This window comes from Pristiophorus japonicus, chromosome 20 (assembly GCF_044704955.1).
Source record: "Pristiophorus japonicus isolate sPriJap1 chromosome 20, sPriJap1.hap1, whole genome shotgun sequence".
Classification (NCBI taxonomy): domain Eukaryota; kingdom Metazoa; phylum Chordata; class Chondrichthyes; family Pristiophoridae; genus Pristiophorus; species Pristiophorus japonicus.
Window position 1 is genome coordinate 83,339,682 of NC_091996.1, and position 72,089 is coordinate 83,411,770.

Genomic DNA, 72,089 nt, shown 5'->3' on the forward strand with positions numbered 1-72,089 from the left:
ACTCACAGCGAAAGGAGGAACCTGCAACCCGGATGGCGGCCAACCGAGCGGCGAACCAGGGAGTCCGAAACACCATCCGAGTGACGGTAAAGAAAGTGGAAGGACAGACAATGATCAACCGGGAACTTTTCGTGAAGAAACTCCTGCTGGGAACATGTGGCATGAAACTCGCCGACATCTTCGCCTTGCAGGACCACCCGAAGAGAGGTTACTTCGATGTGACCTTCAGAACCGTCACCCTCTGCCTGAAGTTCCTGAAGGGTTTGAAGGAGGCGAGTGAACCGGTGCGCTCAGTGATAACTTGGGAGCCGCTGTTCACCCTCCCGTCGCAGCGAAGACGCACTATCACAGTGCAAATGTTCGACCCCCACATCCCCGTCATCGATGTGCTGACTTTCCTCAACAGGTTTGTCGATGTGGCAGGAAGCAGCAGTGACGTGAAAGACGTGAAAGACGGGTACGGAATATGGACCAGCAAGCGCCAGATCCAGGCCACCTTGAGGGTGGACGCCAGCGGAACCATCCTGCACCCACCCTCCTGCTTTTCCATCGGAGGAAGCCGGGGCTACATGGTGTACGCTGGCCAACCCAACGTGTGCCGCACCTGCGGGAAGGCAGGCCATGTGGCGGCAAGCTGCAAGACGGTCATCTGCCGAAACTGCAAGAACGAGGGCCACCAGGCAAAAGACTGCAAGGAGACCAAGTGCTGCAACCTCTGTGGTCTGGCGGGGCACCTTTACAAAAACTGCCCCAAACGCAATCGCAGCTATGCGCAGGCAGCAAAGAACTTTGCACCAGAGGAGGAGGAAGCTGACGAACACAACGCTCCAGAGGAGAGCCACACCCTCCCCCCGACCATGAACTCGGGACAAGACGGCGAGGAAGAGAAGACTGCTACCGCGAGCTGCGAGCCACCAGCAGCCAGCAGCGAACCTCGCCCCCAGAGCACCGAACCCAGAGACAAGATGACATCAGACGAGGAAGCGGAATGGCAGATAGTCGGGAAAAGGCGCAAGGCCAAGAGGCGACCACCAAGCTCGGCAGAAACCAGCGACGGCAGCTTGTCTGATGAGGAAAAGTGCCACCGCCTGAAGAAGAGGCAATGCGCCATCCCACGGCCAGGGAAAAACAGGAGCAGGAAAGCGACCAACACAGCCCTGCCCCAGGAACCAGAGAGCAACAAAGGTCCCAGCGCACACGAGCTCCGGGAAACCGGGAGCGAAGGAGCAACCAACGCAGACCAGCCCCGGGATAACGGGAGCAGCGAAGTGCCCAGCACACCCCACCTCCGGAACACCGGGAGCGACGCAGCGGTCGACGCACACCAGCTCGACACCGCCGCGACTGACGAAAAGGGGGAACCACCAACACCAGGCGAGGACACTGCAGAGAACATTGAGGACTTAATCGCAGAACTGCAGCAGACCCCTGGTCAAAACATCCCCACAGCAGAGGACGATGATGACCACGCCACCCCAGGTGCAGTAAATGTGGAATTTGATGTAAACAGTAATAACTTAGACATGCTGGAAATCGCCATTGTGGAATATGGGGGAACTGAAAACGGTTCACCTGAAATTGAAGACGATGTATCTGAACTGCAATGTATGTAAATGTAAAACATAGCGTAAAAATGGATTTAAAAATTGCTAGTATTAACGTGCGTAGCGTGAAATCGACTACGCGATGTGTTTCCACCTTGGGGTACCTCGCCAAGGTCAAAGCGGACCTGCTGTTCTTGCAGGAGTGCGGCCTGCCGCACTTCAGCAGTTACCGGCAGTGGTCACGATGGTGGACCCATGGACCATCCATTTGGTCAGGGGGCAACGACAGCCGAGCTTCCGGCTTAGGCATTCTGCTGCGGGGAGGCCACTTCACCATCACCGAAGTTAAGGAGTTGGTGGGCGGCCGCCTCCTCGTAGCAGATGTAATGTACAAAAACTCCCCTCTCAGGTTAATTAATGTTTATGCTCCAGCGGTGAAGAACGAGAGGCTGGCCCTCTTCCAGCAGCTCCCACTGTTACTGGCAACGTCCAGACCGGTCATTCTGGGTGGTGACTTCAACTGCATCATCGATGCGGCTGGACGATCCAGCAGAGCCGACAGCAAACTGGACGCCACGTCCAAACTCCTGATGGATGCGGTAAAAGATGCCAAGCTGTGCGACGTCTTCAGCAACCCTGCAGACGGAGCACCGCGCAGATACACCTGGTCGAGACCAGACGGGTCCGTCCGTTCCAGAATTGACTTCCTGTTTGTGTCCCACACGCTCAAGGTCAGATCCACCGACGTCACGCCGGTGTTCTTCTCTGACCACTGCCTCCTACTGGCTGACTGCCACATGCAGGACAATCAGAAAGTTGGCAGAGGGATATGGAAGCTGAACGTGAAACTGTTGACTCGGGAAAACATTGAGGAACTCAAGAGGGATTACAAAGGTTGGAGGACCGTAAAACCCCTCTGCGATTCCCCGATGCACTGGTGGGAAACAATCAAGACGAACATCAAGAGGTTCTTCATCCTCAAAGGTGTTCAGGAGGCGAGAGGGAGACAGAGGGAATTATCCCGACTCCAGACAAATATGCAAAACCTGCTCCTGCTGCAGTCGATGGGGGTCGATGTCGCGGAGGAACTCGAAGAGGTGAAGGGCCAGCAAGGCTCGCTCTTTGCCTCGGAGTCCTCCAAGATCATCTTCCGATCCAGAGTCCGCTCCGTCGAGCAGGATGAGACGTGTTCGCGTTTCTTCTTCCAAAAGGTACACAGGGGGAGCTCTGTGATCACCAGCCTAAAGGAAGAAGACGGTTCTGTGACGTCTTCGCAGCCTGACATGCAGAGGATCAGCGAATCTTTCTATGCCAGGCTGTACGAAGTCAAGCCCACAGACCGCGCGGCCTCCCAGTCTTTCCTGTCGTCTATTTCGGATGTCTTAGACGACGGCAAGCGAGAGAGTCTGGACCACCCGCTAACTCTGGACGAGCTGACAAAGGCCGTCCGGTCCTTCGAGACGAATAAAACTCCCGGAAGCGATGGCTTACCGGTCGAGTTGTACTCGGCTCTGTGGGACTGGATAGGCCCGGACCTGCTGGAAGTGTACGGAGGTATGCTTCTGGCCGGCAGCATGTCAGAATCGATGAGGAAAGGCATCATCACCCTCATCTACAAGCAGAAGGGGGAGAGGGAGGAAATCAAAAACTGGCGGCCCATTTCGCTGCTCAATGTGGACTACAAGATCCTGTCAAAGGTCATCGCCAACAGGGTCAAGTCTGCTCTTGAGCTGGTGATTCACCCGGACCAGACCTGCGCTGTCCCCGGCAGGAAGATCTCTGATAGCCTCGCGCTACTCAGAGATACGATCGCCTACGTGCGGGACAGGAGGGTGAACACCTGTCTAATCAGCTTAGACCAGGAGAAAGCCTTTGACAGGATATCGCACACGTACCTGATGGACGTGCTCTCCAAAATGGGGTTCGGGGAGGGCATCCGAAATTGGGTCAAACTGCTCTACACAGACATCAGTAGTGCAGTTCTAATCAACGGGTGGGAAACTCAAAGCTTTCCAATCAGATCTGGAGTCAGGCAAGGCTGTCCTCTGTCGTCTGTCTTGTTTGTGTGTTGTATCGAGCCCTTTGCCGAGTCCATCAGGAAGGACGCGGGCATCAGAGGGGTGACGATCCCAGGCAGCGGAGGCGCCCAGGTCAAAACCTCGCTGTACATGGACGACGTCGCCGTCTTTTGCTCGGACACGCAGTCGGTCCGCAGATTGCTCGCAATCTGCGACCAGTTTGAACTGGCCTCGGGAGCAAAGGTCAACCGCACCAAAAGCGAGGCCATGCTCTTTGGTCACTGGACCGACCGAGCCTCTATTCCCTTCACCGTCAAGCCAGATTTCCTGAAGGTGCTGGGAATATGGTTCGGAGCGGACGGGGCGTGCGCCAAAAACTGGGACGAGCGCATTGCCAAGGTCAGACAGAAACTGTCATTTTGGGAGCAGCGCTCCCTTTCCATCACAGGCAAGAACCTGGTCATCAGGAGCGAGGTGCTCTCGGTTTTGTTGTACGTGGCGCAGGTCTGGCCCATCTCACGATGCAGCGCCGCGGCAGTCACCCGAGCCGTCTTCCACTTTGTCTGGAGATCCAAAATGGACCGTGTCCGCAGAGACACGATGTACAAATCTCTGGACAGTGGAGGAAAGGACGTTCCGAACGTGGCCCTCATCCTGATGGCCACCTTTGTGTGCGGCTGCATCAAGCTATGCACAGCCCCCCAGTACGCAAACACCAAGTGTCACTACGTGCTGAGGTTCTACCTGTCCCCATTGTTGAGAAGGATGGGTCTGGCCACGCTGCCGCGAAACGCCCCCACCAGTTGGACCATGCCTGTCCACCTGTCCTTCGTGGAAAAGTTCTTCAAAAGAAACCCGTTTGACCACAAGGCCATCAAACAGTGGTCAGCACGTAAGGTCCTGGACACCCTACGAAAGAAGGAGACGGTGGACCCTGTCGGGTGGTTCCCTGAGCGGACTGTCGAACTCGTTTGGCAGAACGTCTCATCGCCAAAGCTTACACACAAGCACCAAGACGTAGCTTGGTTGGCGGTGAGGGGGGCCCTACCCGTCAGAGTGTTCATGCACAGCCGACGCCTCAGCAGCACGGCACGGTGCCCCCGGGCCGGCTGCGGGGCGGACGAGACTGTCACCCATCTCCTTCAGGATTGCGCCTTTGCGACGCAGGTCTGGAAAGAGAGGCAGTGGTTGCTGTCGAGGTTCATCCCAAGCAGCTCCGTAACACAGGACTCTGTGCTCTACGGGCTGTTCCCAGGGACACACACCGAGACAGACATCACCTGCTGCTGGAGGGCCATCAACTCGGTCAAAGACGCCCTTTGGTCTTGCCGAAACTTGCTGGTCTTCCAGAACAAGGAGATGACCACGTCCGCATGTTGCAGACTGGCGCAATCCAAGATCCAGGAATACGTGCTGAGGGACGCACTGAAAATTGGTGCAGTCGCCGCAGAGGCACGGTGGGGTAGGGCCACAGTCTAAAACCCTTCCGCCACGGAAAACCCGGGGGCAGAAATCAGCAGCAAACTCCCTCGGGCTGTATTTGTATTTGAAATTTACACTTTGTGTACATAGAGCACCAAACCTGTAAACATCAATGTAGTGCCATGTACAATGTAAGGTGTGTTATGAAATGCAAGTTTGAAAAGAAAAAAATGTAAATGTACCATCACCCATTCCGGGCTCTGTAATGTAACACATGAAATGTAATTTGTGTAAATGTACCACAATGTACCCTGTTTATTGTACTGAATCGCAGTTGAACAGAAAAACGAGAAATGTAACGAACGAAACTGCCGTCGGCACCCAGATGTATTGTATGGGATTGCTGACCGCAGCGAAATGTAATGAAATGCCATCGAATGTACTGTACAGATTCTTTTTATGAATAAAGTATATTTTGAAATAAAAAAAAAAAAAAAAAAAACAGGCGTGATGCTCCGGATTTATTTCACTGCCCGCTCAGCTAGCTCGTCAATGGTTTGCAATGACATAGGGCAAGGCACATGTTCTATGGCTCATACATGTTTCTTCTCAGGTAGATGGGTGATGCATCAAAATTGATGAAGGTCCTTATGAATGGGCAGTGAGAAATCCATATTAGTCCCTCTCGAATGTTGGATGTGTGAGCACAATCTCTCCTTTAATGAGAAGCATCAGAGGCATTGTCACTCACAAAGGAATCTGTCACTTTTTAACACGAATTTACTGATTAGCCATCAGCAATTGTTTCCCTGGCTAGAGCTCATCAAAAACACGATATTTTAAAAGTTTAAACATGCTATAATTGTCACCTTATTATTTTGTGCACATATTGTATTTCGCCCCTGTTCTCTCTCTCTTTACAGATTTGACAAAACAATACATGTTATTTCCAGGTTTGCATCTGCAAAGTTCAAACTTTTAACAGAGCTCGAGAAGAGTGATCAGTTGGAAATTTGCCTGCCCAGCGCTAGATTGAAGGACATTCTGTAACTACAGTGTATGGTCAAGGGCTTTGCAATTTCGTTCAATGGGCCAAAATATTTCTCCAAGTAACTTAGAATCTGGCTCAAATTTGAATTCTTCAGAATTGGTTCTATAGCTGTTTGTTTCCTCTTGAAAAACTCAATTGCACAAAAATAAAATACAAATGATGATTTGGGGTATTCATTTTTATTTTTGATCGCTGAGGGAGGAAAATTGAATCTAACGAGAGGGTAGTGGCGATGTGGCACTCTCAACCCTAAAAGGTTAACACAGCGCAATTAGAAATATCAAAACTGAGATTGATATCCTTTCTTCTGTAAGAGTATGTAAGGGATGTGGAACCACGGCAGCTAGGTGGGGTTAGGATACAGATCAGCCATAATTTAAGTTAAAGTTTCAAAATGATCGCGATGCTGAAGGTCTTACTCCTGTTCCTATCATCCTAAAAGGACATAAAAGTGGTACTTCAGCGGCCTGGCAGAAATACAGAGAGCAACAAAGGAACACAAATAAAATATTAAGAGCTGCAAAAAGGAATCACAAAAAGTAATCTTCCAATGAATATAAAGGCAAACAGTACAAAAATTTAAATCTGTATTAAGAGTAACAGAGTGGCAAAGGGAGATATGGACCCATTGAGGACAGACACATACACTCCTCGAATAAATAACAGAGTAATGGCAGAATCAATAAACACATAGTTTGCATCTGGTTTCACAGAAGAGGGAATATTATTACTAAAATGGAAACTATTAATAAATCAACTGGAGGAACTCATTAAATTCAATTTAAGCAACACAATGGGAATGGGGAATACATTTATGCCCATCCGCAGTTGCCATTGACAGAAAGAGAGAGATTGAAAGACTGAGAGACAGGAATAGAGAGAGAGAAAAACATGGATATTAAGAGCGAGGTACAGAGCAAGAGAGGTTGCGGCAGAGGACAGAGAGAGAGAAAGGAACAGAGAGAGTGAGAGTGCCAGAGCGAGAAAGATAAATGTGACCATTGAGATAATAAGAAGGAGTGAGAGACACGCATAGAGAGAAAGTGACCGAAAGAAAGGGAGAACAAGAAAGGAAGAGCGAGAGAGATGGGGACATAGAGAGATTGAGAGAGAGGGAGTGAGAGAGACACATTGAGAGATGGAGAGAGATCGCAAAATAAACTGGGGAAGCGATAGACAGAAAAAAGACTGGGACAAAGAGAGAGAACACAAAAGAGACGGAGAGTTAGATAGATCTGAATATGAGAGATGAAGAGACAAGTGAAGAGGGAGTCACATGTCAGAGGCATGGAAATAGAGAAAGGGACATTGAAAGAGTGATAAGGATAGAGAGAGAGATTGGGGCAGAGAAAGAGAGAGAAGAGGCAGACAGAAAGACACAGATAGGGAAAGGGAGTGTGTGTGTGACAGAGATACAGGGACATAGAGAGAAGCAGACACTCGGATAGAGAGTGAGAGAGAGAGAGAGAGAGAAGTATAAATGTAAAAGAAAAGGTGGGAGGAATGGTTAGGGAGAAAAGGACTAAGAGAGGCACGGGGACGAGCGAGAGGAAAATAGACACAACGTTCCCCATATGGACCCGCCCAACTCTCTTCCCTCACATAAGCTCCATCCTCCCCTTTTTGTACCATCTCCCACCTCCACCCCTCCCATTCCTCGTCTTATTTCCTCCACTCGTACTTGCCCCTCTCCCACACCAGGACCCAGCTCTCCTGCCACAAGACCCCGTCCGTTTCTCCATGACCTGGACCACCAATTGTACATGCCGCTAACCCATACACAGATCCGCAACACCCCCTCTCCCCACACAGCTCCCCCTCTCCCCCACACAACGCCCCCTCTCCCCGGCACAACGCCCCCTCTCCCCCACCCAGAGCCATAGGCAGATCCGCCTCTTCCCCTCTCCCCCACACAGAGAGCAACCCTCAAGGAGTAATAAAGGGCCAGAGAGATAGAGGCAGAGGGAAACAGAGGTATAGTTCGAGATAAGCAAAGAGACTGATAGATGGAGAGCTAGAATGTGAGCAACAGAGAAATAAATAAGAATAGAGATAGGAATTGAGAAATAAATAATAGTGAGAAGAAAGAGATGGAAAATAACAATGAAAGTGAATTGAAATGGAGAGTAATAGAGAGAAGGACGAAAATCTATGTTGAGATAGTAAGAAACCTATGAGGAAGAAATAGAAAGTCAGAGAGCGATATAGAAGGATGATTCACAGAAAGATGCAAATATAGAAATGGAGAGAGAGTCGCAGAGAGCGGGTTAGAGATGGAGATATAATAGGTAAAGAGAGTGACTGAGAGAGAAAGAGAGAGATGGTGTGATAGTAACAAAGAGTGAAGGGTGAAATGGGGAAGGGCCTGAATTACACGTATGGCAATATAGAGATGGAGAGCAAGTAACGGAGACAGGCAGGGATAGCGATGGAGGGAGTAACATAAAGAGAGATGTAGAGATTAGCAGGGAGTGACAGAGAGAGGATGGGAGGGATAGAGATGGAGCGAGAATAACAAGAAGCTTAAAGAAACATCAGAAAGTATGTGAAAAAGATAACAGATACACCAGCTAAAACAAAACACAGATTCAGTGTCTAAAACAAGTCTGGCATTGTCGCATACTTCCTACATTTCCGAATTGGAAATGTTCCCTTCTTATTCTAGCACTCGCTGGGTCTGCCTTTCCTCCTCCCGGATGTGCTGCTTTCTTCCCCTGTCCCTGTCACACACACACAGGTCCGGAGTGTTACTGTGACAGAACCCAAGGGAAATAAAGAATTGAAGGAAATACACAACAGAGATGGTGATCAAGATAGGAAAATATGGAGAGAGGTAGAGATACAAAGAGATAAACAGAAAGATCGCCGAGCTACCATCCAATTACCGCTCATTTAACTGCTATTGAGTTTCATGCCCATATTTGATTAAAAATGCAAATTAACGCCCAATTATCACCAATTTATCGCCATCATAACTTTCAGCATACAGTTAACGCCAAGAATTAGCTGAAACGCCAGCCCAGATTGTTTTTAAATTTTGACATCATAAGTCGTGCACCACCCAGAATGTTCATAATGGAAACTAACGCCCAAATTCCACCCAGAATGTCGCCCAGCGTTCCTTTCTGCATTTCGCCCATATACCCCACAAATGATTGCACGCCCAAAAAGACACTCAAAAAAAGCTGCACTCACCTGACATTAACCAAGCGGTGTGGACACCATTTTGTAATTCGGAGGACTTTTAATAAAAGGCTGCTTCAAGTCCACGGGAGCTTTGAAGCAATGTGAGAGAGAAAGCTACAAGAAGGGAGACAGAGAGTGACTGAGACTTTGCACGCGTTGGGCTGGGGTTTGCGTCTCACAGACTCTCATCACAAGGCTGAACAGTGCCGCACGCAAAGGAGGGAGATATTCCTCTCAGTAACAAGTCTCAGACGGTGACTGGATCAGGAACATTTCATTACAACAGATCCCTTTCACGAGGAGCAGGAGAAAAATAATTGCCTTAAAAGCTGCGAGCATTCGTGGTTGGGAGGGGGAATCAAGGAAGAACGGAGACAGGGAGGTGGAGTGCGAGACATTTGCCTTTGCCCTTAGACCAGGGTCAAGAGCTAAAAAGAACCAATAACAGAATGAATAAAGTGAAATAAATGCCACTTATGCTGCTTATATTCCAGAACCAATGCTGATTGCATAAAGATAGCTCCATTCACCGGAACCACACAAAAAATCCACACAGCACCTGTTCCATTGATTTTACAAAGGGAGGCCCAATTTCCTAATGAGTCAGCCTTTTTATCTCCCAGATGAGCTAGTGATTTGTCCCTGTTCCCCACCCCCCCCCCCCCACTCCCCCCACGCACACACACTCACACACACATACACACACACGCCTGGAGGTTATTATGACAGTGGAATGGGAACACGATGTTATCTGAGTCCTGTTAATGTTGAGACCAATAGCTTTAACCGCTGCTCAAAAATCAGATTCTCCATAACAGGAGAGGGCAGCTGGCCTGTGGCTACTGGAGGGTCGGCTGTGCAATGTTTGTGTCGCTGTGCTAATGTGCAGGGAATGTTTGGGGTGTAAATTGCCCTTCAGGGGCAGTAACCAGCTAAGGCCGGGACTTCCTTCCCCTGGCACAGAAGTCCAGCCCCGCCACTGAACTGGGCTTGCCGGCTTTCAAAGAAAGTGCAGCACAATCTCATGTGCTCCACTTCCTTTGGAGGCGGTTCCTGGGGCGATACTGGGACAGTGAGGCAAGTGCTATGGTGATGCTCCACATAGGGCTGATGCACTTCATGACCCCTCCCCTTCGCTTAAAGGGTGTAAGAATAAAAGTGTTTAGTAATGATAAACGTTATGTATATAAACGTTAAAAGTGTCGACTATATGTAAAGACAAGTTTGAAGAAACAAAATGGATAACTCCCCAAGGTCATGTCTCGTGGCTGGGCAGAGCCCAAGTTCATGTCAGCTTTGAAACTCACCAAACTAGACAAGATATTCATTCGAAAGCCTTTAACCAAATCACGGAATGGCACCGGACCTCCAGACAGACACATGTCTGAGGAGATGCCAATCATGAACGGCCCTGGAACCAAGATCCAATCCTGAGGCTTTTTGAGAAACTATGGCCTGAAGAGTTATAAAAACTCAAGCCAAAGGTGGCTCTCTCTCATCTCTTTAGCACATGGCAAAGCAGAAACCTTCCTCTACAGAAAAAGGAGCAGGCCATGTGCTTTGCCAGAGGGACATAAAGTACTCCTTTTTATACCTTTTTTATTGTAACATCATTGTATCTGTTGTTACTAAGTGGGTCCGTAGGATAGCTGAGGACTGTTGTTTCTCTGTTGATATGCATGTGTGTATGTTTAATAAACTATTCCACATTGTTTTTAAATAATCAGTTTTGCTGTCAATTTAATGGCAGAAATTTAGAAATCTTACAAAATTGGGGGCTCGTCCGGGATCTGGCGAGACAGCTTTTGATCATTCTTTTCAACAATTGGAAGTCTCGGGTGTTGCGATTCTAACCTGTATTGCGAAGTGTAACCTATAAACTTTTAAATGGATCAGGAGAAGTTGTATCTTACGGAGCAGTCTTCTCAATAGTTGAAACTATTTAAGTGGGAACGCAACAGTAGTTACATTCAAAAGACACAGGATGAAGGGATCAGTCATGTACAGAAAGCCATCAAAAGATATACATACAGGCAGTCAATGAGGAAAAAGTATACAATACGGTATCTATGAGGGACATACAAAGGTTAAAGGCATAGGGAGCGCACATCTCGAAGGGCCAACATGCGTCCTTTGGGGAGCTCATGGCATTTATCCAGGAAAAAATAAATCAAGGAGAACTAAGGCTAAAATGCGTAAATCGTCTCTTGGCATTTGCGCACATTACTGCACTCGGAGAGATGAGAAATGAATGAGGCAAGATGCAAAAGAGCATCAAAATTTAAGGAAAGAGATACAAGATTTAAAATACCAAAGCACAAAAAAGTTACAACATTTAAAAGAATCGCAGGTAAAAGAGGTTCCACTAAACGAAAAAGAGATTCAAAATATAAAAGAGCAAAAAGAAGAAATCCTTCAACTTGGGCAATTAAAGGAGGGAGAAATACAACATTTGAGGCAAGGAATTGATTGATTAAACCACAGTATTATGCAATTAGAAAGAAGTGCTGAACAGGCAGCTTCATTACTACAGCATAAAGACTTTCAAATTTAAATGCCACAGCAGCCGTCGCTGAAGCGAATGAAAACGAATTAGAGATACAAAAAATATAAATTGGAAAAATTGGGGCTCCGGCAAGAGGTAGAACATGCTAGGGGGTCAATACGGGAAGTAATTAAGAAGCCACATGGGGAGGCAGACCACTCCTGCTGCCAATTAGAAACAGCAGGGCTAAAATGTAAGGTTGGGTAGCAGCAGGCCCTGGTATCTGCAGTAACACGGGGAGAAATAACAGAGACAACAGAAGGGGACAAGGGGAGACATATTGGGAAGAGAAAGGCAGTCAGTATAATCCCCAGGATGGTGGTGAAGGATGGGATACCTTCGAGACACATGCACCAACCATAGGATTAGTAACCTCTTATTCACCACGTATTGTCCATGGTAACCATACGACACAGCCCATATCTGCTGCTGACGCTATGGCGGGTAGGCACGAGTTGGGACACACTAATGATGGGGACGACCCATTAGGGGTGAACAAGAGCTGGGCAAATTCCAGCAGAATTCAGCCCGAGTTAGAAGAGAGAGACTTAACACAAGTCCTTCTCTTGGCCTAATCCATTTCCCTAAAAGATAATCTGCCAGACGCAGTCCTGCAGCCTGGCACAGCAGCCGATGAAGTCATGACTGAGATCCTAAACCATTTAACGATTCAAAATGTAAACTTAGTTGCTCTGCTTTATCAGACTAAAACAGCACCCAGAAGAGACCCCTAGAGCCTTCAGTAATCACATGTACGAAATCTATAAATGTACCCAGAACCAGTCACCCGCAAATGCTACAGTAGGAAAGAATCAGGAACAATTTAAATCGATGTTCCTGACCCAACTCCACTCGAACCTGGACAGAAGCATGAGGTCCACCAATCAGTGGACAGATATAGAGACCAGCACTCAAATAGCCTAGGAAGTGGTAAACGACCAGTTAAAGGTGAAATCACCACTCACCGCCAATTAACCAGTGTCAATGATGCAGGGATCTTGAAGGGGCAGTGTTTTAATTGTAAAAAGGTAGACCACCTAGCAAAAGACTGCAGCAGACCCAGACAGGAACCGGACCATGGTGCAAGGCATAGATACCGAATCCAAGCGCTCTGGGATGGATCAACCACTGTATCAGTTGATAACCCTCATACAAACACAAACTGCCACGGGGGCGGGGGAGGGAGGATGCCGATGCACACTCATTAAAGAGAACTCTTCAAGGATCCACCCGATGATGGGGTCCGGCTGCAAAAAATTGGTCGGAAGTGGGGTTCCGATGTGATAGTAGTGGGAGACCAGTAGTCCTTGTTGTCTTACAAGGGGGCCAGCAGCAGATTATACTTTTCAATATTGGCTCAGCCATTACCATCATCCACACCCCATACTCTGAATGCTATGCAGTGGCGGGCAAGTGTTGTATGATCCTTTAAGGCTTTAATGGTGGTAAAACACCAAGTATAAATGGAAGGCCACTGAACTTCAGTTGGGAGGCCTCACCTGTAAGGTCCCAGCACCGATGCTGATTACCACCCCCGACGGAAAGGGAATTGTAGGGACTGATGTGTTGGATCAATATGGCGTGGTGATAGATTACAATCGGGACCGTGTTTGGATGGGATTAAGAGATAATGCGAGAGGGATAGAAACTTCAGATGCTCACTCGGTTTTTGCTATTAAAAAGCCATCTGAGTATGACCCTCTGGGAGCAAAAATGAAGCTGTGGCAAAACTAATTTAGGAACACCTAGCGGTGTTTGCCACATGCAAGCATGACTGTGGAAAAATGGGAGGCAAGGAATCTATTGAGGGACCCCCGCCACTCATTCACTAAACAGTACCCCATCCCAAGGGACAGTCACCCTTACATCCGAGACACCATAAAATCCCGAGTCGCGCTGGGTGTTCTTAGGACAGGTACTTTCACGACCAATTCACCTGCATGGCCAGTTAAAAAGCCTGATAGCAGCTGGTGACTGAATGTTGATTACAGAAAGTTAAACTCTGTAACACCAGCCTGTTCACCGGTAGTAAGAGAAACTCCTACCATATTAGCTCAAATTCTTCTTGGTTCCAAATACTTCTGACCCTTGACATCGCCAATGTATTCTTGAGCATCCCTGCTAAAGGGGAAGACCAGTACAAGTTCGCGTTCACATATATGACCAGAGCTACACCTGGACAGGGATTGCACAAAGCCCCACGATATTCCACAAAAAGACTGCTGCAATTTTAAAATACTTTTCCCGCCCTACCTGCTTGCTGCAGTACATAGATGACCAACTGCTGGCAACTGACAGCATGGAGGAACATCTATCTCTTTTGCACAAAATTTTGACATTGTTGGCTCAGGCGGAACTAAAGGTGAATCCCCATGAGGCTCAATTAGTAAAAGAACGGGTCAGCTTCCTTGGAGTGGCCATTTCTCCAGAGGAATCATCCCCCGACTCTCACAAGGTGGAGATGATACAGCAACTTCCATTACCCACTTCCAAAACAGTCTGTGATGGCATAAAGCAGGACGGCATGGATATTACACACTCTAAGGTACCGCACAAAATAAAATTCTTCCCGGTAAGCAACAGGAATCTGCCTCAGAATCAGATCGAAGATAATGACCAGGAGATCTGCAGCTGCCATGGCCACCAGGTAATGAGTGATATATGTGGAGAGATCGCACTTTCCCTAAGACAGGATCGCAATTGTCACTGCGTTAACTGTATCAGGAGAAAAATAGGGAAATTGTACAACAGATATGAGGCACAGACATTCGTTTGTTGCGTTTTCAGTGAAATAACGGAGTAGGTTATATCACAGGGTCATTTCCAATCTAATTACAATATCTAGTTTAAAGTATTAACTTGGTAAAGTATTAGGAAGTTCAACTTTCCTAATTCTCATTTACAACACTAACCTAGCTTAGAATCGCTCGGTAGCAGAGTACTGACAGAGCTGACCGCGTCCTGGAGGATATGGCTCCGAGAATGGTCCTGCGGCAACTGGAGAGGGAACCAACACGAGGGGGGAAAACGACTTGACCCCCACCTCACCAATGTACCTCTTGCATCTGACCATCACAGTATTGGTAGGAGCGACTGTGCATTCCTCACGGAGATAGAATCCCATTATCCCACGAATATACAGCTCAGCACAGTTACTGTTCCTAGAACCACAGCTGCCGTTTCCTCAGTGCAATATTCCGATTTCAGCTTCAGGAAACAAATGGCCACAAATTGCTCAAAGGTGAACGTGATGTTGAACCAGACAGAACAGTCTGGGGCAACACAAAGCAGGATGGCGTGGATATTATAGTTGCTAAGGTTCCTCAAAAACAAAAATTGTTCCAGACAAACTATAGAATTCTGCCTCAGTATCAAATCGACGATAACGACCAGTGGATCCGCCGCTGCCATGACCACCAGGTAGCGAGTGACGCATTTGGAGAGACTGCACTTTTCCCAAGACAGGATCACAATCGTCAGCACGTTAACTGCGAGCAAGAAAATATTACAGATATTATTCACCAGACATGGGAACACAGCAGTAGTTTTGTGCGATTTCAGTGTAATACCAGATTTGTTAATATAACAAGGACATTAACGTTCTTCACAAAACCTGAAACGTTCCAAAAATTTGCATCCAGCGATGGAATCTTATTATTTTACCTGTGATAGAGCATCTGGCAGAGGGGGGTTGTACTCAGGTTGACCAGCAATGAATCGTCAAAGAAGCGAATCAACGAGATCTATTTGCACTGACTAGGATTGTATTCCCTGGAGTATATCATATTAATGGAAATCTATAGAGGTTTTTAAGATGATTAAATTATTTGATCGCATATGTATCAATAATCTGTTATGTTTTCTGGTGGAATCCAGAAGAAATGAGAATAACCTTGAAGTTAGAACTATGCAAGTGTGATGTCAGGAATCACTTCTCTACAAGAAGATTGGTGGAAATCTGGAATTCACGCCACCAAAATGCTGTTGAGGCTGGGGCTCAAATTGATATTTCAAATTTATACTGCTAGATTTATGATGGACTAGGGTATTAAGAGGCATTGAAACAAGACAGATAGATGGAGTTACGATATAGATCAGCCATTATCTATTTGAATGTTGGAACAGGCTGGAGGGGATCAACAGTCTGCACCGTATGTTTCTAAACAAAGAAAGGTTAAAAACAGAAACTGGAGTTTAGAATAGTTACAAAACTAACCAATCAAGAAGTGGGATCCCCGCTTGCAACTGAGTCATAGAAACATAGAAACATAAAAACATAGAAAAATAGGTGCAGGTGTAGGCCATTCGGACTTTCAAGCCTGCACCACCATTCAATAAGATGATGGCTGATCATTCCCTCAGTACCCCTTTCCTGCTTTCTCTCCATGCCCCTTGAACCCTTTAGCCATAAGGGCCATATCTAACACCCTCTTGAATATATCCAATGAATTGGCATCAACAACTCTCTGCGGCAGGGAATTGCAAAGGTTAACAACTCTCTGAGTGAAGAAGTTTCTCATCATCTCAGTCCTAAATGGCCTACCCCTTATCCTAAGACTGTGGCCCCTGGTTCTGGACTTTCCCAACATCGGGAACATTCTTCCCACATCTAACCTGTCCAGTCCTGTTCGAATGTTATACATTTCTAGGAGATCCCCTCTCATCCTTCTAAACACCAGTGTATAAAGGACCAGTTGATCCAGTCTCTCCTCATATGTCAGTCCAGCCATCCCTGGAATCAGTCTGCTGAACCTTCGCTGCACTCCCTCAATAGCAAGAATGTCCTTCCTCAGATTAGGAGACCAAAACTGAACATAATATTCCAGGTGAGGTCTCACCAAGGCCCTGTACAACTGCAGTAAGACCTCCCTGCTCCTATATTCAAATCCCCTAGCTATGAAGGCCAACATACCACTTGCCTTCTTCAATACCTGCTGTATCTGCATGCCAACTTTCAATGATTGATAAAGCATGACACCAGGTCTCGGTGCACCTCCCCTTTTCCTAATCTGCTGCCATTCAGATACTATTCTGCCTTCGTGTTTTTGCCCCCAAAGTGGATAACCTCACATTTATCCACAGTATACTGCATGTGCCATGCATTTGCCCACTCACCTAACCTGTCCAAGTCATCCTGCAGCCTCTTAGCGACCTCCTCACGGCTCACACCGCCAGCCAGTTTAGTGTCATCTGCAAACTTGGAGATATTACACTCAATTCCTTCATCTAAATCATTAATGTATATTGTAAAGAGCTGCGGTCCCATCACTGAGCCCTGCAGCACTCCACAAGTCACTGCCTGCCATTCTGAAAAGGATCCGTTTATCCCTACTCTCTGCTTCCTGTCTGCCAACCAGTTCTCTATCCACGTCAGTACATTAGCCCCAATACCATGTGCTTTGATTTTGCGCAACAATCTCCTGTGTGGAAACTTGTCAAAAGTCTTTTGAAAGTCCAAAAACACCACATTCAGTGGTTCTCCCTTGTCCACTCTGCTAGTTACATCCTCAAAAAATCCCAGAAGATTCGTCAAGCATGATTTCCCCTTCATAAATCCATGCTGACTTGGACCGATTCTGTCACTGCTTTCCAAATGCGCTGTTATTTCATCCTTAATAATTGATTCCAACATTTTCCCCACTCCTGATGTCAGGCTAACCAGTCTATAATTATGCGTTTTCCCTTTCCCTCCTTTTTTAAAAAGTGGTGTTACATTCGCTACCCTCCAGTCCATGGGAACTGATCCAGAGTCGATAGACTGTTGGAAAATGATCACCAATGCATCCACTATTTCTAGGGCGGAGAAGGAACAGTTGGGAAGTTTGCAAATTTGAATTGCAGTGTGCATGCAGTTAGATGTTGGAGTGTTATATTTGATTTTAATGTCCAGTGCTCTGGATCTGCGAAAAGAACGACATAGGATAAAGAGGAATGTCTGAGTTGATGATGTCCTTGGAATTGAATAGTAAGCTAGCGACACCAGCTCTCTGTGGTAATACATTGATGATGTCATTTGTTCAAGGTATTGTGCACTTCTGTGCAATGACACAAATCCACCCTTCCCATCCAATGCTTCTAATGTATATTTTCCACTTTTCTGCTCCTGGTCATTAATATTAAATACTGAATCGCTACTTGTTTTGGATATGAGTCTTGAGGCACAGTCGGATTTTCTGCTCCTGGAATACCAATGGTCAATTGTTGGATGAGCCGAGGTACAGTCACGTTAAGCTCCATGCTCACTAAATGGATATTCAGGGTCACTAAAATTACAAAGGAAAAGAATTACAGTTAATGAAGTTCATTTAATTGTGAATCATAATAGATGTAATGCTTGTAACAATAGTCATTCCCCTTTCAATCAGTGTGCATCCTAATGAGAAATATGAAGAACGGACCAGCGTTGCACGGGTTCCTATCTGGAGACAGGAGGAACCGTATCAACTCGGCATGGGATTACTTTGGTAATGCCTATTCATTATTCGAAGTAAAAACTTTAAATGAGCTGAACAATATTAATCAGCAACTCAAACATCAAATTCTAACGTAACTATTCAGAAACAGTGATATTAACTTCGAGTGTTGGAAATTGAGACAGCTGAACCAGATTAGTTCACCAATGCATTTGTGATGCATCTGTTAGGATTGATTTGTACAACCAAATAACCAGCTCTATTCTGAAAAGGTCATAACGCAAGTGCTGATCTGCCATTCTGACTCAGCATTTATAGCAAATTCAGGGAATAGTAATGTAAGATGTTGTCCGAACTGGCATCAATGACTTGGAGATCACATTAGGGCAGCATGGGCCATTATCAAATAGACTAACGAGAGTAGAAGAATATAGAGCTAATAATGGAAAGGAAGAAAAAAGTGAGGCAGAGAAAGAAAAGAAAGAAAAAGAAAGTTATAAACAATGCATTGAAGGAAGTAAGGATGAAAGAGACAGACAATGATGAAAGGAAATCATGCCCTTGCTTATTTCGCAACAATAAGTGTAACATGGGACATTATGAAACGCACCAAATAAAGAAGGCTGTAAATCAATTAAAAAAAGGAAAGATAGAGAGGAAAGAAAGAACGAACGAAGGAAAGAAATGATGAAAGGAAGATGTAAAGAAAGAGAGGAAGGAACGAAGTAATAAACGAAGGAAGGCAGTATGTTGGAGTAAGATAAGTCAGCAGAAAAGAAAAAATCAAAATGAGAGATAAAAACAGAAAGAATGAGAAATAAAGGAAAAAGTAAAGTGCAAAAAAGAAAGAAAGAAAGCAGCAAAGACAGAAAGAAAGGAAGGAAGGACGACAAATGAAGAGAAAGCTAGGAAGAATGAAGGAAAGAAAAAGTGTGAAAGAAAGAAGGAAAGAAACAAAGAAGAAACAAAGGAAATCAATCTAGAAAAAAAGCATTAAAGTAATGAATCAAGAGAAAAAGGGAGATAGAAATAAAAAATGGGATAAAAAATTATGAAAGAAAGAAAAGAAGAAATGTGTAAAAGAAATTTAGAAAGAAAGAAAGGAAGGTAGAAATAAAGTAAGAAAGTAAGAGAATGAAAGAAAGAAGGAAAGAATGAAAGATTAAAGAAATAATGGAAGTAAGAAATAAAGAATGAAAGGGAACAAGGAACAAGAAAGGAAGAAAGAATGAAAGGAAGAAAGAAAGAAAATGTTCTCATATCTACAGCATTTTTCACAGCAATAAGTGGAACATGGAATATCGGGAAACAGAAGAAGGAGAAAGTTGAAAATGAATAAAAAAGAAAGAGAGAGTTAGAAAGAAAGATGAGACTGAAACAAAAACAGATAGAAAGGAAGAAAAATTGAAAAGAACGATAGAAAGAAAGAAAGAGATTGGTAGAAAGAAAGAACGATAGAAAGACTGAAAGAAGTAAAGTGTGCAATAAATAAGGTAAGAAAAGAAAGGAAATAATTAACGAAGAAAGAAAGAATAGAAGATAGGAAGAGAGAACAAAAGATAGAACGATAGGAAGAAAAAAGATAATATTGAACGAAGGAACGAAGAAAAGGAAGGAAGGATGGTAGGATGGAAGAGAGAAAGAAAGAAAGAGAGAAAGAAGTAAATAATGAAAGAAAGGAAAAACAATGAATGAAAGAAAGAATGAAGAAAGAAATAGAAAGAAGAGTAGAGTCAAAGGAAGAAAGAAAGAAGGAAAGAAAGAATGATAGAAAATACGAAAGACAGATAGAAAGAAGGGAAGAGAGAAAGACAGAAATAAATTAAAGAAAGACAGAAAGATAGAGAGAACGATAGAACAAAGATTGATAGAAGGAAAGATAGAAAGAAAGAAATATAGAATGGAAGAGAGATTGGAAGAACGAAAGAAAGAAAGAAAGAAAGAAAGAAAGAAAGAAAGAAAGAAAGAAAGAAAGAAAGAAAGAAAGAAAGAGAGGGAAGAAAGAATGAAGGAAAAAAAGAAAGAAGGAGTGAAATAAAAGAAGAAAGAAAGACATATAGAATGAGAGGAAGGAATGAAGTAATGAACGGAGGAAGGCAGGAAGATGGAGGAAGGTAAGTGAGAGAAAAAGGGCTAAAGAAAAATAGTGAGCAAAACAGAAAGAATGAAAAAAGAAAGAGAAAGCGTAAGAGGCAAGAAAGTAAGCAGAAAAGACAGACAGAAAGAAAGGAAGGAAGGAAGACAAATGGAGAGAAAGCTAGGAATAATGAAGGAAAGAAAGAAATAGTGAAGGAAAGAAAAAAAGATTGACAGAAAGAAAGATAGAACTACCTTCAATTATTCAAGCAGCCCATAATAAGCGCGGTTTGTCCATGCTCCAAAATGTCTGTTCACCTGTATATCCGAAGGTCCATTTTAGGTTTCTCAATGCGTTGTCTTCCCTCAATCAATTGATGGATCTGTTGTCCTGAATTCACCTTCTGAAGGACGTTATCCTCTGAAGCTTCACCGTGGCTTGCAGTGGCCACGTGGAATGGCGTTGGTTATGATTGCGATCCCTGTACGTACCTGCTTTAAGCTCAAAACTTCAAAGGATTATCTTTCCGAAACTTCTTAATATCCCCGTGTCCTTGCTCTCATCATATCGTGGGAAGGTGTAAACTTCCCGTCCACTGAGCTTAAGTTTACCTTTATATTAATAGAAGCTCTGTCACTGTCTCTCTATGTATCTCTCTCTCGCTTTCTCTCTTTCTGTCTGGCTTTCTCTCATTTCTGTCGCAAACTGTCTCTCTGTTTTCTGTTTCTCTCTTTTATCTGTCTGCCTCTGTGCAATAGAAATCTCCAGAGAAAAATTAAAAATGAACAATCTGACAGGAGGTGTAATTTTATTTAGCGGTGCCTGCTTGGTGAGTGGGTTCACTGAAAGCTCGGCAGAAGCAGTTTCAATAGTAACTTACAAAAGGGAAGCGGATATATACTTGTAAAGGAAACATTCGCAGGGCTGTGGGAAACATGTGGCATTGTCGTTATGTTACTGGGCCAGTAATCTGTAACCTGGGCTAATGATCCGGTGTCTTGAGTCATAGCGAATATAAATTCAGTTAATTAAATAAATTTGGAATTTAAAGCTAGTATTAATAATGGTGCACCGTATAACTACCGGACTGTCATTAAATCCACTTGGTTTACTAATGGAAGGAAATCTGCCGTCCTTACCTGGTCTGGCCAATGTTTGACGCCAGACCCACAGTAATGTGGTTGACTCTTAACTGCCCTCTGAAATGGCCCAGCGAGACATTCAGTTGTATTCAGGAAGGTGGCTCACCAACACCTTCTCGAGGGCAATTTGGGATGGGCAATAAATGCTGACCTTTCTGGTGACGTACACATCCTGTGAATGAATAAATTAAAGAATAGAAAGAGCAAGTGTGAGTGGGATAAATTGGGTAGCTCTGGCAATCGCACGATGTTCCCAGTAGCCTCGTTGTGTGCCGTATCATTCTCGGATTCCAGGATTCTATGCGGAAGCAGACCCGTTACTTACACCCGGATCACATTCATTTCAAACTTGAGCACATGCTTTATGTACGAGGGTGAGCGAGTGGTTGTCTTCATTACAGCAGTACTACAGTTCAAAAAGTACTTCATTGGCTGTAAAGTGCTTTGGGACATCCGGTGGTCTTTAAAGGCGCAATATAATATCAAGTCTTTTTTCAAGACGTTCGACTTAAGATCCCATGGTGCCTGCTTGGGTTCGCCCCCTCGCCTGGTAACAGTATCATTCAATCTTTATTGTCCCATTGCCACCCCCTTTTACGGTGGCACAATTGAGGAACAGTGGAGGACTTTTAAGGAGCTCTTTCATAGTGCGCAACAAAAATATATTCCAGTGAAAAAGAAGGGCGATAGGAGAAGGGATGACCAGCCATGGATAACCAAGGAAATAAAGGAGAGTATCAAATTAAAAACCAATGCATATAAGGTGGCCAAGAATAATGGGAAACGAGAAGATTGGGAAAATTTTAAACCACAGCAAAGTATGACTAAGAAAGCAATAAAGAAAGGAAAGATCGATTACGAAAGTAAACTTGCGTAAAACATAAAAACAGATAGTAAAAGCTTTTACTGATATATAAAAAGGAAAAGAGTGACTAAAGTAAATGTTGATCCTTTAGAAGATGAGAAGGGGGATTTAGTAATGGGAAATGTGGAAATGGCTGAGACTTTAAACAATTATTTTGCTTCGGTCTTCACAGTGGAAGACACAAAAACCATGCCAAAAATTGCTGGTCACGGGAATGTGGGAAGGGAGGACCTTGAGACAATCACTATCACTAGGGAGGTGGTGCTGGACAGGCTAATGTGACTCAAGGTAGACAAGTCTACTGGTCCTGATGAAATACATCCCAGGGTATTAACAGAGATGGCAGAAGTTATAGCAGATGCATTGGTTATAATCTACCAAAATTCTCTGGACTCTGGGGAGGTACCAGTGGATTGGAAAGCAGCTAATGTAACGCCTCTGTTTAAAAAAGGGGGCAGACAAAAGGCAGGTAACTATAGGCCGGTTAGTTTAACATCTGTCGTGGAGAAAATGCTTGAAGCTATCATTGAGGAAGAAATAGCAGGACATCTAGATAGGAATAGTGCAATCAAGCAGACGCAACATGGATTCATGAAGGGGAAATTATGTTTAACCAATTTACTGGAATTCTTTGAAGATATAATGAGCATGGTGGATAGAGGTGTACCGATGGATGTGGTGTATTTAGATTTCCAAAAGGCATTCGATAAGGTGCCACACAAAGGATTACTGCAGAAGATAAAGGTATGCGGAGTCAGCGGAAATGTATTAGCATGGATAGAGAATTGGCTGGCTAACAGAAAGCAGAGAGTTGGGATAAATGGGTCCTTTTCAGGTTGGAAATCGGTGGTTAGTGGTGTGCCACAGGGATCGGTGCTGGGACCACAACTGTTTACAATATACATAGATGACAATATACATAGATGACCTGGAGGAGGGGACAGAGTGTAGTGTAACAAAATTTGCAGATGACACAAAGGTTAGTGGGGAAGCGGGTTGTGTAGAGGACACAGAGAGGCTGCAAAGAGATTTAGATAGGTTAAGCGAATGGGCTAAGGTTTGGCAGATGGAATACAATGTAGGAAAATGTGAGGTCATCCACCTGGGGAAAAAAAACAGTAAAAGGGAATATTATTTGAATGGGGAGAAATTACAACATGCTGCAGTGCAGAGGGACCTGGGGGTCCTTGTGCATGAATCCCAAAAAGTTAGTTTGCAGGTACAGCAGGTAATCAGGAAGGCGAATGGAATGTTGGCCTTCATTGCAAGAGGGATGGAGTACAAAAGCAGGGAGGTCCTGCTGCAACTGTACAGGGCCGCACCTGGAGTACTGCGTGCAGTTTTGGTCACCTTACTTAAGGAAGGATATACTTGCTTTGGAGGGGGTACAGAGACTGATTCCGGAGATGAGGGGGTTACCTTATGATGATAGATTGAGTAGACTGGGTCTTTACTCGTTGGAGTTCAGAAGGATGAGGGGTGATCTTATAGAAACATTTAAAATAATGAAACGGATAGACAAGATAGAGGCAGAGAGGTTGTTTCCACTGGTCGGCGAGACTAGACCAAGGGGGCACAGTCTCAAAATACGGGGGAGCCAATTTAAAACCAAGTTGAGAAGGAATTTCTTCTCCAAGAGGGTTGTGAATCTCGGGAATTCTCTGCACAGGGAAGCAGTTGAGGCTAGCTCATTGAATGTATTCAAATCACAGATAGATACATTTTTAACCAATAAGGGAATTACAGGGTATGGGGAGCGGGTGGGTAAGTGGAGCTGAGTCCACGGCCAGATCAGCCATGATCTTTTTGAATGGCGGAGCAGGCTCGAGGGGCTAGATGGCCTACTCCTGTTCCTAATTCTTATGTTCTTATTATGTACCTTGCAGCTACTCTGCCACAATCTCTCTCTCTGTCTGATTCGGACTTGGACTTTGTTATTTAATGATACACAGGTTCATGCTATTCCATCTCCCCACAGCCTTCTACTTGGATCTGCACTTGCTTATAACCTGTTAAATCTCTATCATAGTCCTGTACCGATGCAAGGTCATCGCTCTGAAACATTATCTCTATTTTTCTCTCCACAGATGCATCTGCCTGCTCAGTGTTTGCAGCATTTTCTGTCTTTATTTCAGCTTTACAGCATACCCAGTATTTTGCTTCTGTTCTCTGTAAAGCTATACGCTGCACGTTTAATATTTGCCATTTATCGACTTCCATCGGAAAAATAGTCTTTTAAACTCAGAATTTGTTCTCCCCCTTTTTGTCTTTTTTCCGTGTTCTGTCTCTAGATTTAACATACTGCCTTAGTTTTTCTATCTCAGTCTCTCTGTCTCTCGCTCTATTTATTTCTCTCTGTATCTTTCTCTTTGTTTTCTTGTCTCTGTCCATCTTTCTCAACCGGTCTATCTTTCATTCTCTCTTACGAATTGTCTCTCTCTTTCGACCTCACTCTGTTCTGCTGCCTTGTCTGTTTAATGGAGTTACGACTTTCAAAACCTAACACAACCGGCTGGAGAATTTTCGGACTTTTTCACTGCAACTGGGGATGTCAAGTAAGTTGATCCACATATTTTCAACGTATGACTGTATGAATCCCTGCTCGAAAACGCAAACAGATCCGTTACTTACCCTTGTATCATATTGCATTGAACTTGATTGGAAAGTACAGCCATTCCCTCACCTCCATCTCTGTCGCCTTTGTCCCGAGTAAAGTTTGCTCGCTCTCCTATCCGGGTAGTTCACCCTGGTAAGGCCCCAATCTGCACTCCCTGAAGTCTAATGGGGAATGTCTGGTGGGCAACAGGTTTAGCCGCACATCAATAGATCTGACTGGAACACATGATTCCTTTTTCGCCTTATTCGACTTTGCCAAAATCGTCCATTTCCATAGCATCAGGTTAGCGTTGCAACCGCGCCGCCAGCGTACATTGTGCAGTGCCAAACTTCCGGTCAAACCTCTCTCCTCTACCCCCTCGACCATCACTGATCACAACAAGAACCAGAAGCTCATGAACTGCTTGCTCAGTACCATTGCCGCCGCCAATTCAGTTTCCTTTGAAGTTCTCCCATCTTCTCCTGTTCCCTTTAAAGCATATTTGCCGATGACCCGCTCCTGTTATAACTTTAAATCCACGTCCTACTGCAATTTTTCTCCTATCTCGTTTGACGTCCTCTCCAAGTTTATCTTGTCCAAGGAACACACATTTTTCTCCTTGACCCCATTCAGACAGAACTGCTGAGAATCCAAAATTCCCCGTGACCCACTGGCGACTTGACATAGTAACTATTCCGTCTGTTCAGGTACTGACCCTTTATTGTCAGTCAGCCATCATTAATCCCCTCCTCTGTAGCAGGATGTCCTGGCAAACTCCATGTCCTCTTCAAATGTGTTGAATTAAAAGTGTTGTTGCCATTCTGTCCAGAAATCCCATGTTTCAATATATCCAATCATCTTTCTGCCGCTGCCATAGCCGTGAATCAAAGACACAAATAATACCCTCTGTGATTTTGACTACGGGGCATTATGCCTCTTCATCCGGCGTGACTTATCCGCAGCCTGTCAGAGGGCGAACCACACCTCCCTCTCCCAATGAAGGGAAAGGTGGAATTAGCACAGTGGTGGACAAAAACGGTCCCAGGGCCATATCCGGCCCACCAGGTCATTCTATCCCGCCCACTGGATGGAACAGAAATAGAACGCGAGCCGGAGCTCGAGCTGTACATTTAACTATCCACTTTCACTTTCCATGGGTCAAAGACAGACCCGAACTGCAGCCAGTAATACTTCATTCAAATTAATAACCCGCTGAAGTGATTTTCCCTGGCCCGATCTGAAAAGGATCCGTTCCTTGATTCTGGGCCCCAATGGCGCACGTCCGTACCCAGAATGCATTGCGTACTGGAATATGCCATATACATTTTAGTGCAGAGTCGTGGCTGCTCATCTCCACAAGTCTTTTACAGAAGAAAGTGACCGGCAATGCATCTTTCCTCTCCCGGTATCCAGGGTACAACGGCAGGGGAGTTTTCAGCTGCCACCAATTCGGCCTGCAGTAGTAATCTTTGCAAAGGGGCACAAGGAGGACTGAGGTGGGTCAATGATGCTGTCACAGGATCTAAAGTGTCTACCGTTCTATTTGACACCCTGTTTTCAAAATGTATCTTTGATTTATTTCTAAGCAGTATCCAATACATAGAAACATAGAAAATAGGAGCAGGAGTAGGCCATTCGGCCCTTCGAGCTTGCACCACCATTCAACATGATCATGGCTGATCATGCAACTTCAGTACCCCACTCCTGCTTTCACTCCATACCCCTTGATCCCTTCAGCCATAAGGGCCACATCTAACTCCCTTTTGAATATATCTAACGAACTGGCCTCAGCAACTTTCTGTGGTAGAGAATTACACAGGTTCACAATTCTCTGAGTGAAGAAGTTTCTCCTCATCTTGGTCCTAAATGGCTTACCCCTTACCCTTAGACTGTGACCCCTGGTTCTGGACTTCCACAACATCGGGAACATTCTTCCTGCATCTAACCTGTCCAATCCCGTCAGAATTTTATATGTTTCTATGAGATCCCCTCTCAAACTTCTAAATTCCAGTGAATATAAGCCTAGTCGATCGAGCCTTTCTTCATTTGTCAGTCCTGCCATCCCGGGAATCAGTCTGGGAACCTTCGCTGCACTCCCTCATTAGCATGAATGTCCTTCCTCAGATTAGGAGACCAAAACTGTACACAATATTCAACATTTAATATTCACTATATGTAAGATAGCAGCTGACTACTATCTGAATTTATGTTCATGCAATGTTTCTGTGTAAGTAATGTTCCATCTAAATTCTTCCACATGGGGTCCCTTTAAATTTGCTCCGGGGCCGGGCATTGTGCACCCGCAAACGCGCAGCATCCTTTACAGCAGCAGCAGCTGGATAGCGAGCTGTGTGGGACCATGCGATTGTTGCATGGCAGGGCAGCCACATGCCTTAGGGGAACATTGATGTGCGGCGCACAGCAGCTCACCAAAACATGTTCAGTGGCCCTCCATCCCCAATAACTGCTCACTCCTGAGTTAGCAGGACAGATGGAATGAAATGGAAAGAGATTGTGAGGGAGAGGAAGTCACAGAGAGACAGAGGAAGAGAGGAAGTAATGGGAGAGCAAGAGAGAGATGAAGAAATGTGATATATTAGAATTGAGTGCGATTGCATTACTGTATTAATGACAATGAGATAGTGGAGAGGGCGTGAGAGTAAAATGGAAGAGACTGTGAAAAGGGAACTGTGAAAGAGGAGATATGAGTGGGAAGGAGATAGAATGGAAGACTGAATACTAGATTTCAATCAAAAAAACAAGTCACATTAATCGGCTAAGTTTGGAAGTTTGCTTACTTTCTTATGATGCAAATTACAATAATATCTTATGTTCTATTTAGATCTTTTAGCTCTTGTTCCCAACGGTAACCACCATCTGTTTTTTTAAGAAATGGCTCATTGTCTTATGAGTTTAAAATTGGAAAGCCAGATGGTGCATTGTTTGTTCAGCAACCTGTAACTAATAACTCTAGTTGTGCAATCTAGTAGCATCATTCGGGAGTCACTACTCTATAAATAAACCACGATTTTACTATTGTTCTTTCATTACTGCAGTCGGAGTGATCACCTCCAACACCAGTAGGTATCCTCTTCACACAGAAGATGCATTTTGCATTGGTTTATTGGGTCGAGATCGTATATTACCCCATTCTCGCGGCAATTGGAGTACCTGGTAAGTGACATTTGGAAGGTAATGTGTCTGCCGCACCACTTAACATATTGTGTTGCGATTTACACACTGTGCCTGGTAAATATAGTAGGTAGTTCTTCAAGCCTTTGTCATTCACTCAATTAGGAATGCCAAAACTTGGCTAATTGGTAAAACTAAATGGTAACGGGAGCCAACTTTTTTACTGTTTAATTGTAACCACAGTTTGCTGCTTTCTACTCACTACATACAATTTGAACTTGTCAGCTCTGCCTACTCTCTTTTAACCTTGATGTTCTCTTCTCTCCTCCTTCACTTATTCTTGGTGTCATTGTGCCTGCTGCTCCTTTTATCCTTGATGTTATCTTTCATCCTGCTGCTGTAATCCTTGGTGTGGTCTCTCCTGCTCCTTCCATATTTGGTGCTCTCTACAATCCTGCTCTTTTTATCATTGTTGTTGTCTTCTCTCCTGTCAATTTACTTCTTGGTGTTTTCTTCTGTCGTGTTTCATTTATCATTTGTTCTCTTCGCTTCTTGTGCCTATTATCCTTCCCCTCCTACCATTTGTTCTTGGTGCTGCGATTTCTCCTGGTTCATCATATCCTCAGCGTTGGCTTATTTTATGGAGCACCCTAGATTCGAAGTGCCTGTGGAAACTCAACGTGAAATCTCACAGATAAAGAATCTTGTGACGGACGAAGCATCTTTGACCTCTGATATCGTGTCACAATCCAAAGGAGAGGGGAGCACAGGGCGAGGAGAATTATTCAATATTGCATGTACATGAAGCCAACTGATGCTGCACTCTTGACTCCGTTTAAAGATGTGATTGTTTTTTGTTCCTGTACACACAGTGAACTTGGTGGCGATTGTGATCCTGTCCCATGGAAAGTGCGGCCTCTCCAAATGCATCACTCGCTACCTGGTGGCCATGGCGACAGCGGATCTGATGGTGATTGTCTGTGATGTGATATTACATTGGATCGCTGACCTGTATTGGTGGAACACTTTCCTGTACTACACTCCTGTGTGCAGATTCATTCACTTCCTGGCTCCGACTGCCACAGACAGTTCTGTTTGGTTAACGGTCGCTTTTACCTTTGATCGGTTTGTAGCCATTTGTTGTCAGAAGCTGAAAACCAAATATTGCACCGAGAGAACCTCAGCTGTGGTTATAGTGACCGTGAGCACACTGTTCTGTTTAAAGAACATTCCCTGGCCCTTTGTATATACTCCTTATATTACAGCTAATAACATACCGCGGGGTTGCCGTGCAAAAGTACAGTTTTATATTGCACTCACATGGAGAGCTTTTTCTTGGTTTGAACAGCTGTTAACCCCATTGCTTCCCTTCTGTGTGATTTTACTGTTGAACGCTCTCACCGTCAGACACATTTTAGTGGCCAGTCGGGCCCGAAGGAAACTCCGGGGTGGCAGCAATAGTGAGAATGACAAGGATCCCGAGATGAGGAACCGCAGAAAGTCCATCATTTTACTATTCGCCATATCCGGCAGTTTCATCCTATTCTGGATGACGACAGTTGTGTATTTCTTCTTTTATCGAATTACAAACGCCTTTAGTCGCAGGTCATTGTTTAGCCCTTTTCCAAATTTTGAACATGCTGGAACTATGCTTCAGCTCCTGAGTTCCTGCACAAACACGGCCATTTACACAGCGACCCAGAGTAAGTTCAGAGAGGAGATGCTCAATGTGCTCAAATATCCCTTTACACTAATTCATAAATCAGTTGAATTATGCAAGTTGCAGGACTGACTTCCCCAACATCACATTTCTACTTCATATCACAATGACCACGGACATTTACCAAAGGGACTGAGCAATAGGAGAACACGGGCATCATGAAAATTCATTTATAGTCTATTATCATCTTTCAGGATAGATAATAACTTATTGGTTGCACAGAACACTGGTTTTGTGGATCCAGTACTCATTATCAAAATAGCAGAAGTTCTATTTTGTTTTTAATCAATGAGAATCACAGTTGGACAGGTTCTATAAGGGCGGCAGATCTGCAACACCAGTTTTAAAATCTAAAGCAGTGCTGGTGAAGTTCATCTTAGCCCGTATTCAAACCGGGCGACAGTGACACTGGATCCCATTTTCTCGATTTTTTTTCACTTACATCAGTGCGGATCATTTTATCTTTACACATATAAGATATTCGATAAGCCACCATTAAATATTGGGCCCTAGAATGTGTTCCATCATTGCCAAAATATAAAACAACACAGAATGTTCTCCATCACACCTTTATTTATCTCCCTCTGCTGGTTTCTCTGCATCACTGTACGCGGTAACTCTACTCCCTATCTCCCTCTGCTGGTGTCACTCTCTGCATCACTGTGCTCGGTAACTACTCTCTATCTCCCTCTGCTGGTTTCGCTGCATCACTGTACACGGTAACTCTACTCTCTATCTCCCTCTGCTGGTTTCTGTGCATCACTGTAATCAGTAACTCCACTCATTTTCTTCCCTCTGCTGGTGTCTCTCTGCATCACTGTACTCGGTAACTCTGCTCTCTATCTCCATCTGCTGGCGTCTCTCACTGCATCACAGTACTTAGTAACTCTGCTCTCTATCTCCCTCTGCTACTTTCTCTGCATCACTGTACTCAGTAACTTTACTTTGAATCTCCGACTGCCGGTGTCACTTTGTGTCACTCACTTTACTTTTATGCACCTTAATCTACATCCATCTGCTGTTGTATCACTGTTACTCAATGTACTCGGTTACACCTTAATCTGAAGGGACTGAGCGGAACCTATGTAAGTTTGCTGATGATACAATGTTACGTGGGAAAGTAAGCTGTGAGGAGGACGCAAAGAGGCTGCAGAACGATTGACTGAGTGGGCAGGATCATGGCAGATGGAATAAGATGTGTGGAAATATGAAGTTACTTTGGTAGCAAAAACAAAAAAGCAGAATATTTTTGAATAGTGACACACTAGAAAATGTTTGTATTCAGAGGTTCATGAATGATGGATAGTTAACATGCAGGTACAACAAGCAATTAGGAAATTAAATGGTATGTTAGCATTTGTTACAAATGAATTCCAGTATAACAGTTAAAGAAGTCTTATTACAATCATACAGGGCATTGTTGAGGCCACACCTGGAGTACTGTGTACAGTTCTGGTCTCATTACCAAAGGAAATATATACTTGCCTTCGTGCAACAAAAGTTCACTAGGCAGGTTTCTGTGGTGAGGCGATGGCCCTGTCTGGAGAGATGGAGTGGATTAGTCCTATGTTTCCTTGACTTTAAGAGAATCCGTTGCGATCTAATTGAAACATATACAATTCTTAATGTGCTTGACATGGTTAATGCTGAGAAGATATTACCCCTAGCTGGAGAATCTAGAACATGGGGTCACAATCTCAAACTAAAGGGTCGGCCATTTTTGGACTGAAATGAGGAGAAATTACTTCACTCAAAGAGTTGTGAATCTTTGGAATTCGCTACCCCAGAGAGCTGTAGATACTCAGCCGTTGAATATATTGAAGACAGAGGTCTATACATTTTTGGGAATGAAGATAATTAAAGGATATGGGGATAGTGCGGGAATGCGGAGTTGAGGTAGAAGATCAGCCATGATCTTGTTGAATGGTGAAGTCGGCCCAAATGTACAAGTGGCCTTCTCCAGCTGCTATTTCTTATGTTCCATGTTCTTATGTTCTTTTATAATGTGGTCAGTCACATCTCAATCTATCTCACCCTGCTGCTATCTCTCTGTGTTGCTCACCATAAACAGTGAACCATTGTGGATCTGGCTGATTGAGCCTCCATCTTGTCACTGGTCCCATATCAATGCGTGATGCTGAACAGGGGCAAAATGTCAATGGGGAACAATCAGGAGTCCTGATGGTGCCCGTGCAGAATGGGGAAGAATCTCAAGTTGAAGATGTGGTGATTGCATTTGTTCATAGACCGAGGGTATTGGAGAATGGTGGAATGAGCCTTCAGGTAGAATCTCACAGAGTGGTCAATGAGGACTAGAGCTCATGGTTACAGACCATATTATTGATGATGTTGACACCATAGGCCTGGGTACTGCACTCACAGTGGGAACCAGAGTGAAGTGATATGCATGGAGAGTTGTGGGACTGGTTGCCACACAGATGGCTGTCGACATATTGATTGAGGATTTTAGAGAGGAACACAAGGTTAAAGATGGGAAAATTGAAGTCAGCGTTGAGGGGAGGTGGAACGATGTTTGAGCAAAATACCATTGTATACTAATGGCCTGCTACAATATCTGACCAATTAGAGATATTGCACTAGTTGCACAATTTCACATGTGGCACCCTGCAGCTGATGCACCTTAAACATATTTGTTTTGTGGAGAAACACACAGGCAGATTGCACAGAAAGTCCAGTGCTGTTCACGGGCAACAGGCGTGAGGCTCCAGATTTATTTCATGGCGCGCTCAGCGCTCGGCGATCTGACCAATGGTTTGCAATGGCATAGGGCAATCCACATATTCTAAGGTTTATATATGTTTGGTGTCAGGTAGATGGGTGGTGCATCAGAATTGATGAAGGTCCTTATGAATGGGCGCTGGGAAATCCATATTAGTCCCTCTGGATTGTTGGATGTGTGAGCACAATCTCTCCTTTAATGAGAAGCATCAGAGGCATTGTCACTTCACAATGAAATCTGTCACTTTTTAACATGAATTTACTAATTAGCCATCAGCAAATGTTTCTCTGGCTAGAGCTCATCGAAAACACGATATTTTAAAAGTTTAAAAATGCTATAATTGTTACCGTATTATTTTGTGAACATATCGTATTTCACCCCTGTTCCCTTTCGCTTTAGAAATTCGACAAAACACTGCATGTTATTTTCAGGTTTGCATCTGCAAGGGTCAAACTGCTAACAGAGCTCGAGAAGAGTGATCAGTTGGAAATGTGCCTGCCCAGCGCTAGATTGAACGACATTCTATAACTGCAGTTTATGGTCAAGGGCTTTGCAATTTCGTTCAATGGGCCAAAATATTTCCCCAAGGAACTTAGAATCTGCCTCAAATTTGAATTGTTCAGAATTGGTTCTATAGCTGTGTGTTTCCGCTTGTAAAACTCAATTACACAAAAATAAAATACAAATGATGATTTTGGGTATTCATTTTTATTTTTGATCGCTGAGGGAGGAAAATTGAATCTAACAAGAGGGTAGTGGCAATGTGGAGCTCTCAACGCTAGAAGGTTAACGCCAGCGCAATTAGAAATATCAAAACTGAGATTGATATCCTTTCTTCTGTAAGAGTATTTAAGGGATGTGGAACCACGGCGGCTAGGTGGGGTTAGGATACAAAAGAGCCATAATTTAAGTTAAAGGTTCAAAATGCTCGTGGTGCTGAATGGCCTACTGTTGTTCCTATCATCCTAAAGGGACATAAAAGTGGTACTCCACTGGCCTGGCAGAAATACAGAGAGCAACAAAGGAACACAAATAAAATATTCAGAGCTTAAAAAAGGAAACACGAAAAGTAATCTTTCAATGAATATAAAGGCAAATAGTACAAGAATTTCAGTCTGTATTAAGAGTAACAGAGTGGCGAAGGGAGATATGGACCCATTGAGGACAGACACATACACTCCTCGAATAAACAACAGAGTAATGGTAGAATCAATAAACATATACTTTGCATCTGGTTTCACAGAAGAGGGAATACTATTACTAAAATGGAAACTATGAATAAATCAACTGGAGGAACTTATTAAATTCAATTTAAGCAACACAATGGGAATGGGGAATATTTATGCCCATCCGCAGTTGCCATTGACAAGGACGAAAATAAAAGCAAGGACACACAGGTACAGAAAGAGAGGGATTGAGAGACTGAGAGACAGAAATAGAGAGAGAGAAAAACATGGATATTAAGAGCAAGGTACAGAGCAAGAGAGGTTGCGGCAGAGGACAGAGAGAAAGAAAGGAACAGAGAGAGTGAGAGCGCCAGAGCGAGAAAGATAAATATGACCATTGAGATAATAAGAGGGAGTGAGAGACACGCGTGGAGAGAAAGTAACAGAACGAAAGAGAGAACAAGAGAGGTAGAGCAAGAGAGATGAGGACATAGAGAGATTGAGAGAGAGGGAATGAGAGAGACACATTGCGAGATAGAGAGAGATAGCAAAATAAACTGGGGAAGCGATAGGCAGAACAAAGACTGGGGCAGGGAGAGGGAACACAAAAGAGACGGAGAGATAAAGGGATCTGGATAAAGAGAGAGGAGGAGACAAATAAAGTGAGAGTCAGATGTCAGAGGCATGGAAATAGAGAAAGATTGGGGCAGAGAAAGAGAGATAAGAGACATACAAAAAGACGCAGATAGGAAAAGGGAGTGTTTGTGTGACAGAGAGAAACAGGGATATGGAGAGAAACAGAGACTCGGAGAGAGAGAGAGAGAGAGAGGTATAGATGTAAAAGACAGAGTGGGAGAAACGGTTAGGGAGAAAGGGACAGAGAGAGACACTGGGACGAGCGAGAAAAAAATAGACACAATGTTCCCCACATGAACACACCCAACTCCCTTCCCTCACACAAGCTCCGTCCTCCCCTTCTCCTCCCATCGCCCATTTCCACCCCTCCCATTCCTCCTCTCATTTCCTCCACTTGTACTTGCCACTTCCCCCCCACCAGGATCCACCTCTGCAGCCACAAGATTCCATCCACTTCTCCCTGATCTGGACCACACATTGGACACACCCCTCTCCCATACACGGATCCACCTCTTCCCCTCTCCCCCACACAGAGAGCAACTGTCAGACAGGGTAAAGAGCCAGCGAGGTAGAGACAGAGGGAAACAGATGTATAGGTTGCGATAAACAGAGAGACTGATAGATGGAGAGATAGCAATAGGGAGAGAGTAACTGAGAGAGGGAGAGCTAGAAAGTGAGCAACGGAGAAATAAATGGAGAGCTAGGACTTGAGAATTAAATAAAAGTGAGAGATAGAGATGGAGAATAACAGTGAAGGTGAGTTGAAATGGAGAGAGAGTAATAGAGAGAAGGACAAAAAGCGATGGAGAGATAGCAATAGAGATATGAGAAAGAAATAGAAAGGCAGAGAGTTATGTAAATGGATGATTAACAAAAAGAGGAAAATATAGAGATGGAGAAAGAGTAGAAGAGAGCGGATTAGAGATGGAGATATAATCGGTAGAGAGAATGACTGAGAGAGAAAGAGGGAGATGGTGTGCTAGTAACAAACAGTGAAGGGTGAAATGGGGAAGGGCCTGAATTACACGTATGGAAATATAGAGATGGAGAGCAAGTAACGCAGACAGGTAGAGATAGCAATGGAGGGAGTAACATAGATAGAGATGTAGAGATGTAGAGATGTAGAGAGAGTGACAGAGAGAGGGTGCAGGGATAGAGATGGAGCGAGAGTAACAAGAACCTTAAAGAAAACGTAGAAAGTATGGGAAAAAGACAACAGATACAGCAGCTAAAACAAAACACAGATTCAGTGTCTAAAACAAGTCTGGCATTGTCACACACTTCCTTCATTTCTGAATTGAAAATGTTCCCCTCTTATTCTTGCACTCGCTGGGCCCAATTCCCCGATGAGTCTGCCTTTCCTCCTCCTGGATGTGCTGGTGATTTTCCCTGTCCCAATCACACAGGTCCGGAGTGTTGCTGTTACAGAACCCAAGGAAAATAAGCTACCACCCAGTTACTGCTCATTTAACTGCTATTGCGTTTAACACCCATATTTGTTTAAAAATGGAAACTAATGCCCAATTATCACCAATTTATTGCCAGCATAACTTTTTGCATAGAGTTAACAGCATGAATTAGCTGACAGGCACACCCATATTTTTTTTAATTATGACATCATAAGTCGTGCACCACCCAGAATATTCATAATGGAAACTAACACACAAATACAGCCCAGAATGTCGCCGAGGGTTACTTTCTGCATTTCGCCCATTATACTACCTGTTATATATGTAACCCTTGGCAACCTGCATCACACCACCACCAGAGGGCCTTCCTGTTGGAGTCCCAAGGGATCCCAGCATCCTTTGGGAGCACTGTATATAAGCAGGCCTCCCATGATGTACCAACACTCCGGAGTTTAATTAAAGGAGCTAAGGTCACACTTATTCATTGCATACAGTACTCAGTCATATCACTTGATCATGAGCGTAACAATTGGTGACAAGATAACGAACAACCACGCGAAAATGCACAGAACTGTTGGTATCCTGGAGAAATTCTCAGAAGGGGATGATTGGGAGGCCTTCGTGGAGCAACTTGACCAATACTTCGTGGCCAATGAGCTGGAAGGGAACAAGAACGCTGCCAAACGAAGGGCGATCTTACTTACCCTCTGTGGGGCAACAACCTATGGTCTCATGAAGAATCTTCTAGTTCTGGTGAAACCAACAACCAAATCCTATGAAGAACTGTGCACGCTGGTCCGGGAGCACCTAAATCCGAAGGAAAGCATTTTGATGGCAAGGTATTGGTTCTACACGTGTCAACGGTCTGAAGGCCAGGAAGTGGAGAGCTACATCTCTGAACTAAGGCGCCTTGGAGGACATTGTGAATTTGGATTCCTTGAGCAAATACTAAGAGACTTTTTTCTGCATGGCATTGGCCATGAGGTTATCCTTCGCAAACTATTGACTGTTGAAACACCGAATCTGAGCAAAGCCATAACGATAGCCCAGGCATTTATGTCCACCAGCGATAACACCAAACAAATTTTGCAGCATAAAGAGGTTTCAGCTAGTACTGTACATAAAGTAGCATCGCTTTTGGGCAGGAGTGCATACGGAAGAATGTACACGCTGGCAGCTGCCCGACCTCAGATGAGCCAGAGTCTGACATCAAACGTTAATGCGAGGCAGTTAACACCTTGTTGGCGCTGCGGAGGTGATCATCAAGCCCATCAATGCCGCTTCAAACACTACGCGTGCAAAGACTGTGGAACAATGGGACACCACCAGCGAATGTGCAGACAAGCTGCAAACCCTGCAAACCACCACGTTGCAGAGGAAGATCGATCCATGGTGCATCAGGCTGAACGAGAGACTCGAACTGAGGAGGCAGAAGTGTACCGGGTACACACCTTCACCACGAAATGTCCACCGATCATGTTAAAAGTTGAACTGAACGGAATTCCAGTGTCCAGAGGCCATCCAGAACGCGCCGAGACCACAAGAACATATCAGAGCTGCGGTCATTGCTGGGATTCCTCAACTATTTCAGTAATTTCCTACCCGGGTTAAGCACCTTGCTAGAACCCCTACATGTGCTACTGCACAAGGGAGATGACTGGGTATGGGGGTAATCACAAGAGACTGCTTTTGAGAAAGCCAGAAATCTGTTATGTTTCAAAAAACTGCTTGTTCTGCATAACCCATGTAAACGATTAGTGCTAGCTTGCAATGCGTTGTCATACGGGGTTGGGAGTGTATTACAACAGGCTAACGAATCAGAAACATTGCAACCGGTTGCCTATGCATCTAGGAGTTTGTCCAAGGCCGAAAGGGCTTACAGCATGATTGAAAAAGAAGCTCTGGCATGCGTTTACGGGGTGAAAAAATGCACCAGTATCTGTTTGGTCTCAAATTTGAGCTATAAACTGACCATAAGCCGCTCACATCGCTATTCTCAGAAAGCAAAGGGTTTAACACCAATGCCTCTGCCCGCATCCAAAGGTGGCGCTCACGCTGTCTGCATACAACTATGTAATCCACCACAGACCAGGCTTAGAGAACTGCGCTGAAGCTCTCAGTCGGCTACCATTGCCCGCCACCAGGGTGGAAATGGCACAGCCTGCAGACTTGCTCTTGGTGACAGATGCATTCGAAAATGAAAAGTCACCCGTTACGGCCCGCCAGATCAGGACCTGGACCAGTCAGGATCCTTTACTGTCCCTGGTATAAAACTATGTCCTCCATGGGAGCTGGTCCAGCGTCCCAGCGGAGATGCATGAAGAGATCAAGCCGTTCCAGCAGCGCAAAGATGAAATGTCCATACAGGCAGACTGTCTTTTGTGGGGCAATCGCTTGGTTTTGCCTAAGAAAGGCAGGGAAACATTCATACGTGACCTACACAGTACCCACCCAGGCATTGTAATGATGAAAGCTATAGGCAGTTCCTATGTGTGGTGTTCCGGCATCGACGCAGACTTAGAGTCATGCGTGCACCAATGCAACACTTGCTCTCAACTGAGCAATGCACCCAGAGAGGCACCATTAAGTTTGTGGTCATGGCCCTCCAAACCGTAGTCTAGGATTCACGTTGACTTTTGGGGCCCATTCCTAGGCAAAATGTTCTTGGTTTTTGTGGATGCTTATTCAAAATGGATTGAATGTGTAATAATGTCTGTAAGCACGTCCACTGCCACCATCGAAAGCCTATGAGCCATGTTTTACACACACGGCCTGCCGGATATCCTTGTCAGCGACAATGGGCCGTGTTTCACTAGTGCTGAATTCAAGGAATTCATGACCTGCAATGGGATCAAGCACGTCACATCTGCCTCTTTCAAGCCCACATCCAATGGCCAGGCAGAACGGGCAGTCCAAACCATCAAGCAAAGCTTGAAACGTGAGTCGGAAGTCTTCATGCAGACCCGCCTGTCCCGAGTCCTACTCAGCTACCGCACCAGACCCCACTCACTCACCGGGGTTCCCCCAGCCAAGCTGCTCAGGAAAGGGCGCTCAAAACAAGGCTTTGTCTTGTCCAATCTGATCTCCATGATCACGTCGAGGGCAGGCGGCATCAACAAAGTGTGTACCATGATCACACAAACTTGTAATGCGATATTGAAGTCAATGACCCTATATTTGTACTCAACTATGGACATGGTCCCAAATGGCTTGCTGGCAGTGTCATCGCCAAAGAAGGGAGTAAGGTGTTTCAAGTCAAACTGGCCAATGGACTAATGTGCAGAAAACATTTGGAGCAAACCAAACTGCGATTCACCAACAGCCACAAGCAACCCAAAGAGGATGCCACCAACTTCGACCCTGCAACATGCACACAAGTGGCAACCGACATCACGGTTGACCACGAAGCTGAACTCACCATCCCCAGCAGCCCGGCAAGGCCAGCAGCCCAGCAGCCCAGCAGCCCAGCAAAGAACCAACCAACTCACCTACATCTGCATTTGTACCGAGACGATCGAATGGGAGTGAAAGGCCATCGATCGTTTCACCATGTAAATAAGTGTACTATTGACTTTGGGAGGGAGTGATGCTATGTATGCAACCCTATGTAACCAGTATTATACTGCCGCCTGAGGGCATATCCGTTGGAGTCCCCAGGGATCCCAGCATCCCTTGGGAGCACTGTATATAAGCAGGCCAGCCATGCTGTACTGGCACTCTGGAGTAGAATAAAGGAACTAAGGTCACACTTACTCACACCTACAGTACTCAGTTACTTTATTTTATTATGAACATAACATCCCCCATCAGTGGAAACATCCTCTCTGCATCCACCTTGTCAAGCCCCCTCATAATCTTATACGTTTTGATAAGATCACCTCTCATTCTTCTGAACTCCAATGAGTAGAGGCCCAACCTACTCAACCCCCTCATCTCCGGAATCAACCTAGTAAACCTTCTCTGAACTGGCTCCAAAGCAAATATATCCTTTCATAAATATGGAAACCAAAACTGCACACCGTATTCCAGGTGTGGCCTCACCAATACCCTGTATAGCTGTGGCAAGACGTCCCTGCTTTTATATTCCATCCCCTTTGCAATAAAGGCGATCTGGACAGAAGCCAGTCCAGATCACCGAGGGAACCGCCTGTGAAAGCTGCTTAAATAGGACACTAGGTGAGCACTCTGCAAAGAAAGGTAATTTAAAGGTTATTGATAAATAAACAGCGATTAGGTGTAAAAGTGCCTTGGGAATATTTTTTAACATTTTTTTTCATGCCAATCTTCCCCCTTCCTAGGCCCAACCGCAGCCTCAGACTAAGGGCTTGAACCCATTTCCAGCGTGGGCGGTAAAAAAGGGTTTTCAGATCGCTGGCTTCTCGCCCATTCTCAAACCACCTAGTCTCCACTTTTGAAAATGGTCGTTAACGTGAGCAATATGAAATGGGCGGTAGCATTACATTTTTTTGACCTTCTTCCGTAAAACGCGGCCGTCCTTAGCAACAGCATGGCAATGCTCGATTCCCGTGATTGTGGAGGTCAAGGGTCACCATGACTTGTGCAGAAGAGGAGACAGAGAGAGAGGGAGCTCAGAGGGACTGAAGGCGTGGCTGGGTGTGGTGTGTCTGCTTCGAGAGGAAGGAGGGAGACTTTCGAGCTTCACAGCAAGTAGGCAAACAAAAAGATAGGTGTTACCAGCCACATATTTGACCGAATTTGGCCTATAATGGAGAGAGAGGAGGAGGCATCACAGCCCGCTGTGGAGACTGACGCTGGAGAGAGCAATGAGGTGGGAGAGGAACACATTGGAAGCCGCAAAAGAGCCAGGAGGTTCTCGGATGAAGCAAATGCCTCCCTTCTGCGAGTTACGCTGGGGTGATTTGACAGAGGGAGGGTGTGGGGAGCCCACCCCAAAGGCCTACCAGAAGATATGCACCGAGATAGCAGAGTGCTCTCACCAACGAGGTGCATGAGGGCAACCAATGCTGAAAACGATGGAATGACCTGTTACATTGATTTACATGTACTTATGTATTTATATAATTTGATTTGTAACAGTCATGAGTGACTATCAGCAGATGTGAAGTCTTGCACTTTTACCGGGAATGTTTTACTCAAAGCCTGCAGTCACGGTGTGCGTCTTTAGGTAAAGAATGACAATTATCATAATAATCGTGATTACATCTGTCGGTTATGTGTTGTATCAGTCTCTGTGACAGTACCTAGCAATGATATCACGCAATGATCTCATGCCATGTCGTCCTGTCACCTTTTACAGGAGAAGCTATCGACGATGAGGTCCATGCAGAGCCGAACGGGTGGGTGGCCACCAGTCCCCAGCGACATCACTGACATGGATGAGTGAATGTTTGCACTCGTGGGAAAGCAACCCCGGACAGCCACGGATATATCTGCAGACCCTGAAGTGATGCCACGTGAGTAAAGTTGTGTCATGTAAAGTCTATAGATGCCACACCCACTCATATCCAACAATCATATATGAGAGATGATTGCTAAAATTGTCCTATAAATAATGCTGGCCTAATGAAAATCATTGCAATGCACAATGTGTTGATGGTCATGAAATGTGATGTCTGTGATGATTTTGATAGCAGTGGTGCTTTTGTCGTGCACATGCTGTGTGCAGCGCTGGACTCACCTTGTCACCCTAGCACCTCCTTCTCCTCTAATAACCTAATTTGTGTTTTGCACCTCAGCCAGCAGTGCGGCCCAGGCAAGACCACAGGGGCCAGAAGGTGGGGGCGCGGGGCAGGAGTCGGCGGACGATTCTACTACATCTGGTGCTGAGGGGCTCTGATTGTCGCCCGTCAATCCGCTGGGTCTGTTCTCCACAGCTTCGAAGAACCTGCATTGCCACCCTCCAGAACCCATTCCACCCCAAGGTCATCTAGTGGTCCTCCGGTCATTCTCACCTCCACTCTAGAGGTACCGGCCCCAAGCACCTCGCCACAGGGCACCCCATTTGTCCCCAGGATGGTGACGACCCCGTGGAGGCCTCGTGGATGTGGCAGGTCTGTTCCACGTGCACAACATGAGAGTAGAGAGATGGTACAGTTGTCCAGGAGGATTGTAGACATTGGTGACCAGCTCATCGAAGCATTGGGGGGCATATCCCGATAGCTGGCCACAATGACCGAGTACATTCCGCGTATGGTAGAGCCCTGGACACGATAGCCAGGAACACTGTTGCCACAGGCCTGCCAGTGGTTCCCGAGCGCGGCACTCCATCCCTAGGTTCCGCATCACCACTGCGAAAGACAGATGAGAGCAAGGACCAAGATCCTACTTCTGCATCAGAGAATGTTGCCCGCTTGGCAACCCCTGCTCCCGTACCCGTGCAACAACCGCATCTGCCTTCATCGCCCCAATGAGGCACCACCTGAGGAGCTCCTCGGCCAGGCGCCTTGGAGCGAGGAGGGGAAGGGGTAGAGGTGGGGAGAAGAAGGAGAGGGGGGCAGAAAGTAACACTGGGCGATATTATGGGCGTTGATTTCGCACATTCTGCTGATTCCACCCAAAAAAAGTGAGCAGGGGGAAATATTTTTTCCAAGTGTTAAGCACATGGAGAAAGTAACACTTGGTGATAAGTTTCCAAAAAATGCCAAAATGGGCGATATATGGACGTCATACGTCATTTCAGCGGTAAAATGGCCGTTAAGTGGGTGTTAAGCATGCAAAAAAAAAAGTGGAGGTTCTAGCCCAAAAGGTTTTAAAAAGCACCCGTTTTACTTAGTTTCCCCTTAACGGCAGAGAAAACCGCCGAGAAAAATGGTGCAAGATCCATTTTCTCACCAGGCGATTAGTTTGAATTAATTTCAACTTAAAAGTGTAAACTTTAACGACAAACCACTGCTTGCATGGTTGGTTAGCTCAGTTGCTAGAAAAGTTACCAATAACACCAAAATCGCGAGTTCCATCCTGTATGGTCATCCTCGTTCTATTTTATTATGTCACAGTCTTTCGTGACATTTAAAATACAACGTTTACAAAGAAACAGTTCAACACAGAATATCACGGGGATATCACGGCTCAGCTGCACAGGGGGGAGGGATGAAGAAAAAAAGAGCCCTATTGATAGGGGATACTATAAGTAGGGGAACAGACAGGCATTTCTGCGGCAGTAGAAGTGACTCCCGAATGGTTTTGTGCCTCCCTGGTGCCAGGGTCAAGGATGTCACAGAGTAGATGCAGGGCATCCTGGGGGTGGAGGCAAACAGCTAGAGGTCGTGGTCCATATCGAGACCAGTTTTGCTAGTTCTGTTGGGACTAGCTTGGCAGGGGGATGGGAACCTGAGAATGAATTCAAAAGGGAAGGAAGTAAAGCAGAAATTGGATAGCAAGAATCTAGAAAGCGAATCTGTAAGACAGAGGAAACAGGGCTTAGTATGTAGTAAGCATGGAGGTCTTCCTGTGCTGAATGGTATATACTTTAATGCAAGGAGTATAGCAAATAAGGCGGATAAGCTAAGAGCACAGGTAGACACTTGGGAGAATGACATTATAACCCTTACAGAAACATGGCTGAAAGAGGGGCAGGTTTGGCTAACTAAAGAAATAAAGGACAATATCCAATTAAAAACAAGGGCATACAAAGCGGCCACAACTAGTGGGAGGACAGAAGACTGGGAAGCTTTTAAACGCCAGCAAAGAACGACTACAAAAATGATGAAGAAAGGGAAGATACACTATGAAAGTAAACTAGCACAAAATATAAAAACAGATAGCAATAATTTCTATAGGTTTATAAAAAGGAAAAGAGTGGCTAAAGTAAATGTTGGTCCCTTAGAGGACGAGACCGGGGAATTAGTAATGGGGAACATGGAGATGGCAGAAACTCTGAACAAATATTTTGTATCAGTCTTTATGGTAGAGGACACTAACAATATTCCGACAGTGGATAGTCAAGGGGCTATAGAGGGGAGGAACTTAACACAATCACAATCACTAAGGAGGTGGTACTCAGTAAGATAATGGGACTAAAGGCAGATAAATCCCCTGGACCTGATGGCTGGCATCCTCGGGTCTTAAGAGAAGTAGCGGCAGGGATTGTGGATGCATTGGTTGTAATTTACCAAAATTCCCTGGATTCTGGGGAAGTCCAAGCAGATTGGAAAACTGCAAATGTAACACCCCTATTTAAAAAAGGAGGCAGACAAAAAGCAGGAAACTATAGACCAGTTAGCCTAACATCTGTGGTTGGGAAAATGTTGGAGTTCATTATTAAATAAGCAGTAGCAGGACACTTGAAAAAGCAAAATTTGGTCAGGCAGAGTCAGCATGGATTTATGAAGGGGAAGTCATGTTTGACAAATTTGCTGGAGTTCTTTGAGGATGTAATGAACAGGGTGGATAAAGGGAAACCAGTGGATGTGGTGTATTTGGACTTCCAGAAGGCATTTGACAAGGTGCCACATAAAAGGTTACTGCAAAAGATAAAAGTTCACTGGGTTGGGGGTGATATAATCGCATGGAGAGAGGATTGGCTAACTAACAGAGAGTCGGGATAAATGGTTCATTCGCTGGTTGGCAACCAGTAACTTGTGGGGTGCTGCAGGGATCAGTGCTGGGACCCCAACTATTTATAATCTATATTAACGACTTGGAAGAAGAGTTGAGGGCTAGACTTTCCACTAGGGAGACATTGCCGGAAAAAATGGGCCTTGTTCCAGTGATGTAGGACGTCTCAGCCTGACTGATCTCTGGTACAAGGCCCATTGTTTTTTGTGATTTTCCACTCGGCCTAAGCCCGACGATGTGAATTTTCGGCGATGTTACGATCGCCCACCGAAACCGGAAGTCCCAAAAAAAAGCATCCCTAGCAATGGCGTTGTGCGCATGTGTGAGTTTTTTTTCGGCCGTTTTTTTAACCACATTTTGGGAGCTCAGGGGTCATCACACATGCTCAGAAGGCACAGGGAGGGTCAGAGAGAGAGAGAGAGAGTGTTTTGATAGAGAGGGAGGAGAAAGCTGGCAAGAAGGAGCGAAGAATTGTTTATTGTTGCTGGGTTTCGTGGTGTAAAAGCCAATATCAATCTCACTTTAATAGTCTAAAATATTTATATTCTAATAAATCAGAATGTTGCAGGAGTTTGAAGCCGAAAGGAAAAGGTCAAAAGCCTTTAGTGATGAGGCGAACGAGGCCCTCGTCAATGAGGTGCATGCAAGGTGTGCAGACCTTACACCGGGTGTGCAGGGGAAACCTCCAACCCATGAGCTGGCAAAAAGGTGGCAGATGGAGTATAATGTGATCAAATGTGAGGTTATGCGCTTTGGTAGGAAGAATAGAACACAATGGTGAAATGATTAAGTGGTGTTCAGGGAGATTTACATGTCCTTGTACAGGAATTACAGAAATTGAGCATATAGACGCAGCAAGCAATTAGGAAGACGAATGGCATGTTGGCCTTCATTGCAAGGGTGTTGGAATACAATAGTAAGGAAGTCTTACTATATTTGTGCAGGGCATAGGTGAGGCCACACCCGGACTATTGTGCACAGTTTTGGTCTACTTTTCTGAGAAAGGACATACTTACCTTAGAGGTGTTGCAACAAAGGTTCACTAGATTGATCCCTGGGATGAGAGGGTTGTCTTATGTTGAGGGATTGAGTAAACTGGGCCTATCTGGAGTTCAGAAGAATGTAGGGTGATCTCATTGAAACATATAAAGTTCTGAAGGGGATTGACAAGGTAGATGCTGAGAGGCTGTTTCCACTGGAGAATCTAGAACTTGGGGCACAGTCTCAGGATAAGGGGTTAACCATTTAATACTGAGACGAGGGGGAATTTCTTCACTCAGAGGGTTGTGAATCTTTCAAATTCTCTACCGCAAATGGCTGTGGATATTGAGTAGTTGAGTAGAGAGGAGGTAGGGAAAGCCAACTCCAGTAGTACCTTACTCCTGACAAAATGTCTAGAACATGAACTCCTCATCACCAATACCCTGTTCCTGCCAATGGGACAAATACAAGGCATCGTGGCAACACCCTCACTCCAAACACTGGCACCTGCTCGACTATGTCATCATCCGAGCCAGGGATTGCAAAGATGTGCGCATCATCTGTGCCATGACAGGAGCTGATGCCTGCTGGACAGACCATCGCCTAATCTGTTCCATCATCGACATTAACATAGCCCCAAAGCGGAGGGGGCAGCAGAAGCAGTGCCGCAAAAAAGTCAATACTTGGGCACTTAACGACCCAGCTAAGAGAGCCCTCTACAGCCCGTGCCTCAAAGCTAAGCTGGCATGCCTTGTTAACCCTGAGATGCTAAATGCCCACAGCGCTTGGTCTGCCCTCCAGGCCTCCATAACAAGTGCCTGTGAAGAGACACTTGGTCACTCAACCAGAAAACACCAGGACTGGTATCATCAGAATGATCAGGAATCCAAGAACTAATAGATTGCAAGCGCAGAGCATTTCTGAGCCTCAAGCAACAACCCAACTCGGGAGCAGCAAAGCAACATTACAGGTGGCTCAAGGCTGAGGTCCAACAAAAAAAACAGGGAGCTAAAGAACAGGTGGTGGATGGAGAAAGCACAGGAGATACAACAACTGGCCGACAGCCATGATGTGCGAGGATTCTTCACCATAGTCAAGGCCACCTATGGTCCAAACTCCCAAGGCCCCACTCCACTGCTGGCCAAGAACAGGGAAACAACGACACCGAGGCAGACAGGGCCCGCTGGAAGCAGCACTTCGAAGATCTCCTCAATCAAGACTCTGCCTTTGACTCGAGTGTTCTCGACTCCATCCCCAGCATGCTACCCGCCATCACCTCAGTGAAACCCCAATATTGCACAAGGTAGGAAAAGCCATAAGACAGCTCAAGAACAACAAGGCTACGGGAGCAGATGAAATCCTTGCTGAGGCGCTAAAGTATGGCGTAGAGGCGCTGTTGGCACAAATACATGGCCTCATCTCTCTCATCTGGAGGGAGGAGAGCATGCCGGGAGATCTCAGAGATGCAGTGATCGTGACCATCTTTAAAAAAGGGGACAAGTCCGACTGCGGCAACTACGGAGGAATATTCCTGCTATCAGCCACTGGGAAAGTCGTTGCTAGAGGTCTCCTCAACCGTCTGTTCCCTGTGGCCGAGGATATCCTCCCGGAGTCGCAGTGCGGATTTTGTCCCCTACGGGACACAACAGACATGATCTTTGCAGCGCGACAGATGCAGGAAAAATGCAGGGAGCAGCGCCAGCTCTTATACATGGCCTTTTTCGACTTTACAAAGACCTTTGACACTGTAAATCACGAGGGTCTATTGAGCGTCCTCCTCCGTTTTGGATGCCCCCAAAAGTTTGTCAACATCCTTCGCCTGCTCCATGACGACATGCAGGCTGTAATCCTTACCAACGGATCCACTACAGACCCAATCGATGTCCGGACCGGGGTCAAACAGGGCTGCGTCATGGCTCCAACATTCTTCTCAATCTTCCTCGCTGCCATGCTCCACCTCACAGTCAACAAGTTCCCCGCTGGAGTGGAACTAAATACAGAACCAGTGGGAAGCTGTTTAACCTTCACCGCCTCCAGGCCAGGTCCAAGATCACGCCAACCTCTGTCGTTGAGCTACAGTACGCGGACGACGCCTGCGTCTGCGCACATTCTTAGGCTGAACTCCAGGATATAGTCGACATATTTACTGAGGTATACGAAAACATGGGCCTTACGCTAAACACCCATAAGACAAAGGTCTTCCACCAGCCTGTCCTCACCGCACAGCACTGCCCCCCAGTCATCAAGATCCACGACGCAGCCCTGGACAACGTGGACCATTTCCCATACCTCGGCAGCCTCTTATCAACAAAAGCAGACATTGATGAGGAGATTCAACAGTGTGCCAGTGCAGGTTTCGGCCGCCTGAGGAAAAGAGTACTCGAAGACCAGGCCCTCAAATCTATCACCAAGCTCATGGTCTACAGAGCTGTAGTAATACCCACCTTACTGTATGGCTCATAGGCATGGACCATGTACAGTAGACATACAGGAGAAATACCACCAACGATGTCTCCGCAAGATCCTACAAATCCCCTGGGAGGACAGACACACCCATCAGCGTCCACGTCCAGGTCAACATACCCAGCACTGAAGCACTGACCACACTCAATCAGCTCCGCTGGGCAGGCCACATTGTCCGCGTGCCAGACACGAGGCTCCCAAAGCAAGTACTCTATGCGGATCTCCTTTATGGCAAATGAGCCAAAGGTGGGCAGCGGAAATGTTACAAGGACACCCTCCCTGATAAAGTGCGACATCCTCACTGACACCTGGGAGTCCCTGGCCGAAGACAGCCCTAAGTGAAGAAAGGGAGGGAGCTGAGCATTTCGAGTCTCAACGCAGGCAGCGGAATGTGCATGCGGCAAACCACTCTCATCCACCCTGTTATATATGCAACCCTATGTAACCAGTATTATACCGCCACCAGAGGGCATACCTGTTGGAGTCCCAAGGGATCCTAGCATTCCTTGGGAGCACTGTATATAAGCAGGTCTCCCAAGCTGTACCAATATTCTGGACTTCAAATAAAGGAACTAAGATCACACTTACTCACGTCTACAGTACTCAGTTACGTTACTTTATTATGAACATAACAATTGGCGACGAGATACCGAGCCATCTCGCAAAAATGCAGAGAACTGTTGGCATCCTGGAGAAATTATCAGAAGGGGACGATAGGGAGGCCTTCGTGAAGCGACTCAACCAATACTTCATGGCCAACGAGCTGGAAGGGGATGAGAACGCTGCCAAACAAAGGGCGATCCTCCTCACCGTCTGCGGGGCAACAACCTATGGCCTCATGAAGAATCTTCTTGCTCTGATGAAATCAACAACTAAATTGTATGAAGAACTATGTACGCTGGTCCGGGAGCACCTAAATCCGAAGGAGAGGGTTCTGATGGCAAGATATCGATTTTACACATGTCAACGGTCTGAAGGCCAGGAAGTGACGAGCTACGTCGCTGAACTAAGGCACCTTGCAGGACATTGCGAATTCGATGGATTCCTGGAGCAAATGCTAAGAGACCTTTTTGAGCTTGGCATTGGCCATGAATTTATCCTTCACAAACTATTGACTGTTGAAACACCGAAACTGAGCAAAGCCATAACGATAGCCCAGGCATTTATGTCCACCAGCGATAACACCAAACAAATTTCGCAGCATAAAGAGGTTTCGGCAAGTACTGTACACAAAGTAACATCGTTTTCAGGCAGGAATGCATATGGCAGAATGTACACGCCTGCAACTGCACGACCTCAGATGACCCAGAGTCTGTCATTAAACTTTAATGTGAGGCAGTTAACACCTTGTTGGCGCTGCGGAGGTGATCATTGAGCCCATCAAACACTATGTGTGCAAAGGCTGTGGAACAATGGGACACCTCCAGCAAGTGTGCAGACGAGCTGCAAACCCTGCAAACCACCACTTTGCAGAGGAAGATCGATCCATGGCGGATCAAACTGAACTAGAGACTCGAACCGAGGAGGCAGAAGTGTACGGGGTACACACCTTCACCACGAAATGTCCACCGATCATCTTAAAAATTGAACTGGACGGTATTCCGGTATCCGTGGAACTGGACACGGGTGCGAGTCAGTCCATCATGAGCAAAAAGGCCTTTGACAGGCTGTAGTGCAACAAGGCACACAGGCTCAAGCTAAGCCCCATTCACACCAAGCTGAGAACTTACACCAAAGAGCTGATCACTGTAATTGGCAGCACAGCAGTAAAAGTCTCCTATGATGGAGCAGTGCATGAACTCCCACTATGGATTGTACCAGGAGATGGCCCCACACTATTTGGCAGAAGCTGGCTGGGAAAAATCCGCTGGAACTGGGGTGACATCCGAGCGCACTCGTCCATGAACAACTCCTCATGTGCCCAGATTCTGAGTAGGCTCCCGTCGTTGTTTGGGCAAGGCATTGGAGGTTTCTCGGGGGCGAAGATGCAGATCCACTTGGTTCCCGGTACAAGACCCAACCACCACAAGGCGGTGCAATATATGATGCGAGAGAAAGTGGAGGTCAAGCTGGACAGGCTTCAGCGAGAAGGCATCATTGCGCTGGTAGAGTTCAACGAATGGGCCAGACCGATTGTTCCATTCCTCAAGGGCGATGGCATGGTCAGAATTTGTGAGGACTACAAAGTAATGATTAACTGTTTTTCGCTGCAGGACCAGTACCCGCTAACCAAGGCAGACGACCTATTTGCGACCCTGGCAGGAGGAAAGACGTTCACCAAGTTGGACCTGACCTCGGCCTACATGACGCAGGAGCTGGTGGAATCTTCTAAAGGCCTCACCTGTATCAACAGGCACAAAGGTCTGTTCATCTACAATAGATGCCCGTTTGAGATTCGATCGGCCGCGGCTATTTTTCAAAGGAACATGGAGAGCCTGCTAAAGTCGGTTCTGCGCACCGTGGTCTTCCAGGATGACATACTGGTCACAGGTCGGGACATCATCGATCACTTGAAGAACCTGGAAGACGTTCTAAGTCGGCTAGATCAGTTGGGACTCAGGTTGAAATGCTCGAAGTATGTTTTCCTGGAGCCAGAGGTCAAGTTCTTAGGGAGAAGAATTGCGGCAGACGGCATCAGACCCACCGACGCCAAGACGAAGGCCATCACGAACGCGCCGAGACCACAGAATGTGACAGAGCTGCTGTCGTTCCTGGGACTCCTCAATTATTTTGATCATTTCCTATCCGGGTTAAGCACCTTGCTAGAACCCCTGCATGTGTTGCTACGTAGGGGAGATGAGTGGGTATGGGGGAAATCACAAGAGGCTGCTTTTGAGAAAGCCAGAAATCTGTTACGTTCCAACAAACTGCTTGTTCTGTATAACCCATGTAAACGATTAGTGCTAGCTTGTGATGGGTCTTCATACGGGGTCGGGTGTGTGTTACAATAAGCAACGAATCGGGAACATTGCAACCGGTCGCCTATGCGTCCAGGAGTTTGTCCAAGGCCGAAAGGGCCTACAGCATGATTGAAAAAGAAACTCTGGCATGCGTTTATGGGGTAAAGAAACTGCACCAGTATCTATTTGGTCTTAAGTTTGAGTTAGAAACTGACCATAAGCCGTTCATATCGCTATTCTCAGAGAGCAAAGGGATTAATACCAATGCGTCTGCTCGCATCCAACGATGGGCACTCACTCTGTCTGCATACAACTATGTAATCCGCCACAGACCAGACACAGGGAACTGCGCTGTGCTCTCAGTCGGCTACCATTTCCCACCACCGGGGGTGGAAATGGCACAGCCTGCAGACTTGCTTTTGGTGATGGATGAATTTGAAAACGAAAAGTCACCCGTTACGGCCTGACAGATCAGTACCTGGACCAGCCAGGATCCTTTACTGTCCCTTGTAAAAAAAATGTGTCCTCCATGGGAGCTGGTCCAGCGTTCCAGCAGAGATGCATGAAGAGATCAAGCCGTTCCAGTGGCCCAAAGACAAAATGTCCATACAGGCGTGGGGTAATCGTGTGGTTTTGCCTAAGAAAGGCAGGGATACATTTATACGCGATCTACACAGTACCCACCCAGGCATAGTAATGATGAAAGCTATAGCCAGATCCCATGTGTGGTGGCCCGGCATCGACTCAGATTTGGAGTCTTGCGTGTGCCAATGCAACACTTGCTCTCAACTGAGCAATGCACCCAGAGAGGCACCGCGAAGTTTGTGGTCATGGCCCTCCAAACCGTGGTCTAGGATCCACGTTGACTTTGCTGGCCCGTTTCTAGGCAAAATGTTTTTGGTTGTTGCGGATGCTTATTCAAAATGGATTGTGATACGTCCTTACTACACAGTATAAATGCACACGAGGCCCATGCTTGAGAGAAGGTCAGTCTGTGACCTGTCCTTTATTCCTTCACACTCAAGTGATGAAGGTGGGTGGAGCTTCCCCTTTTATACCTGAAGATCCAGATTAGGAGTGTGTCCCACCTAGTGGCCAGTGTTCTCACGGTGTACAACTTAGGTCAGTTTATACATGGGTTACAATGCTGGTTGAATACATGACAGATTGAGTGTGTAATAATGTCTGTAAGCATGTCCACTGCCACCATCGAAAGCCTATGAGCCATGTTCGCCAGGCACGGCCTGCCTGAAGTCCTCGTCAGTGACAATGGGCCGTGCTTCACCAGTGCTGAATTCAAGGAATTCATGACCAGCAATGGGATCAAGCACGTCACATCTGCCCTGTTCAAGCCAGCATCCAACGGCCAGGCAGAACAGGCAGTCCAAACCAGCAAGCAAAGCTTGAAACACATGTCGGAAGGCTCCCTGCAGACCCGCCTATCCCGTGTCCTGCTCAGCTACCGCAGCAGACCCCATTCGCATCACCGGGGTTCCCCAGCCAAGCTGCTCATGAAAAGGCCGCTCGAAACAAGGCTCTCTCTTGTCCACGCTGATCTTCATGATCACGTCGAGGACAGGCATCAACAAAGCATGTACCATGATCACGCAAACACGTGATATTGAGGTCAATGACCCTGTTTTTGTACTCAACTATGGACATGGTCCCAAATGGTTTGCTGGCACTGTCATAGCCAAAGAAGGGAGTAAGGTGTTTCAGATCAAACTCGCAAATGGACTAACTTGCAGAAAGCATTTGGACCAAACCAAATTGCGATTCACAAACAGCCACGAGCAACTCGAAGAGGACACCACCTACTTCAACCCTCCGACACACACACAAGTGACAACCCACATCATGGTTGACCACGAAGCTGAACTCATCATCTGCAGCAGCCCAGCAAGGCCAGCTGCACAGCTGCCCAGCAGTCCAGTGAAGAACCAACCAACTCACCTACACCTGTATTTGTACCGAGACGATCAACTAGGGAGCGAAAGGCCCCAGATCATCTCACCCTGTAAATAAGTGTACTATTGACTTTTGGAGGGAGTGATGTTATGTATGCAACCTTATGTAACCAGTATTATACCGCCACCAGAAGGCGTACTTGTTGGAGTCCCAAGGGATCCCAGCATCCCTTGGGAGCACTGTATATAAGCAGGCCTCCCATGCTGTACCAACACTCTGGAGTTTGAATAAAGGAACTAAGGTCACACTTACTCACATCTACAGTGCTCAGTAACATTACTTTATTAAGAACATAACACACCCCTTCCCTCAATGACTATCTGTCCCCAGAGCCTGTGGCTCTCGTATTGGACTGTTCAACCACTAAAGAACTCACTTCAGGAGGGACTGCCTATGATGATGATGATGATATTCAAGGATCAGATCAGCCACGAACTTATTGAATGGCGGAGCAGGCTCGAGGGGCCAAATGGCCAACTCCTGCTCCTATTTCTTATGTTCTTAGAATCGGCTATTGGGCACATCATGTCCGTGCCAGCCGAAAAACAGCTATTCAGCCTATTTGCTCTTGCCAGTTCTTGGTTCTTAGCCTTGTAGGTTACAGCACTTCAGGCAGGGATGGGTGAAGGTTTAAATGTGATGAGGGTTTCTGCCTATACCACCCTTTCAGACAGTAAGTTCCAGACCGCCACCACCCTCTGGCTGAAAACAATTTATCCTCAACTCCCTCTAATCATTCCACCAATTACTTTAATTGGATGATTCTATTATTCTATTTGATTGATGTGCTGTATTAGATGAGTTGCAGAAATTCTCATACTTGTTTCCAAGTCCCTCCGTGGCCTCACCCCTTCCTACCTCTGTAATCTCCTCTAGCACTACAAGTCCCCAAGTTATCTGCACTCCTCAAATGCTGGTATCTTGAGCATCCCTGATTTTCATCACTCCTCGATTGGTGGCCTTTACCTGGCAAGGCCCTAAGCTCTGAAATTCCCTCCCTAAAACTCTCCACCTCTCTACCTCTCTTTCCTCCTCGAGGACAACCCTTAAAACCTGCCTCTTTCATCTGCTTTTATATCTCCATATGTGCTTCGGATTCAAAATTGTGTTTGATAACACTCCTGCGAAGCGCCTTAGGATGTTTTACTGCATTAAAGGCGCTTTATAAATATATGTTGTTGATTTTGTTGTTCTTGCTTTGTTAGTTTGATAGAATTGGGAGTATTGTGTCGGGTATGTGGACAATGTGGCCTGCCCAACAGAGCTGGTCAAGTGTGGTCAGTGCTTCGATGCTGGGGATGTTGGCCTGGACGAGAACACAGACAATGGTGCATCTATCCTCCCAGCATCGTGCGGAGACATCGTTGGTGGTATTTCTCCAGTGATTTGAGATATCTACTGTATATTATCCACGTCTCTGAGCCATACAGGAGGGCGGGTATCACTACATCCCAAAGCAAGCGCTCTACTCAGAACTCCTACACAGCAGGCGTTCCCCAGGTGGGCAGAGGAAACGTTTGAAGGACACCTTCAAAGCCCCCTTGATAATGTGCAACATCCCCACCGACACTTGGGAGTCCCTGGCCAAAGACCGCCCTAAGTGGAAGAAGTGCATCCGGAAGGGTGCTGTGCACCTCGAGTCTCGTCGCCGAGAGCATGCAGAAAACAAGCGCACAGAAAACAAGCGCAGACAGCGGAAGGAGCGTGCGGCAAACCAGACTCCCCACCCACCCTTTCCTTCAACCACTGTCTGTCCCACCTGTGACAGAGACTGCAATTCCCGTATTGGACTGTTCAGTCACCTGAGAACTCATTTTTAGAGTGGAAGTAAGTCTTCCTCGATTCCAAGGGACTGCCTATGATGATGAGTTTGAGGTGCTGACTTAGGTTCAGCTTCTGTATTATTTTGAGATGCTGTACATGTTTGTGGTGCTTTATTCGATTGAGGTTCTGTAATAGTTTGAGGTGCAGTGTTAACTTCAGGAACTGTAAAAGATTGAGATGCTGTATTAGATTGAGGTGCAGTATTAATTTCATGAACTATATAAGTTTGAGGTGCTGTATTCATTCGTACAGTTGAATTATTTTGAAGTTATGCACCAGTTTCAGGTGCTGTATAACTGCCCCACTTTAATTGTGAAACGTTCAAGCCAGAGTGCCCCTGGAGATGGAGCACGCGGTGTCTACCAGTACGCTCGTGGCCTTCCGCGAGAGGTGGGCGCCGGAGGGACTGGAGTGCATCATCACCCCCGGGAACCAAATTTTAATTTGATCCATTGATGCCAAAAGTTTAATTGTGAAAATGAATGGCCGCAGTTAACCAGAGGGCAGCAGCGTAAAGCTGAGAGGGGCACTCTAACACGCGTTATTTAATTACTGAATGAACAGTGTGTGCAGCGTGCAGAATATTACCAAAATAATATCACATCAATAAATTGGCCTGATAATATTTGAGTGAACACATTATATCACTACAGGGACTGAAATAGGCACAGGTAATTAACACTAGAAGTAATTTCAACTATGTTGCAACAGACTGTCCCAGTGGAGGTCCCTCATGCTATAAATTAAAGAATCTGGGAATGTATCAGGCTCAGAGTTGAATTCGCAGAGATTGCATGCAACACGAAGAGGCAGCAATTGATGTGTACAGAAAATGTTTGCAACATATTACAGTATCGAGAAAGCATTTTACATGATCCTTGCTATCATTGGAGTTCCTGGTATGTGATTAGAACCATTTGAGTTGCACAAATATGTGTGCAAGTTAGTATCTTTTCTTCTGTGACTTACAACATTGCATGCGAGTCGAAAAAACGTTCCTCGTCGAGTAACAGGGTCAGTGATATAATTTGCATAACTCGAATGGCATGAAGAGCCCCGCCCCCAAAAAATCAGGTAACGATTTTACGTTCTGTTACCTGAACGTAAAATCTAATTCTGTTTGTAATTTACAGACACGCTAACTTGCTGTCACTTCCTGTTGCAGGCAGTCTGTGTGAATTCAATTCTGAGCTTGATACATTCCCAGAGCCTCGAGTGAAAGATCCTGTTGTTTTGCAACAGACCTCAGTACAGCAAACTGTCCAAAGTCAGGTATTGATGGGAGCATCTGTCTTTGCAGAATAGTACTGTGTGTGTGGGTCACTAACTGTTGTTGGAACACCTGACCCCTGTGACCATGTATTACTGCATTAGTTTATATACTGGGTTACAATCAGTTGCCTTGTTTGGTTGAGATATTGCAGTACTTTGAAGCTTTTGTATTAGTTTTGATGTGCTGCATTGGTTTTGAGGGCTGTATAGTTTGAGATACTGTAATGCTTTGACGATCTAAACTATCTTGAACTATTGAATTATTTGAGGTTTTTACTTAGTTTAAGATGCTGTATTAGTTTGAGAGGCTGTATTAGTTTGAGGGTCTGTATTAGTTTGATCAGCTGTATTAGTTTGAGAGGCTGTATAGGTTTGAGGGTCTGTATTAGTTTGAGGGGCTGCATTAGTTTGAGGGTCTGTATTAGTTTGAGAGGCTGTATAGGTTTGAGGGTCTGTATAGGTTTGAGGGGCTGGGTGAGTTTGAGGGTCTGTATTAGTTTGAGGATCTGTATTATTTTGAGCTGCTGTATTATTTTGAGCTGCTGTATTATTTTGAGGGGCTGTATTAGTTTAAGGGGCTGAATTAGTTTGAGGGGCTGTATTAGTTTGAGGGGCTGTATTAGTTTGAGGAACTGTATTAGTTTGAGGAACTGTATTAGTTTGAGCACTGTATTAGTTTGAGGGGCTGTATTAGTTTGAGCCATTGTATTAGTTTGAGCTGCTGTATTATTTTGAGCTGCTGTATTATTTTGAGCTGCTGTTTTATTTTGAGCTGCTGTATTATTTTGAGGGGCTGTATTAGTTTGAGGGGCTGTATTATTTGAGGGTCTGTATTAGTTTGAGGGTCTGTATTAGTTTGAGGGTCTGTATTAGTTTGAGGAACTGTATTAGTTTGAGGAACTGTATTAGTTTGAGCCACTGTATTAGTTTGAGGGGCTGTATTAGTTTGAGGAACTGTATTAGTTTGAGCCACTGTATTAGTTTGAGGGGCTGTATTAGTTTGAGGGGTTGTATTAGTTTGAGGGGCTGTATTAGCTTGAGGGACTGTATTAGTTTGAGGGACTGTATTAGCTTGAGCCACTGTATTAGTTTGAGGGGCTGTATTAGTTTGAGCCACTGTATTAGTTTGAGGGGCTGTATTAGTTTGAGCCACTGTATTAGTTTGAGCCACTGTATTAGTTTGAGGGGCTGTATTAGTTGGAGCCACTGTATTAGTTTGAGCTGTTGTATTAGTTTGAGATGCTGAATTAGTTTGAGCCGCTGTATTAGTTTGATGGACTGTAATAGTTTGAGGAGCTATATTAGGTTGAGTTGCTGTATTAGTTTGAGGTGCTGCAATAGTTTGAGGTGCTGCAATAGTTTGAGTTGCTGTATTAGTTTGAGGGGCTGTATTATTTTGAGCTGCTGTATTATTTTGAGCTGCTGCTTTAGTTTGAGGGGCTGCATTAGTTTGAGGGGCTGCATTAGTTTGTGGGGCTGTCTTAGTTTGAGGGTTTGTATTAGTTTGAGGGGCTGTATTAGGTTGTGGGTCTGTATTAGTTTGAGGGTCTGCATTAGTTTGAGATGCTGCTTTAGTTTGTGATGCTGCTTTAGTTTGAGTTGCTGTATTAGTTTGAGCCGCTGCATTAGTTTGAGTGTCTGTATTTGTCTGAGTGTCTGTCTTAGTTTGTGGGGCTGTATTATTTTGAGCGTTTATATTAGTTTGAGGGGCTGTATTTGCTTGAGATGCTGCCTTAGTTTGAGGGTCTGTATTAGTTTGAGGGTCTGTATTGGTTTGAGGGCTGTATTATTCGAGCGTTTGTATTACATTGAGGGGCTGTATTAGTTTGAGGGGCTGTATTAGCTTGAGGGGCTGTATTAGCTTGAGGGGCTGTATTAGTTTGAGGGGCTGTCTTCGTTTAAGTGTCTGTCTTAGTTTGAGTGTCTGTCTTAGTTTGAATGTCTTTCTTAGTTTAAGTGTCTGTCTTAGTTTGAGTGTCTGTCTTAGTTTGAGTGTCTGTCTTAGTTTGAATGTCTTTCTTAGTTTAAGTGTCTGTCTTAGTTTGAGTGTCTGTCTTAGTTTGAGTGCCTGTCATAGTTTGAGGGGCTGCCTTAGTTTGAGATGCTGTATTAGTTTGAAATGTTGTGTTAGTTTGAGATGCTGCAATAGTTTGAGGGTCTGTATTAGTTTGAGCCTCTGTATTAGTTTGAGGGGCTGTATTGGTTTGAGGGTCTGTATTAGTTTGAGGGTCTGTATTAGTTTGAGGTCTGTATTGGTTTGAGGGTCTGTATTAGTTTGAGGGTCTGTTTTAGTTTGAGCCGCTGTATTAGTTTGAGGGTCTGTAATAGTTTGAGGTCTGTATTAGTTTGAGGTCTGTATTAGTTTGAGCTCTGTATTAGTTTGAGGGTCTGTATTAGTTTGAGGGTCTGTATTAGGTTGTGGGTCTGTATTAGTTTGAGATGCTGGGTTCATTTGAGGGTCTGTATTAGTTTGAGGGTCTGTATTAGTTTGAGGGTCTGTATTAGTTTGAGGGGCTGTATTAGTTTCTGGGACTGTATTAGTTTGAGGGTCTGTATTAGTTTGAGCCGCTGTATTAGTTTGAGGTCTGTATTAGTTTGAGGGTCTGTATTAGTTTGAGCCGCCGTATTAGTTTGAGGGTCTGTAATAGTTTGAGGTCTGTATTAGTTTGAGGGTCTGTATTAGGTTGTGGGTCTGTATTAGTTTGAGATGCTGGGTTCATTTGAGGGGCTGCATTAGTTTGTGGGGCTGTATTACTTTGAGGGTCTGTATTACTTTGAGGGGCTGTATTACTTTGAGGGCCTGTATTAGTTTGAGGGGCTGTATTAGTTTGAGGGGCTGTATTAGTTTGAGGGTCTGTCGTAGTTTGAGGGGCTGTATTAGTTTGAGGGGCTGTATTAGTTTCAAGCGCTGCATTAGTTTGACATCCTGCATTAATTTGAGGGTCTGTATTAGTTTGAGGGTCTGTATTAGTTTGAGGGTCTGTTTTAGTTTGAGGGGCTGTATTAGTTTCTGGGACTGTATTAGTTTGAGGGTCTGTATTAATTTGAGGGTCTGTATTAGTTTGAGGCTCTGTATTAGTTTGAGGGGCTGTATTAGTTTGAGTGTCTGTATTAGTTTGAGGGACTGTTTTAGTTTGAGCCGCTGTATTAGTTTGAGGGACTGTATTAGTTTGAGGGACTGTATTAGTTTGAGGGACTGTATTAGTTTGAGCCGCTGTATTAGTTTGAGCCGCTGTATTAGTTTGATGGGCTGTAATAATTTGAGGAGCTATATTAGTTTGAGGGGCTGTGTTAGTTTGAGGGGCTGTGTTAGTTTGAGGGGCTGTATTAGTTTGAGGGGCTGTGTTAGTTTGAGGGGCTGTGTTAGTTTGAGGGGCTGTGTTAGTTTGAGGGGCTGTATTAGTTTGAGGGGCTGTATTAGTTTGAGGGGCTGTATTAGTTTGAGGGTCTGTATCACTTTGAGGGTCTGTATCACTTTGAGGGTCTGTATCACTTTGAGGGTCTGTATCACTTTGAGGGTCTGTATCACTTTGAGGGTCTGTATTAGTTTGAGGGGCTGTATTGGTTTGTGGGGCTGTATTAGTTTGAGGGTCTGTATCAGTTTGAGCCGCTGCATTAGTTTGTGGGGCTGTATTAGTTTGAGGGGCTGTATTGGTTTGAGGGTCTGTATTAGTTTGATGGGCTGTATTAGTTTCTGGGACTGTATTAGTTTGAGGGTCTGTATTAGTTTGAGGGTCTGTATTAATTTGAGGGACTGTATTAGTTTGAGGGACTGTATTAGTTTGAGCCGCTGTATTAGTTTGAGCCGCTGTATTAGTTTGATGGGCTGTAATAATTTGAGGAGCTATATTAGTTTGAGGGGCTGTGTTAGTTTGAGGGGCTGTATTAGTTTGAGGGGCTGTATCACTTTGAGGGTCTGTATCACTTTGAGGGTCTGTATCACTTTGAGGGTCTGTATTAGTTTGAGGGGCTGTATTGGTTTGAGGGTCTGTATTAGTTTGAGTGTCTGTCTTAGTTTGAGTGTCTGTCTTAGTTTGAGGGTTTGTATTAGTTTGAGGGGCTGTATTAGGTTGTGGGTCTGTATTAGTTTGAGGATCTGTATTAGTTTGTTATGCTGCTTTAGTTTGAGTTGCTGTATTAGTTTGAGATGTTGTGTTAGTTTGAGATGCTGCATTAGCTTGAGGGGCTGTCTTAGTTTGAGTGTCTGTCTTAGTTTGAGTGTCTGTCTTAGTTTGAGGGGCTGTCTTAGTTTGAGGGGCTGTCTTAGTTTGAGGGGCTGTATTATTTTGAGGGTTTGTATTAGTTTGAGGGGCTGTATTGGTTTGAGATGTTGCGTTAGTTTGAGATGCTGCATTAGATTGAGAGTCTGTATTAGTTAGAGGGTCTGTATTGGTTTGAGGGCTGTATTATTCGAGGGTTTGTATTAGTTTGAGATGCGGTATTAGTTTGAGATGTTGCGTTAGTTTGAGATGCTGCATTAGTTTGCGGGGCTGTAATAGTTTGAGGGTCTGTATTAGTTTGAGGTCTGTATTAGTTTGAGGGTCTGTATTAGGTTGTGGGTCTGTATTAGTTTGAGATGCTGGGTTCATTTGAGGGGCTGTATTGGTTTGAGGTCTGTATTAGTTTGAGGGTCTGTATTAGTTTGAGGGTCTGTATTAGTTTGAGGATCTGTATTACTTTGAGTGTCTGTATTAGTTTGAGCCGCTGTATTAGTTTGAGGGTCTGTAATAGTTTGAGGTCTGTATTAGTTTGAGGTCTGTATTAGTTTGAGGGGCTGTATTAGTTTCTGGGACTGTATTAGTTTGAGGGTCTGTATTAGTTTGAGCCGCTGTATTAGTTTGAGGGTCTGTATTAGTTTGAGGGTCTGTATTAGTTTGAGGGTCTGTATTAGTTTGAGGTCTGTATTAGTTTGAGGTCTGTATTAGTTTGAGGTCTGTATTGGTTTGAGGGTCTGTATTAGTTTGATGGGCTGTATTAGCTTGAGGGGCTGTATTAGTTTGAGGGTCTGTATTAGTTTGAGGGTCTGTATTAGTTTGAGGTCTGTATTAGTTTGAGGTCTGTATTGTTTTGAGGGTCTGTATTAGTTTGATGGGCTGTATTAGCTTGAGGGGCTGTATTAGTTTGCGGGTCTGTCTTAGTTTGAGTGTCTGTCTTAGTTTGAGTGTCTGTCTTAGTTTGAGGGTTTGTATTAGTTTGAGGGGCTGTATTAGGTTGTGGGTCTGTATTAGTTTGAGGGTCTGTATTAGTTTGTTATGCTGCTTTAGTTTGAGTTGCTGTATTAGTTTGAGATGTTGTATTAGTTTGAGATGCTGCATTTGCTTGAGGGGCTGTCTTAGTTTGAGTGTCTGTCTTAGTTTGAGGGGCTGTCTTAGTTTGAGTATCTGTCTTAGTTTGAGTGGCTGTCTTAGTTTGAGGGGCTGTCTTAGTTTGAGGGTCTGTATTAGTTTGAGGGTCTGTATTAGTTTGAGGGTCTGTATTAGGTTGTGGGTCTGTATTAGTTTGAGATGCTGGGTTCATTTGAGGGGCTGTATTGGTTTGTGGGGCTGTATTAGTTTGAGGGTCTGTATTAGTTTGAGGGTCTGTATTAGTTTGTTATGCTGCTTTAGTTTGAGTTGCTGTATTAGTTTGAGATGTTGTATTAGTTTGAGATGCTGCATTTGCTTGAGGGGCTGTCTTAGTTTGAGTGTCTGTCTTAGTTTGAGGGGCTGTCTTAGTTTGAGTATCTGTCTTAGTTTGAGTGGCTGTCTTAGTTTGAGGGGCTGTCTTAGTTTGAGGGTCTGTATTAGTTTGAGGGTCTGTATTAGTTTGAGGGTCTGTATTAGGTTGTGGGTCTGTATTAGTTTGAGGTCTGTATTGTTTTGAGGGTCTGTATTAGTTTGATGGGCTGTATTAGCTTGAGGGGCTGTATTAGTTTGCGGGTCTGTCTTAGTTTGAGTGTCTGTCTTAGTTTGAGTGTCTGTCTTAGTTTGAGGGTTTGTATTAGTTTGAGGGGCTGTATTAGGTTGTGGGTCTGTATTAGTTTGAGGGTCTGTATTAGTTTGTTATGCTGCTTTAGTTTGAGTTGCTGTATTAGTTTGAGATGTTGTATTAGTTTGAGATGCTGCATTTGCTTGAGGGGCTGTCTTAGTTTGAGTGTCTGTCTTAGTTTGAGGGGCTGTCTTAGTTTGAGTATCTGTCTTAGTTTGAGTGGCTGTCTTAGTTTGAGGGGCTGTCTTAGTTTGAGGGTCTGTATTAGTTTGAGGGTCTGTATTAGTTTGAGGGTCTGTATTAGGTTGTGGGTCTGTATTAGTTTGAGATGCTGGGTTCATTTGAGGGGCTGTATTGGTTTGTGGGGCTGTATTAGTTTGAGGGTCTGTATTAGTTTGAGGGTCTGTATTAGTTTGAGGTCTGTATTAGTTTGAGGGTCTGTATTAGTTTGAGCCGCTGTATTAGTTTGAGCCGCTGTATTAGTTTGAGGGTCTGTATTAGTTTGAGATGCTGGGTTCATTTGAGGGGCTATATTGGTTTGTGGGGCTGTATTAGTTTGAGGTCTGTATTAGTTTGAGGGTCTGTATTAGGTTGTGGGTCTGTATTAGTTTGAGATGCTGGGTTCATTTGAGGGGCTGCATTAGTTTGTGGGGCTGTATTAGTTTGAGGGGCTGTATTAGTTTGAGGGGCTGTATTAGTTTGAGGGGATGTATTAGTTTGAGGGGCTGTATTACTTTGAGGGGCTGTATTAGTTTGAGTGGCTGTAGTACTTTGAGGGGCTGTATTAGTTTGAGGGGCTGTATTAGTTTGAGGGGCTGTATTAGTTTGAGGGGCTGTATTAGTTTGAGGGGCTGTATTAGTTTGAGGGGCTGTCGTAGTTTGAGGGGCTGTATTAGTTTCAGGGGCTGTATTACTTTCAAGCGCTGCATTAGTTTGACATCCTGCATTAGTTTGAGGGTCTGTATTAGTTTGAGGGTCTGTATTAGTTTGAGGGTCTGTTTTAGTTTGAGGGTCTGTTTTAGTTTGAGGGTCTGTATTACTTTGAGGGGCTGTATCACTTTGAGGGGCTGTATCACTTTGAGGGGCTGTATTAGTTTGAGGGTCTGTATTAGTTTGAGCCGCTGTCTTAGCTTGAGGGTCTGTATTAGTTTGAGGTGCTGCGTTAGTTTGAGATGCTGCGTTAGTTTGAGGGTCTGTATTAGTTTGATGGGCTGTATTGATCTGAGGGGCTGTGTTCTTCTGAGGGGCTGTGTTCTTCTGAGGGGCTGTGTTCGTCTGAGGGGCTGTGTTCTTCTGAGTGGCTGTGTTCTTCTGAGGGGCTGCGTTGGTCTGAGGGGCTGCGTTCTTCTGAGCGGCTGCGTTGGTCGGAGGGGCTGCATTGGTCTGAGGGGCTGCGTTGGTCTGAGGGGCTGCGTTGGTCTGAGGGGCTGCGTTGGTCTGAGGGGCTGCGTTGGTCTGAGGGGCTGCGTTGGTCTGGGGGCTGCGTTGGTCTGAGGGGCTGCGTTGGTCTGAGGGGCTGCGTTGGTCTGAGGGGCTGCGTTGGTCTGAGGGGCTGCGTTGGTCGGAGGGGCTGCGTTGGTCGGAGGGGCTGCGTTGGTCGGAGGGGCTGCGTTAGTTTGAGGGGCTGCGTTAGTTTGAGGGGCTGCATTAGTTTGAGGGGCTGTATTAGTTTAAGCCGGTGTATTAGTTTGAGGAGCTGTATTAGTTTGAGGGGCTGTATTAGTTTGAGGGGCTGTATTAGTTTGAGGGGCTGTATTAGTTTGAGGGGCTGTATTAGTTTAAGCCGGTGTATTAGTTTGAGGAGCTGTATTAGTTTGAGGGGCTGTATTAGTTTGAGGGGCTGTATTAGTTTGAGGGGCTGTATTAGTTTAAGCCGGTGTATTAGTTTGAGGAGCTGTATTGGTTTGAGTCACTAAGTTTGAGGGGCTGGATTAGTTTGAGGGGTTGTATTAGTTTAAACCGGTGTATTAGTTTGAGGAGCTGTATTGGTTTGAGTCACTAAGTTTGAGGGGCTGGATTAGTTTGAGATGCTGGATTAGTTTAAGCCGGTGTATTAGTTTGAGGAGCTGTATTAGTTTGAGGGGCTGTATTAGTTTGAGGGGCTGTATTAGTTTGAGGGGCTGTATTAGTTTGAGGGGCTGTATTAGTTTGAGATGCTGGATTAGTTTAAGCCGGTGTATTAGTTTGAGGAGCTGTATTAGTTTGAGGGGCTGTATTAGTTTGAGGAGCTGTATTAGTTTGAGGGGCTGTATTAGTTTGAGGGGCTGTATTAGTTTAAGCCGGTGTATTAGTTTGAGGGGCTGTATTAGTTTGAGGGGCTGTATTAGTTTGAGGGGCTGTATTAGTTTAAGCCGGTGTATTAGTTTGAGGAGCTGTATTGGTTTGAGTCACTAAGTTTGAGGGGCTGGATTAGTTTGAGATGCTGGATTAGTTTGAGATGCTGGATTAGTTTGGCTTGTTCCAGCAGTTTGAGAGTATTGCTGTATCTTGTATTTTAGTTTAAAATGTGTTTTTTTTTTTCGGTCTACATTTAATTAGCAGCTCTGGATGTCTTTGGATGGTTATATTGGTTTCAGACATGTCATTTGCGTGAGGTTCTGCATTATTTAGACGATAATTTTGAGGATACTGTTTTAGTTTGTGAATTTATATTAGTTTGATATAGCTAGATTCGTTCAATGTTGCGGTACCCTGAATATAGGAGATTAAGAGATGATCTAATTGAAGTATTGAAGAAGGTTAAAAAATTAGAAACATAGAAATTTACAGCGCAGAAGAAGGTCATTTCGGCCCATCGTGTCTGCGCTGGCCGACAAAGAACTGCACAGCCATTGGTCAGATGCCCTAACGGTTACATACAAACCCATGAACAATAACGGAAAGGCAAAGAGCACCCAGCCCAACCAGTCCGCCCCACACTACTACGACACCCTTTATACTAAAAACATCTACACTCCACCCCAACCGGAGCCATGTGATCTCCTGGGAGAGGCAAAGACCAGATAAAAACCCAGGCCAATTTAGGGAGAAAACATCTGGGAAAAAATAAAGGTGTTGATGGGGTAGATAGGATTTCTTCTGTTGTGGCAGTCCAGAACAAGGGGGTGTACCCTTAAAATCAGAGCCAGGCCGTTCATGGATGATGTCAGGAAGCACTTCTTCACACAAAGGTAAGTGGAACTATGGAACTTTCTCCTCAAAGACCGTTGCGTCTAGAACAATTGCAAATTTCAAAAAACTGAGGTTGATATATATTTGTGAAGCAACATATAAAATGTATGAAAGCAAGTTGGTTAGGTTGAGTTAAGATACAGTTTATCCATGATTTAATTGAATGGCAGAACAGGTTTAGGGGTTGAATAGCCTACTCCTGTCCCTATGTTCCTGTCAAGTGTTCTAATAATTGGTGTGCTGTATAACCTTGAGGTGCTGCATTAAATTGACATGTATTTTTTGTATAGTTCCACAGTTCTCTATTCCATTGGCTCTAGTTGCCGCTCTTTAAATGGGAAACTGAACGAACAATATTAAATAGTCAGTCACATACCAGACTTCAACCTTGAAATGGTAAAAATCTGTATGTGTTCTAGTTTGTGATTTTCTCTGTGTCTGACAATGTTACAGGCCAGTTTAATGACGCACGGGATACAGTAACAGGAACAGTGATAACACATCAATCAATCAGATGTCCTAAATTTCCGGTGGGTTTTTGTTATGCTGCTTAGCGCAAAACAAAATTCTGTTTGTCTTTGTAGATACGCTAAATTATCAAGTTATTCCTTTCGTGAAAAACCCTGTTATCTTGCAACATCATCATCATAGGCAGTCCCTCAGAATCGAGGAAGACTTGCTTCCACTCTTAACATGAGTTCTTAGGTGGCTGAACAGTCCAATACAAGAACCACAGTCTCTGTCACAGGTGGAACAGACAGTGGTTGGAAGAAAAGGTGGGTGGGGAGTCTGGTTTGCCGCACGCTCTTTCCGCTGCCTACGCTTGGTTTCTGCATGCTCTCGGCGATGAGACTCGAGGTGCTCAGCGTCCTCCTGGATGCACTTCCCCCATGCTTGCTTCGCAACATACTTCAGTGCTGGCAACTGTCCAAGGGCAGGTGTCACTGGGAGTGTCTGTTATTTTTGAATTGTACAGAGTGTGAGTCACTAACTGGAGCGGAACACCGGACCCCAGTGGCCATGTTTTTCGGACGTCATGTGGTGTTACAGAATTGCACTGAATGTGGGTCGCAAACTGGAGGAGAACAGCTGATCCCGGTGGCCATGTATTATTGGGTTGTATTCCATATTGTTCACTGACTGGATTGGAACAAGCTAGGTAGGACTCATATCTCACATAATCTCTTTGAAATGATTGTTTAACGTGACTGATCCCTCAACTCCAGGTCAGACTTCCTGCTTTAGGCAGCTCAGCACATGGGGGCAAAAGAAGCCAACCTGCTTTGCGTTGTATGTAACTAAATTATAGGTACAATTAGCAAGATTCCATTCTACTTGCAACTATACACAGAGGCAATCTTTTCTGTAGATACTTTCAGAGCAAGAATACCATTTGGCACATTTGAGCTCAAACTTGTAGGACATCGATTCTACCATCTTCCCGTTACAGCTTCTATAACTGTTCTTCTTGAATGACTCCGATGGCATGGTCTCAATTGTCATTCCTGGTCCCCAGCTCCAGCTTTCTGTCCGTGCAAAGAAATGCTTTCTGGAGTTTGTCTAACATAAGAAATAGGAGCAGGAGTTGGCCATTTGGCCCTTCGAGCCTGCTCCGCCATTCAATAAGATCATGGCTGATCTGATCATGGACTCAACTCCACTTCCCTGCCCGCTCCCCATAACCCTCTGCTCCCTTATCGCTCAAAAATCTGTCTATCTCCGCCTTAAATATATTGAATGTCCCAGCCTCCACAGCTCTCGGGCAGAGAATTCCACAGATTTACAACCCTCTGAGAGAAAAAATTCCTCCTCATCTCAGTTTTAAATGGACAGCCCCTTATTCTAAGATTACATCCCCTAGTTTTAGTTTCCCCTATGAGTGGAAATATTCTCTCTGCATCCAACTTGTCGAGCCCCTCATTATCTTATAAGTTTCAATAAGATCATCTCTCATTCTTCTGAACTCCAATGTGTATCAGCCCAACCGACTCAACCTTTATTCATAAGTCAACGCCTCATTTCCGGAATCAACCGAGTGAACCTTCTCTGACATTTCGTTACCCACCTTTCTGTAAAATTGTAAGCGTCACAGGGCACTATTTTGAAGAACAACTGTGCAGATCTCGCTGGTATTCTGGGGCCAATATTTATCCCTCAACCAACATCACTGAAGCAGATAATCTGGTCATTATCACATTGTTGCCTGTGGGAACTTGCTATGCATAAATTGTCTGCTATGTTTACTATGATGTAACAGCAACTGCAATTCAAAAGTTATTCATTGGCTGTAAAACATGGTGGAACCGACTGAATTTGTGAAAGGTGCGATTATAAATACACATCTTACTTTTTCTTTCCTTTATCAAATCATACCTGGAATTCAGTGCTTTCTATCTGGCTGTGCTTATTTGTGCTGCCTCTATTTAATCATCTGTTGTGCTCCACTGTGCATTATTTTCATGCATTATAGGGTGCAACGTGAAATGCAGTAATATTGGGCTTTGTCCTATTGCAATGAATCAACTTAAACATATGTAACTATTTTCAGACAGGTGAACGACAGTCTGGTACAGTTCTCTTATTCAATTGCTCTGTACAACCAAAGGCTGTTGAGGCGAGGTCAATTGTAAATGTCCAAATTGAGATAGATGGATTTGTGACAGGTAAGGGTATTGATGAGGAGAGGTTGAGTAGGAATTCAGAAGAATGAGAGGTGATCTTATTGAAAGGTATAAGATTATGAGGGGGCTCGACAAGGTGGATGCAGAGAGGATGTTTCTACTGATGGGGGAGACTAGAACTAGGAGGCATAATCTTTGAATAAGAGGCAGCCCATTTAAAACTAAGATGAGGAGGAATTTAATTCTCTCAGAGGGTTATAATTCTGTGGAATTCGCTGCCTCAGAGAGCTGTGGAAGCAGGGTCATTGACTAAATTTAAGACAGCGATAGACAGTTTCTTAACTGATAACGGACTAAAGGTGTTATGGGGAGCGGTCAGGGAAGTGGACCTGAGTCCATGATCGGATCAGCCATGATCGTGTTAAAAGGCAGAGCAGGCTCGAGGGGCCGTATGGCCTACCCCTGTTTCTATTTCTTATGTATTAAAAGATATGAACCAAGGTGGTCAATATAGTTAAGATACCGATCAGCCATGATCTAATTGAATAGGGAACAGGTTCGAGGGACTGAATGACCTTCTCCTGTTCCTATGAGAACACTTCTGTGTTCCTCATTTTTATTTACAGTTCTGCCGTTGAACGTCCCCACACTGGTCCAAAGTCCAGTAGACCCGTGCTCCCTCATATTCACAGCGAATGGACAGTCACCTGTCCAACGCTGCAAGGTCGTTTGTCGGTCAGTCTCCCTCCGCCCTTCCCAGTTTGCACATTCTGCAAGGCCCACTTCGGGGGTACGAGCTTGTTCTTCTTCACTTGCCATTCCTCAGGAACTCCTCGCTCATTTATGAAAGAATACTTTGTTATTCCTTTTGTTCCCGCCACCCCACCCCCGCCCCTGCAATGTGCAATCGTGTGCCTGATATTTACCTCACATATTAAACCACCGTATCTGGAGCAGCAAAGCTATGAATTTCATGCAAATTGCTGTCAACTACTCCGGCCAGACTTTGGGAAAGGGGCAGAGAGCTCACTGCCTCTGCTCTGGGTCAAACACATCATCACAGGCTCTTGATTCTGATCCCTGTGCAGTGATACTGCTGCAAACCATCATCATCACAGGCAGTCCCTCGGAATCGAGGAAGACTTGCTTCCACTCTAAAAGTGAGTTATCAGGTGACTGTACAGTCCAATACAGGAATTACAGTCTGTCACAGGTGGGACAGACAGCGGTTGAAGGAAAGGGTGGGTGGGACTGGTTTGCCGCATGCTCCTTCCGCTGCCTGCGCTTGTTTTCTGCACGCTCTCGGCGACGAGACTCGAGGTGCTCAGCGCCCTCCCGGATGCTCTTCCTCCACTTAGGGTGATCTTTGGCCAGGGACTCCCAGCTGTCGGTGGGGATGTTGCACTTTATCAAGGAGGCTTTGAGGGTGTCCTTGTAATGTTTCCTCTGCACACCTGGGGCTCGCTTGCCGTGTAGGAGTTCCGAGTAGAGCGCTTGCTTTGGGCGTCTTGTGTCGGGCATGCGGACGATGTGGCCCGCCCAGCGGAGCTGGTCAAGTGTGGTCAGTGCTTCAATAATGGGGATGTTGGCCTGATCGAGGACGCTAACGTTGGTGCGCCTGTCCTCCCAGGGGATTTGCAGGATCTGCAGCGAAGTTGTTGGTGGTATTTCTACAGCGATTTGAGGTGTCTACTGTATATGGTCCATGTCTCTGAGCCATACAGAAGGGTGGGTATCACTACAGCCCTGTAGACTATGAGCTTGGTGCCAGATTTGAGGGTCTGGTCTTTGAACACTCTCTTCCTCAGGCAGCCAAAGGCTGCGCTGGCGCACTGGAGGTGGTGTTGAACCTCGTCGTCGATGTCTGCACGTGCTGATAATAGGCTCCCGAGGTATGGTAAATGGTCCACGTTGTCCAGGGCCGCGCCATGGATCTTGATGACTGGGGGGCAGTGCTGTGTGGCAGGGTCAGGTTTGGTAACCGGGGGGGTGGAGCGGGGGGGCGGTGAGAATTCCAACAATGAAATACTTACTGTCTGGGCTAAGACATGACTAATGGTCCGTTTGGTTTGATTAGTAATTTGCTGTCTCTTTCCCTTCTCTTTCTTACAGTTAGTTTCTTGGCGATTGTGATCCTGTCCCGGGGAAAGTGCGGGCTCTCCAGCTGTATCACTCGCTACCTGGTGGCCATGTCAGCATCAGATCTACTCGTCATTTTCGCTGCGGTCATCTTATATCGGATCAACTATTATTATTCACCGGGATCTTTCCTGGACATCACCCCTGTGTGTTGTGTTGTCGCGGTCCTGGGCCGTGTGGCCAGAGACTGTTCCGTCTGGCTAACCGTGGCTTTCTCCTTTGATCGCACTGTGGCCATTTGTTGCCAGAAGCTCAAAGCAAAATATTGCACCGCGAAAATTGCGGCGGAGGTTATTGCAACCACCTGCATTCTGCTGGGTTTGAAAAATATCCCCTTCTATTTCATATATGAACCCAAGGCGATAATCGATAATGTACCGTGGTTCTGTTATCCGAAACCCAGCTATTTCACTGCGCCTGGATGGGTGGGCTTTGACTGGCTCGACTCGATTTTAACCCCACTGCTCCCATTCGCTTTAATTTTGTTGCTCAACGCTCTGACCGTCAGACACATCATTGTGGCCAGTCGGGTCCGCAAGGACCTGAGGGGTCCCAGCAAGGGGCAGAGTCGCAGTGACCCAGAGATGGTCAGCAGACGAAAGTCCGTGATTTTGCTCTTCGCTGTCTCCGGTAGCTTCATACTTTTGTGGCTGACGCAAGTTGTGGATTTCTTGTATTATAGCTCCGCGGATACAAACCCCTTGGCTTACAACGATTCCTTATATTTCTTCCGACAAATCGGATACATGTTGCAGAATTTAAGTTGCTGCACAAACACGTTTATTTATGGGGTGACTCAGACCAAGTTCAGGGAGCAGTTCAAGGGTGCGGTGAAATATCCGGTGACTCTAATTGTTAAACTAATGAATTATAAACACAACTAAGCTCGCCTCAGAGATGGTACCGAGTTTTTCCAGTTTATTCGTGAACCTAGACTTCCTTAACCGGGATTGTAACAGGAATCGGCCCTGGTCTGAAAATATATTCATTTATTGGAGTGGCAGGTCCGCCATTTACTTTCGGTGCCGGACTGCTACTTTGCTGCATTGTATCTGAGCTTTTGTATGAAGAGTCACTTGGTCCGTCCGTTGGAACAATCCATGCGCAGATTCCAGCGGAAGACATCCGCCAATGGGTAGAGAGGTGGAGCTGGGCTGCAGTTTACACAAGGTGGGTGTTGTTTAGGGAAATGCTTCTTCAATATCTGGAGCAAAAGCAGGAAAAAAGCCCCGAGGCCCAGCAGTTAATGAAGGCAGTCATCTCCAACTGAAGGAATTTTCGGAATATTAAAACAGCACATGGCGATTTATTGCCCAGTACAACTCTTTACTTGACTATTGACACTTTGCATTGCTGGAAGTTCGGACATATTAAAATCAGCTCGAGAAGAGATAGCAGAATTATATATATTTTTTAATATATGTATAGAAATATAACATTCACCAGAGAAGGGAAGGAGCTCAAGGGCTGAAGGACAGCTAATGTTATTCCTATATTTAAGAAGGAAGATAGAACAAATTTAGGAAACTATAGACCAGTTATATTCCCGTCGGTGGTAGAAAAGATAATGGAATCCTTACTCGAAGATTTAATAGGAAACATCTAAAATGAAAAAATAATGAAACATAGAAAATAGGTGCAGGAGTAGGCCATTCGGCCATTCGAACCAGCACCACCATTCAACATGATCACGGCTGATCATGCAACTACAGTCCCCCATTCCTGCTTTCTCTCCATACCCCCGATCCCTTTAGCCTTCAGGGCCACATCTAACTCCCTTTTGAATATATCTAACGAACTGGCCTCAACAACTTTCTGTGGTAGAGAATTCCACAGGTTCACCACTCTCTGAGTGAAGAAGTTTCTCCTCATCTCGATCCTAAATGGCTTACCCCTTATCCTTAGACTATGACCCCTGGTTCTGGACTTCCCCAACATCAGTAACATTCTTCCTACATCTAACCTGTCCAATCCCGTCAGAATTTTATGTTTCTATGAGATCCCCTCTCATTCTGCTAAATTTCAGTGAATATAAGCCTAGTCGATCCAGTCTTTCTTCACATGAAGATTACTGAGCATGGATTTCAAAAGGTATGGACATGATTGACCAACCTTTTTAAATTATTGGAAGAAGTAACAGAAAGAGAAGACAAGAGTAATGCAATGGATGTAATATTTTCAAAGGCCTTTGATAAGGTGCCGCAGGATAGACTCATGGTGAAAAGTAACCTAATGGATAACAAATTGACCACAAAATAGAAACCAGCAAATAGGGATAAAAGATAGATACTCAGATTGGCCGAAGGTTGGACATAGATTCACAGATAAGGTTCACAGAAATCGGTGCGAAGTGAAATGGATCTAGGGGTACTTGAGTCGTTGGGTACATGAATCGTGGGGTTCATGATATCGGGGTGCAGGGATCACGGGGTACATGAATCTTGGGGTGCATGAATCTTGGGGTACAGGCGCCTGAGGTTCGTGATCTTGGGGTACTTCTTGAACCACTGCAGTCCGTGTGGTGAAGGTGCTCCCACAGTGCTGTTAGGGAGGGAGTTCTTGGATTTTGACCCAGCGACGATG

General features: G+C 45.2%; 1 protein-coding gene across 1 annotated transcript; it reads left to right on the forward strand.

The window, feature by feature from the left end:
- Positions 1–18,151: 18,151 nt before the first annotated feature.
- LOC139232807 (probable G-protein coupled receptor 139) lies at positions 18,152–29,783 on the forward strand. Its single transcript, XM_070863300.1, has 2 exons — positions 18,152–18,230; positions 28,864–29,783. Exons 1-2 carry the CDS (start codon positions 18,152–18,154, stop codon positions 29,781–29,783), a joined length of 999 nt encoding a protein of 332 aa, XP_070719401.1.
- Positions 29,784–72,089: the final 42,306 nt, after the last annotated feature.

Excerpts from the sequence above, each read along its gene's own strand:
- LOC139232807 (XM_070863300.1), top strand. The coding sequence starts at position 18,152 with ATGAAGAACGGACCAGCGTTGCACGGGTTCCTATCTGGAGACAGGAGG. Across the intron at positions 18,231-28,863 it reads CTCGGCATGGGATTACTTTG|TGAACTTGGTGGCGATTGTG; the intron begins GTAATGCCTATT and ends CTGTACACACAG.